The following is a 60,948-nucleotide window of genomic DNA, read 5'->3' on the forward strand; positions in this document are numbered from 1 at the left end:
AAACCGATCCGTTTCTTTATGCAAACTAACTCTTATAAAATTTCTGAAACTTCACGCATGAACAATTCTAATACTATGTTAAAAACTCACGCCGTTCTGGCGTGTTAGTTTTTACATGAGAGTAATCAATCAAAGATTTCGTACTAATTTTTCAGATTTACCTTGGTAGGTGTAGAACCGTCCAGTTCCATGTCTTATTTATGTCTTATTTACCTTGGTAGATTTTTCATAAGACAATTGTTCTTATGAACGGCAAGTGAACATGACTCCTGTTATGAATCAAATGTTGTGGATGAAGTCAATAAAGGGGAAGCGAGTAATTAGTGGTTTTGAAAAAGGCGTGATTCATTAAGTGCTAACCCAATAGTTAGAGATGTCCTAAGCAAAGATCATATAACCTAATTCACAGCAAGTTGAATAAGCTATGATCCTCTTCGAATCGTTCTGTAATATTCCAATAGTTGCCGCAAAGAATGTCGTCGTAGCTCCTACAGAAGTAATCACTGTCTGGCCGTAACTATAAGATGATCTGTCGGGGCATCATTTAAAGAACTGGGGGTACCACAATATACTTTGATCCAAAGGGATTTCTCCTGATTTAAGAACACTTAGCTACTGAAAGAACGAATCCAAGGCGTTGTGTTCACGAATAAATTATCTTATTCCTGATTCCTTTTCGTCTCCATTATTAACTGTGGTTGACCTGCACTACAGATGGCTGGTACAGCTGAAAGGTACTTCTTTATAGTTGGTTTCTTATAAGCCTCAAAGGTTGTTAATCTTCCTACGTGTATTTAATACTAAAGAGTCCAATGCTTTGATTGACGACGTAATAAGAGTTGGAAGTCACGAATATCTATAAGCCTAATAGAAATATTTTAAGAAACTCAATCATTTTATGATAACCGGAACCTCTTGAATCTTACTTATCAAGCATTGAACCTTTTTCTAGCCCATCCAAGCTTCTAGATCCAAACTGACTTAGACCGGATTAACCAGTGCTTGGTCCAGCATCACCATCCCTTTAAAGGGCATCTACTTCAGTTGAGGAACCTGCTAATCCAAACCGAAGCCTAGGAACTGATCTACTAACTGAGATTTGGTTTTTCTAACCTGAAGCACTTGATGAAACTTGCATAACTGACTGATATAGGATTGATCATATTTCCCTACTGTGAGATTTAACATAAACTCACTGGTTAGGCCGATTCACTTTACTTTTCTGTAATCCTCTTTAACTGAAGAAATCGAAGCTCGAGAATGCATGCATTGATAGAATCTCTAATCCTAAAGGTTTATAAGAAGTCTTAGGTGGGCGATCCCATATAATTTAATTTAACTTTAGTTAAAAGCGTACTTCTTTGATTTTGATCAAAGCAAGATGTTGCGAGAGGTCGTCAAGTTTACACTTCCGAATAAAGGGAATTGTATTCTTTATCTCAACTTGAGTCAGAGGGTTTAACATTCTTTCTAATAGACCTACTTCCGGAGGAGGTTCAGGTATTCTTTTAAAAGGGATATGGCATTTAATTTCAATCCAAAATAGGTAGACTACTTAATAATCTCACATTTCATTTCATTGAAATGTTGGTTGGCGAAGAACGAGCGCTTCCCCCTTTCTAGATCTCTCATTTTATGCGTGGGGCAACCGATGCTCCGAGAACTGACTAAGGAAATCACGTGAACATTCAAACGAGAAAGACTTTGATAAGTTGCGCGCCAAAATGATATTAGATGACTAGACCATCATACTTTTTGACCATCGTTGAACTGATCGGATTAACCAACCAAAGTTAGGTTCAGTCATTATGTATTAAACTGAGGAAAACTCATCTATAAACAAAGCTTTATAAAAACCTTCGATAAGGGAGAAGCTTCACTCATATATCAAAATTTAATTGAACTAAAACTTTAAGAGGAATTATTGAACTACCAAAGCAATTACAAGCTTTATCCTAAACAGAAGATGACTTAATAGCATTATGCGACTCTTCTTCGTTCTGAAAACACGTCTCCTGATTTTCTCTTTTCTGGAATCCTCTTTAACTGAGGAAATCAAAGCTCGGGAATGCATGCATTTTGAGTCTCCAATAATTACATATCCGATTGATTTATGGATGATTATGCAAGCATATGCTTCATGCTTGTTTGAGTAATAGAAATGAAATTCCCCAATATCATACTAAGAATAGCTAGAATTTCCTGACGAAGATGCCATTCGTTTGATCAGAAATAAAAAGAAATATCGAAAATTCAAGTGGCTGAAGCTGAAGCAATTATTTTAGAAATAAAAGAAAGAAAAAAGAAATTTCTTTTCTGTTCGAGATACGACGAGCACAACTGAAATAGGTATGCGCACTTATGGTAGCAAAGCTTATATGACATATGTTTTTTTTACATCAAAAGTGAGGATGTCTAGAATGTACCTCAAATATCAAACTCAGGTTATCCGTATCATGCAATGATTTCGCCCGTGCACTATAAGGATATTGGCAGAACGGCTCACATTCATAATTAACGTTTCAACTCATAAAATGTTAAGGATTTCATTACAATTTTTCAGATTTTACCTCGGTAAGTGCAGAACCATTCAGTTCCGACAAAATGTCAAACTCAGGTTACTGCAATGAAATTATCACCGCACTACAGTAATATTGGCTCAAATTCATTCATTAACACATAAGTCATAAATTATTTTGGATTTAAGTCACTAATGAGATACTAGTAAGAGTTAGGCGGACCAACTTATTCCAGTTCATAGTTCATACGCATTTTTCATGCACACGCGCTATTCATGAAGTCTTATCAAAAGTCTATACCATAAGATTGAAGGGAACCGTTTGATGGAAATCATGTCATGTTCCATTTTTCCAATATTTTGTCAACCAATTCCTCCAATTGAGGGGGGTATTAAAACTGATTTGATGTGTGATTCCATCCTTGAACCCCAAATAATATCTTGTAACAAAACTTCCCCCGAAAGTATTATTACTATCAAGCCTAGTTAGCAATTCGGGATTCGACGAACGTACGAGTATTATACGGTTTTGTAAAACCCAAATTCGGTCAAACACTCGGTCAACGGAACGTGATTCGTCAGTAATTCCGAACGGCATACGTACGTGTATAATTCGATTTATAAATGTGAGTTCGGATCTGAAAATTCGGTATCCATATATAATAAATAATTAGTATTTATAAGGTCATGGATTAATTTTTATGCATACATGTGAGTTATTTAAAGAAAAAATAAACTTAATATGATGATATTAATAATATATACAACATTAGTCATCAAAGAGGACGTGATATAGTGGTTTAGATCTCTCTCACCTTCACCTTCACCTTCAAATCTCTTATGTCATTTTCATAAAAATTACAACAACGTCTAATATTGGACCGTGTATGCTTGGGAGACAGTAAAGTCCAAAAAATAGGGTCTTTGAAAACATAAAAGTTAAAGAATTTCTGACGAATTAAGCGGACGTATCATTCGGGATACGTAAAGTTCGTGAACGATTCGGAAATGCCACATAATATGCGTCTTGGGTTCGGAGTTGAAAACGTCCGCGAATAAAACGATAAAATTCGCGATACCCAGAAGTTTGCGAACTAGGCTATCAAGAAAGAAAAATGTCATGAATTTTATAAAGAAGAAGTAAATTAATGTGAAAGCTTGGCTGGATTATTAAGTTTAAGAAGATAAGACAAATCATAAACACATGCAACTATAAAGTAATTGGGGGATGCAGATTTCAAATTTATTGGCTGCAGCTATTAAAATCCATCCATGCAAGTTGAAACATAATTTATTAATCCTTAATTAGCTTGCAAATTGGACATAGAAAACAATAGTTAAGATACTCCAATTATGGGTGCAAGAACAAATTGCACCAATGATTATGTACATGCTATAAGAAAATCAAGATTTTGATTAAGAAAACATTTAAAAGATTAGTGAATAACGCGGCGAATAATTATGGTTTACGATATCGACCGTTGACCCTTGACATGTATTAATCCGTCGTGCGATATAACATGTAAAGTAAAGTAGGTGAAAAACTATACATATTTAGTTGTCATAATCAAAATGATTATAATTAACACAATCTAAAACTAGTTTAGTAAAACCCTAAATGAGTACAAAAATGTTCAAAGAAAATTAGATCCACAGAACCCTATCATTTCGGTTTCTGATAGGTAAATAAGCCAAATTAAAAAAAATGAAAATAACATTTTTCAAAAAACAGAGGGAATATTGTTTTATACACGTTACTTTCTTTATCAAAGAAGGAATCCTTTGACTACATAAAACCATCAATTTTTTGTATCTTAGGTTGAGGTATAATCAAAAAAGGGAGATTATAGATAACAAGGAAATAAAGCAAAGTTTTTAGATTATTTTATAGGGGGTGTCCAAAAAAGAGAAAAAAAGTGGTCACAATCAATTGATGTCAGGAAAACTGATGGAACCCCCATTTAAGGATTTCTATGTTATGAAATGATTTTTGGAGGAACATAAATTTTTTAAATAATAACCATCTTATATTATCTTCTTATATGTACACCAAACAAAAAAAGAAGAAGAAACATCCTTCCTTCTACGTATGTATAAAATGACAGAGATTTTAAAACAAAGATGAGATATATTACATACAAGAAGACAACAAAATCATGGGGGGTTTTCTGAAAATTGTGGAAGAACCGCTTGCTTCAGTGCTTGGTGTTTAGTTCTTGACCTTCTTTTATAGTCATTTCAACCATTTCAATGGTATGAAAACTTCCGTCTTGATCAATCGTACTGACCGAAGAATCGATGCTTGAACCCGCTTGGATTTCTTTAAACATTGCCATGACTTGAATCATTGTAGGCCGCCGCCACGGTCGATCATCTAAACAAGCGCAGGCAACTTTAAGATGTTGTAATAGCTCAATCTCTAATGTCGGGTCTTCTTTCATGAGTTCCGGATCAAAAACATCGGTTATTTTGAGTTTCGCGTGTTGCTTCACCCATCCGACTAGATTGTTGTCGCCAAAATCTGCTGAATCTGTTGGTTGTTTACCGGTAAGTAATTCGAGGAGGACTACACCGTAACTGTAAACATCCCCTTTTGCCGAACATCTGAAACTCTGGTAGTATTCTGGCGGAACGTAACCTGGTGTACCGGCAAGAGTGCTTACACTGAGATGGGTATCCATTGCACTCATTAGCCTCGCCATTCCGAAATCTGAAACTCTAGCTTCTAAATTTTCGTCTAGAAGAACATTGCTCGATTTCATGTCTCTGTGGATAATATGAGGAACGCACATATGGTGCAGGAAAGCTAGACCTTTTGCTGCTCCAACTGCAATTCTTCTTCTTGCAGGCCATTTAAGCTTGATACCGCCTTTCTTTCGATCATGTAAAACGTCTTCTAAACTGCCAAATCTCATGTACTCGTAGACTAATAGCCGTTCTTCTCCAACCTTACAGTAACCCAATAAAGGAACAAGATTTCGATGCTTAACTTTACCAATTGTTTCCATCTCAGCTGTGAATTCCCTGTCGCCTTGCCCACTAATCTGAATTAGTTTCTTCACGGCGACAATGCTGCCATCCTTGAGCTGAGCTTTATAAACATCCCCAAAACCACCTGAGCCAATTAAACTGTCATTGTGGAAGCCGTTTGTAGCATCAAGAAGATCAGCAAACGTAAGCTTCCGGAGAGGTCTGTCGAAGGTAGACAGGTTGATACTCAGAGCTTCACGAGCACTCGTCAGTTTCCAATTGGTATGCGCGGTACCAGAATGTGATCGGCTGTCGATGTAAATATCCAAGGCCGCTTCTTTCTTCTTCTGCCGCTTATTTCTCTCCACTATAACAATAATCACTCCGAAGATGCAGAACAGTGAAAACAATAAGCCCATAGCAACACTCCCAGCTAAAGAAGCTTGTCTTCGGTGAGATTTCGGATGCAAAGAAGCTGACGAATTCGAAGCTGAATCTCCACAAGGAGGAAGAGGATAACCGCAGAGACCATCGTTATTTTGGTACCGGTAAGGAGGAAATGTTGCTAGCTGACCTCCTTCAGGAATCAACCCAGAAAGCCTGTTGTTTGAAAGATCAATCTCAGCCAACAGACTAAGACCGGACAACGCACCCGGAATCGGACCTTCCAACTGATTGAAAGAAAGATCAAGAATGCCAACATTTTTCAAGTTCCCGAAATGATTTGGAATTGCACCGGTGAGATTATTATGCCCCAAATTCAGAACAGACAGATAATACATATCTCCAAGCTCTTTAGGAATGCTATTCTCCAATTTATTGTAAGAGAGATCAAGAAAAATCATCGAGCCATTGTTGTTAAATGTGTACTGAGTATTACCCATATAAACTCTAGTGAAATTGCACTGACGTCTCGTCGGAACTCTGTCCAAGCCCTCCGGTCGAATCCCAGCGAATTCAAGAAGACTACCAGCTCCATGACAACCAGGACTACCATCATTCTTCAAATAAACATATCGTTTCCCTGCAACCAAACCACCAGCAATGTTCCCAGCTTGCTTCGACAGAGTAGCAGGAATGCTACCACTCAACGAATTACTATTAAGATCCAACCAAATCAAACTCCGACAATCTCCGAGCTCCGCCGGAATTACACCCGAAAATGAATTGTTCCCTAGCTTGAGAATTGCTAGCTTATTAAGCGTACCAATCCACGGCGGAATCTCTCCGCTTAACAAATTACTCGATAACGAAATCCAATTCAAATTAGTACAATTACTTAAACCAGATGGAATACCTCCTGTAAGCCCATTATTATCAAGAATCAAATTCTCGAGTGTTTTGATGTTCTCAAGTTCAGTCGGAATCTCACCGGTTAACTGATTCAACCACATTATCAAATCCCGAAGCTGAGATAATGAACCGAAACTTGAAGGTATAGTTCCAGTAAGATAATTTGAACTAAGATCAAGTGTAATCAGTTTAGAACACTTGCTCAAGCTCGACGGCACAGTCCCTGTAAACATATTGTTCTGAAGATACAATTCTTTCAAATTACTTTCTTTATAATCATCACATAGTCCCGGTGGAATCAACCCAGAAAGATTATTTGCACTTAAATCAAGCATCTCCAAATTTGTAAGCTTTGATATAGAATCATGAACTTCACCATCAAAATAATTGTAAGATAAGACCAGTTTCTTCAATTTAGCCATCTGAATCAGAGTATTTGAAGGGAACTCACCGGAGAAGCTGTTGTTGGAGAGATTAATCTGTTCTAATGAAGTACAAGAAGCTAAACCAGCAGGTAAAGAACCAACTAATTGATTAAAAGAAAGATCAATCTCCATCAAAGTAGTACAAGAATCAGTAATCTCCAGAGGAATTTCTCCTGAAAACTCGTTATAAGAAAGATTCAGGTAGCTTAACGATTTAAACCCAGTGAAGTATCTGCCAATATCTCCAGAAAATTTGTTTGCAGAAAGATCAAGGTGGTTTAAAATAGCCTGATGACTCAAAGATGGGATTTTTCCAGTGAAATTATTTGAAGAAAGATCAAGTTTTTGTAAACTTGGTGGTAATTTCAACCCAGAATAGCCCTTATTTCCTCCTCCACCCAATGAATTTCTTGATAAATTAAGAGAAACCAAATTTGAACAAGAACTCAGAGATGAAATATCTGAGACAGAACCAGTTAATCTATTTCCAGATAGATCCAACTCTTGAAGCTTCTCACTGCAGGAACTTGATGATGATGAAGAAGAAGAAGAGAGATTTCCAGTGAGGTTAGAAAATCTAAGAGACAATTTCTCTAGAGATTCTAAACTCATTAGAAATGAAGAAACAAACTTGAAATCCAAATTCAAATTAACAAAACTAAGATCTAACCCAGAAACAGAGTCTTTATTATTATTACAAGAAACACCAGTGAAGTAACAAGGATCTTGGTTCTGTACCCAGTTTTGCAATACACTCGGATTTATTAACTTACTTTTAAAAGCAAGTAATTTCTCAACATCTTTAGAAAAGCCAACTCCATTAATAGATGATGAAGATGAATCAACTTTTCCTATACTATACAAAAACAACAAGCCTGTAATGAAGAAAAAACAATACTTCTTCATCTTTCTTTTTTCTTTTAGCTGCAGAGTAGTAGAGATAGATTTCTAGGGTTTCATTTAGAGAGAGCTTTTTAGGGTTTCATAGAGACACAGACACAGAGTTTTAGAAGAGAGAAGAGAAAGAAACAGAGAAACAGAAACAGAGTTTCACAGAAGAAGAAGAGTAAAAAAAAGAAAAGGGGATGGAGAATTAGAGGATTATATATAGGGAAATGTAAGGCGGGACATAACAGCTGTTTGGTCACATGGTTTATGACCCACTTCAGTCCGTCCTCCGTCCGTCCGTCCCTGACTCCGGAGGGTGGTGGTGGTCATGGTGAAGTGAAGTCTGAACAATCATGTTACAGTGGTCCATATCTTTGGATGGACCTACTTACAGTAAAAATACACGTGGCGTGTTATGTTTCACAACTCACACGGTTGATTGTGGGACCTAATACTATTTCATCATGAATTATTTTTCTTTTTGTTTTTGTTTCTTGTTGACAAGCTTTTGGTTTACGGGGACAAGGTGAGACCGGCTGGGCTAAGAAGCTAGCTGTTGTGTGTTTAAAGTCTTTCATCATTGATTGTTGTGGTAAAAATGTTAAGTGAAAGGGGGTAATTTTGTGTTTCTATTTACCGTGTGAATTAGTAATTTCTTGGTGAAAAATCTATTTCCGCAACGTTAATTTTTTTTTTTTTTTTTTTTTTTAAGATGAAGTTTTATTATTAGTAAGCAGGAACTTCTCTAGGGTAACGAGTCCCCAGTGAGTCATTCGTGACAATTACATTAAGGAGTTCAGTAGACCTGTTAATGGAAGAATATCCGTTGGATATTCAGAATTCCGATATCCGACAAGTTAAGCACTATTGGATATTCGATATCCGATAATATCCTATAGGATATCAAAATCAGATATCGATTCCAATAGGCTAAGCTATCAGATATTTATCCGATAATAACCGGTTCTGAAAAAAAAAGTTAAAAGCGCTTTAAAACACGTTCATAACTGAAATTTAAGTTCAATTTTTCAAACATTTCATGTCGGATATCGGATATTTATATCGGATATCGGAGATTAGGGTAAATCACAAATAAATCATAAACATGGTTAGGGTAAATCACAAATAAATCCATATTCTATCGGATATCGGATATTTAACCAAACGGATAGAGCCTAATCCGATTCCGATAGGTTAAGGAAGAAATATCCGTATCCGATATCCAATATTCGATAAAACGGATAAACTCCTATAGGATCCCGAATACTCGGAAACGGATTCCGGATATCGGACATATATTGACAGGACTAGAATTCAGGGTGTGTGTGTTCCCATATGTTGGTTGAAGTGCTGTTGCTGATTCCATTTCCGTGCTGTAATTATTTTTTTGATGCAAAGTCTGCAAGTCCATCCGCCGCTTGGTTCGCTTCCTTGTATATGTGTGTTATCACATATGCCTGTAATCGTCGGAGATGTTGTTGTATTTCTTGTAGCATATTTTGAATGATCCACGGTGCCTCAGAGTGGTCTTTCGAGATAAGAGTTAACAGTGTTGTTGAGTCTGTTTCGAAGTGAATATTGTTCCATTCTTTGGTAGCTGCCATCCTTACAGCTAAGAGTAGTGCCCATGTTTCCGCCACGATTGCTGTGGTTTTTCCAAGAGGTGTTGCCATGGTCATAATCACTGCACCGTGTTCGTTTCTGCAAATCCATCCGGCTCCAGCCATCTCCGGCGCCCCTTGAGTGTTCAATTTGCTTGCTCCTTCAGTGTTGATTTTTAACCATTGGTGTTGTGGGGCATTCCGTTGTATCCAAACTGTTTTTGAATTCCTCCTCTGTTGTTGTTGTGGAGTATTCTGTGTGCATATATTATGTTGGGTTGCCCATCTGTATTCTTGGCTGAGGAGTAAGGATATATGGAATGTTTGCTTTAAGTGTTTGTACGATGTTGTTATATACCTTAGCATTTCTTGCTAGCCAGATATTCCACATCGTATAACAAGCCAGAGTGAAATCCTCCTTCCATGTGTGCATCTCCAATGGGGATGCTGTTGTACTTCGGCCCAAACTTTGATTTCCAGATGGTCTTCTGGTGTGATGTTGTTGCTGGGAAATGAGTGTGGGAAGTGGATGAGGCGGTAGAACAATGTTGTTGTAAACATTGTGTTGGTTTGCAGCACTGTTAGCATGTCTACACATTAGCTCCCAAGCCGCCCTCACTATTTTTGTTCGTGTAAAAATGATAATAACAATTTTTCATTTTAAACTGAAAATAAGCTAAAATGATGAAGCGATAATAACATTTCTGTTGAAAAAATATATGTTCAGATACCGCGAATCATGAGTTGCTCATATACTTACACCGACTATAATATGGTCCCATAATGAATAAATCCCAGTCTATGGTTCAAACAAGGTTGTAAAAGAAGTTATCAGTTAAACTCCTCATATGATTAAAGTGTAACTTTTGCTTGTTACTGATAAATTTCGGGCAAATTTGGTAACATGTGTAACAACCATTAAATTTTACCCCGCGATAACTTATATGATTACTGTTTTGTGTACAATGAAGTGATAAACACATAATAGAGTCCAACTTATGACGGTTTGCACGCATTAAAGCTTAACAGTAAGTGTGATAAGATCGGTCATTGGGTGAGCTTTATAAAGGGTCTAATGCATGTTAGACACGTAAAACAGAAAAAGGATTATGTCCAAGTGAATTAGTCCTTTAATATATCTTAGATAATTAGTAAAGTATAATAAAAATAAAGTCATTTTTGTTTTTAAAATATCACATTCATGCACACATGAAAATCTTTTTAGAACAGGCCAGAGAAAAGAAAATGGGAACCAAATTTCCAGACCAAAAGAAAAAAAGAAACATAGGAAAACAAATCAAAACAAAAATGATTATATATATATATCAAGATAGCGTTTAATTACCAAATCTAAAACTTTTATTCAAATGATTACGTCATATATTGGATCATCAATTGAAATATGATTATTTTATTTTTCTTTGATGTCTAGATTCATCATGAAAAACAAGATGATTTCAGGTATATTCATGTGGAAACATACATCAAGATTTTGTGAATTGTAGGGTCAAGGACTCCAAGGATATAGTTTGATTCATGGAATCATTCTAATTTCTTTTTAGGTACACGGCCCATTCTTTTTGTAGCAACAAAAAATGATGAAAATAAGCTAAAAATTACTTTAAAGTAGTACTCTATGGAATAAATTGCATCATATCCATCCATCCTAGCAGCAGCTACATCCTGATCTTTGGCGCACCACAGAGCATGCAAAATTCTGCTGGCAAATTCGGATCACCTGAGCAAACTCTCTAGGCCGGCTCCAACTTGCCGCATCTTTGACGGGTAATACCCGTCCAGTCATCCCTGGTCAGTAAAAACAACACATTTACTCCATTTTTCAAGTGAAGTGGCCAGTACAGATAAATGGCGTGGGTCCCACAGAAATAAACTCAAAATACCTGGGACCAGTGATTTGGTTGGTTTGTGTTTCCTACTGACAGTAAAAATCTAACAAGGTAGATTGATTCCACTGAGAAATTACAGCATGTATGGATTTTTGATGTGGAAGAAATGGATATTACGATTTATGGCAGGAGTTTTACAGGATATGGTTATCTTTGTTTCTTTTTGCCTGATGAGGATTTTCATGCACAAGGGTGTTTTCGTGATGTAAATACACTTGTTTTGTCGTTACAAGATCGGGACAAAAAAAAAAAAGAAGACATCAGGTGTTTGTTTCTCAAGGTGCCGATTTCATTATCCTTACCAAGATGTTCATAACTTCTTCACGTGTTTGATACGTTTACACCATGATATATATCTAGATGCTGCTTTCGTCATGGTTATAATTGTGAAAGATGGAGAAGCTTCGTAACGGCTTGTGCTCCATCCAGGGAATGATTCAATTCATCGCCATTCGGAGAAGCTCGGTATATTTATGGAACTCATTTCACCGCGTGGTTTTAAGTGAACCGTGAAAAATCAGAATTACCTTTGAGTCATACTACATTTGGACTGCGAATCAGGTCTAAACAAACAGCTCCCGGACTCCGAGCTTCAGTTAGCTAAAATCCATCTTGCGAGGTCGTTAAAATGGATAAAATATCCAGCAATTTTTTCGGCTTAAGTTCCGGCAGAAATTATCATGGCCATTAATAGAATAGTCCAGTCAACTGAGCTAGTAGGGTAGTAGGTTAAGTAGATCATTGACCGAAACTGTTACGTGGGGCCCATCCAATAGCTATGGGCACTGAATCTCGAGATTTCTGTACATGGTCACGTCACCAATGATGAGATGCCTATCTTTATAACCGTCCGATTACACGACTTTGCTATACCACGACTAATCTCCGCCGACAAAATCTCCTTGCTGTGTATGGGAGCTAAAAAGAAAGATTGTTGTAGGTTTGAAGCATCTTAGCGTGCACCACCTTTGGTGTGGATGCATTAATCATCAAGACACCGCACGTGTATTTACACGATCGAGCAATTATTAGCAGGAGATTAGGAACTCTGTGGGACCCAACATACTGGTTTTGAAGAATTCATTGTTTTTCTTTCCAAGGGAGTGCCGGACCGTTTTTCTACACGATCATGCATATTTTGCACTATCAATGTTAAATTGTTGCGTATTGCTCCGATACGATGCAGTCAGTATCGGAACCAGGATGATAAGTATAAATAGATAAAATTGTGATAGATTTTCTTATAAATGGCAAGCTAGAAGGATAAATGACTTCGAAAATCGTTTTATAAGCTTGGGAGCCAACTGGGCGCAAGGGCATCGGCTCCACCCCTACCATAGGGGTTACCCCTATAGCAGCTTGATATTTTTGACTTAGTTTGGGATGAATTGAAGGCTGGAGGCCATATTTTTGTGAATAGGAGAATAGAAATACCAAATACGAAAACTAAAGAGGAGATAAGGTATTTTGGAAACCGTAATGTTATTTGGCTCTCTAATCTCCACCTTCCTATTTTTCTCCCTATAATCTAAACTACACGTTAGGAGAATGGTGAACCCTACCTGAATCTGAATACATATTTCAATATAGATGTGAGGCTTAAATTACATGGAGGTGGAGAATTGGAGGCAACCAGCATTTTCGTTTTGGAAACAAACATTAAAGGAAACGAAGAAAGAGGGATAGTTGGCGGGACCCACATCATTTTGGTCTTATCAGCATTCAGGAATGAAACGAATGAGAAAAAGAAATGGATGGCGTTTGGCACGTGAGTCACTACTAAAAAATGGAATTAATTAAGTTCTTTAACTCATTTGGAAAGTTTTAATAATGGAGAAAATGATGTTTTGGCGTGTGATAGATAGCACGTGTCTGAAGTTCTAAGGACCAAAGTATTTTGAAGTTACCGAAGAAAATTCTACTGGAGTAAATATAACACAGTAAAAGAAATGGTTTTTAACGTAAACATGAACTTTGCCTAAAGCAAAATTGTTCCTTCAATGAAAAAAAAAAAGAAGCAAAAATATGAAAACGAAATTTGATGCACCAAGTGCAACCTTTGATAACTTTTGAGTATTTTCGGGTAGCAAAATCACATGATAAATGGAAAAAATAGGTTATAAACTAGAGAACAAAATGTTTCATTGGAGGTTTTCACCACTTGTTTGCTTAGGCCATGCTAAACGAACGATTTTCCTAAAGATAGTTCCTGGATTTATCAAATTTCAACGGTGGTAATCAGTTGGTAGATTTAGCAGTGATGACTTACCAACCTTGTAGGAACGCAGATATAAGATATGTTCAAAACTTTAAAGGATTACCATGGGGAGAACCAAGTCGACTAAACCTGATTCTGGCTCTTCAAATCTACATAACTATTTATGGACAATAAATATATTATTATAAAAGTTTATTTCTTTAATAAAAGATGCCACAAGGATTATTGAAAAAGTATTATAATGGAGCAGATGGTAACCTACCAACAAGCTGGACACCAATACCTTTCCGAATAACCAAACCTAATCTATGAAATAGAAAACTACCATGACCAATACAAGTATCAAGATTGGCTAGGAAATTCTTAAGTCTCTTTAAAAACAATACAAATTCCTCACCAAGCTCACCTAAGATAGTGAACGCCAAAATCTCCAAGCCGTTAACCATGGGATACACACTTATCCAGATATTTTGTACGTTTTCGCGAAACAACATCGGCAATGGCTTTTGACCTGGTTTGAAAGCATTTCCTGCAGCAGTAGTAAAAGGTGAAACACCAGTAACATCCAGACACACATCTTGACCATTCTCCCAGCCATAACAAGGATGTCAGCGGATTTCAAGGCGTGACCCTCCGAAAGAAATCCCAAAGACGCTTTTTTTCCAGCGTGAACACCACCCTTGTAACACATGTCAGCAACGACATTCCTCACAAGATTATGACGATATTTAAGCTCAACCTCACTGACACATTGAATCACATGGACACAAAAAATTTCCATATCTCGCTTATAATAAGAGCACAACCATCATTTGGAAAAAGTGGGATACTAAGTCGATAACACAACATAGATCTAAACTATCTCGGCCTGAGACACTGATGAAGCCCGCTAATCACTATGGCAAAAATGTAATCCTGCGCACGCTTGATTATGTTAGATTGTCACAAAATCGAGCCTACTAAAGGAGGAAGGTAGATCACAAACCTGAATGAGGGCATGTAGGGCGTGCCGGTATGTATGACCATTCTCAACACACGTCGAGTACAAGTTGTTGAGTATTTTTTGCTGCACAGACCTGGTCGACACTAGAAGCGAGATAGTAATATTTTCTTGTGTCTGACATTGTGTAGATCCCCAAACCACCATCCTTAATTGGAAGAATAGAGATACGTTGTTACAAAGGTCCAAAACCGTCTCCATCTCCTGTCACAAGGTGTCTCAAAAATAACATAAGTTTTTTATCAAAGATATCTATACCTTGTTGAAGAGTCGAAAGTATGGTAGTACGCATTGTGAAATATAGCTTAGAAACACCAACAAAATTACGTAGCAAGAGAAATTCACACTGGGGTTCTTTGAGTTTCTTGATGGATCACATAGTTGGATGGTCTTGTTAACTCTAGTAATAACCATGTCACTACAAAACTGTAAATCAAGACTTATAGGACCTCCAAGGAGTTTCACACCATCAATAGGTCTACCAATGTCAATAGGAAACATACCTTCATCTAAGCTTCTAACATCAGCAGTTGGGTAGAAAACTTTTGTCTTGTTGATGTTGAGATGCAAGTCCCACTGCAACCATCAGACTTTACAATCTTCTTTACTAGGGAGTGAAGCGTGAGGGTAAAAAGGAGGGGACCAAGTGGGTCTCCCTGTTGAACCCCTTGTACAGAAGATTGGATGAAGTTGTCATAATATATTCTTGTAGGTTTTGCATAAGAAATCTCTACCCATCTAGAGATGTCCGGACACTGCAGTCCAAATTCTTGGATAATAATAGAAATATCTACCATGTTGAAAGCATTACAGAAGTCTATCAAAAACATGGTCATGTTACAAGAGGTACCTTTCAGCTCCAACAGACTATTGACAGCATGCACATTAATACTTTCACTACCGCATGGAATTCAACTCTAAATTGAAAATCACCCAAATAAAATGTCATTTCTTTACCAACAGAAACAGAAGCAAGCTTCGACGCCAACCTCCTCCATGTAGTGTCAACTGCGATTGGTCTAAGACCTCCACCCGACTTCAAAAGAGGAGTTAAAGGAGCGCTAGCCACATATTCCCCTAATACTGCAGGGCAGTTTCCTGCAAGCCACAAATCCACAACCCCAGAAATGGAAGAGAGCAACTTGTCGGCCACAACAGCTGCAGAGCAACTCATCTTATTTCATCAATGATAATTTTAGTTGTAAAAATAATGAATTTTTGAATTTAATATTTAAGGTAATTTTAGAATAGTTTAGAAGTTTAATGTAAGAGTTTTAATAAGTTAGGAAAGTTTCCTGGAGTAGTAGATACTTTGGGAAACAAGTTTTTTATATATATTGTTTAAAGTTTAGGGGGAGTTATCTTAAGGAGCTCTAAAAACCAAAATTAGTGGACTCTTTTGATTAATTAAATTATTTTGTTTTTATTGTGATTTTAAGACAAATAATTCAACGTTATACCTTGATTTATTTAAAGTTAATTACAAAAAATTTAGACATACTGCTAACTTTTATACTTCTACAGTACCGAGAGATACGCTACCAAAGAAGTATTTTGCTGTAACCACTCCAGCACCAATTTCCGCAGCATTTGCATCGTCAACATCATTTTCCTTTCAAAACAGCTCAGGCTAGGGGAATGATATAACAAACGCTTTCTATTGGTAACACTTCTACAATGGCTTTTATGTGTTCATTCCCTTCAAGATCTCTGAAGATGTAACCAAGTCCCGACATGCCATAGATTTGATTAATGGTGTAAATTTATTTTTAGTGTTCAGCGTTTCAAAGATCAGAGTTTGAATTTGAGGAAGAGTAGCGCGTTCGGGTACCAAAAGCAAAAGTACTTCCAGAAATAGAAGTCAAAAGCAAAGATCACCAAAAGCTGACTTTTTACCTCCAGTAGTTGTTCTGAGATCTTATATCTAAACTAGCTTCTTGCTTTTTGATTTCTAGATGTGGAAAGCTACTTCTAAATATATATCCAAAGACGTCATAAAAATAACAGAATTAAATACTTGGTTTCCAAAAATTATTACTTGGTCACCAAGATTTGTAATTCTTTTTATAGGTTTTGTTAGTTTCATTTTTATAGTAATTTTCCTTTATTATTTTTTCTATCAATTATATAAAAAGGGCATTTACTCCGATCATCGAAAGTGAAGAGTGGGCATTAAAAAGACAAGGGAAAATTAGGCGCAGGCCCAAAAAAAACAAATTCTTATTGTCAGGCCCACAATTAATTTTAGATACTTTGACACCCAAAATTATCCGAAATGATTAAGAATCAATAATAACTCGTTATGCATACTATTTTTTCAGACATAACTCGTTATGCAGCCTAATTTTTCAGGGGTATAATTGGCAGCGCAACTTGGATATAACATATCTAAAAATCGTGCCTTGGAATTTTACAAATTTTATACCGTTCGAAATATTTTTAAGAAATCTACGCAACGAGTACAAACAACAATATCAAATTTTTGTTTTTCACGAAAAAATCGGAGGTGATAATCATTTTAGGCAAGATTTTCGAAAACTGACTACATAACCATTATGCAACCACCAAAAAAGATGCATAACACATTTTGCAGACGCATAACGAATTATGCAACCATTTCCTCGACTGCATAACAAATTATGCATCTGCATAACAAAGTTATGCATCTATAACAAGTTACGTAGCCATTGTTTTGGTTGATTTTAGTGCGTACATTAAAAATTGATGCATAATTGGTTATGCATCCATATTTAAGGATGCATATCAGGTTATGCATCCATTTTCTCGATGCATAAAAGATTATGTAACAATTTTCTCGATGCATAATGCATTATGCAGCCGTATTTTGGATGCATATCAGGTTATGCATCCATTTTCTCGACTGCATGATGCATTATGCATCAATTTTCAATTTTACACAAAATAACAAATATGTCGGATAATGTGTTATGCATCCATTTTTTCGACTGCATGACATGCTATGCACTCATAACAACATCTTCTTCTTCTTCTTCTTCTTCTTCTTCTTCTTCTTCATTGTTCATCATCCCAGCTCAAATAAGCTTTATTATTATTCCCTGTGTTTTCTAAATATCAAATCAACTTTTCTTCCTGTTCTACTTGATTGAAACAATTACAAACCTTATCTCCATCTCAGATCCATCTTCTCAATCATAATACCTAATTAAAAAAAAACCCATTCATACATTTTTCGGAAATAACAAACAGCAAGATCTCGATTCATCTCAGAACATCACCTCAAACCCTAACTTTCGATTCCATTCATCTATTGTTTCTAATCTTCATATAACTATACTGTCTATCAATATTATTGATCGTAAGTCACAGTTGGGAGGAAGAAAAGAAAAATAATTGAAGAAGAAATTCCCGTGAAGAAGAAGAAGAAGAAGAAAAGATACGAAGAAACCAAATTTTATAAATTGTGGGTTTGGGAGAAATTTTCTCATGAAAACTGGGTGCGCGCGTGAACTTTTGTGCCCGTGGGTTTCACGATTTAGAAAATCTATAGAATGGGTCTCCTTGTAGTTTTCACAAAAGACAATCAGATCCATACGGGAGGGATAGAGCCCATATATGATAGGGATGGTATACTTGGGCCCAAAACCACGGTAAATTTCCCATTATGGCCGTGATTTTTCGAACCCTGATTTTGGGCATACCAAAATCTTTCTAGGCATACAAAACAATAGTCCCATCTTGGGTGACCTTATAAGGGGTACCCTATGGGTAGTTCAATTACCTATATACCCTTAATACAAAAATCTAAAATCAGTTTTCTAAAAAATCAAAATCAGTTTCCCTTACCATCTCTTCTTCCTCCTCCTCCTCTAGCCGAACTCTTCCCCCTCTTGCGAAAAAAAAAATTCATCATCGTGATTAATTGTCGATTCGTAAAAATTTGATCGTCGATTAAACTCAACCACATAATGACTGTACAAAGAAAAGCAGGGACTAGGCAAACCAAATCGTCTTCTAATCCATCAATTGAAGAAGAAGAACCAATTGAAGATGAAGGTGTAGAAACTGAAAATCAACCACCAATTGAACCAGAAATTGAACCAACTACATCTCCAGCTCCGGAAATGAGGATAAGAAAGCAAGTTTTACAAACCCAATCTCCTATTTGCTGTTTTTCATCGATTAAATGACGGTTACAGTGTTGGGTTCGTCTCAAAATTGAGTTGCGTTTTTAGCCGAACTGTTCTTCACAAAAGCTTCCTGTAAGTGTATATGAACAGTTCGGCATGAAATTTCATGAAATTTCAAGCCGAACCTAGTCACAGATAAAGATGCATAGGGGTTCGGCGTATTCGATAATCATAATATGTGCCGAACCTAGCACATTAACGAGGTTCGGCTATTACGATATTCTCAATATGTGCCGAATCAATAACAATATTTTAACCCAAAAAATAACAAATTGATGTTCGGCTCATACGATTTTCGAAATATAAGCCGAACTGGTAATTATTTTTTTCCGAGCTATTCAGGATGTTGTTCGACTTACTATGAAACTTTCATATAAGCCGAACTAGTGTCTAGCAAACGGTTCGGCACATGCAGTAAACAGACTCAGTAAGCCGAACCGTTCATCAATTGGTAGATTCGGCTCATAGATGTGAGCCGAACCTCAACCTGTTTCGCCGAACCATGATTTAAAAAGCCTAACTTTTGATAATTGAGAGCTATAGAAGTGAGATTAAGTATATGATATAAGTGTACCTGTGTATTAGAAGCATTGGGTTCCTCATCAATGTCTTCATCATCAGGATTTGGCTCATAAAAATCATCATCTTGAGTTTGTGTAAACAACTCATCCTCAAAATTTTCATCTAAACAACTTTTATAATTCTGAAAATTATTTTAATCACTAAGCAAAATATTTAATCACTAATTAAGGTTATTAACACTAATACGTAAAGGGCAGATTTGCCATTAAATTTTTTTTGGGTTAAGGGGTTATTTGATTTTGCTATTTCACAATCTTTTTTGTCTTCATTCAGTATGCCTTGGAAGATTTTGGTATGCCCAAAATTATAGTTCGATTTTTCCTCGATGAGCAACTATTATAATGCATGACACTTTGGTTTCTTGATGCTCTTCCAAATATAAACCCTAAACCCCATTCCAACTCTTTCTCTGTTTCGGTACAATATTATCACAGTTTCAGGCATGAAGAAAACTACAAGAAAACGGGAACGATCGTTGCAAACACCATTAACAATAATAGTAGATGGAGAAAAGGAAGAGACTACGCCAAGCCTCCCGGATGATATCATTGTAGACATCCTTTTGATGTTACCAGTAAAATCTATAATCCGATTCAGGTGCGTATGCAAAAACTGGCGCAATTGGTTATCCAGAGACCCTAGTTTTATTAAAAGGCATCTTAAAAATAGCATCGAAAGTGGAACCTTTAATTGTTTTTCAATAAGCCGTCACCAAGAGTTTAATATACTTAGAGGAAAATCATCATCATTAACAGCACTTCAAGATGACTGCTTTGAGTCTATTAATTTATTGGATTTTCCATTAAAATCTCAACTGGTTAAGGATCCAGATATATTGTTTGACATTCACGGCTCTTGTAATGGTTTGATTTTGATGAGAAGCCGTACGAGAAGAAGCCGGCCTAGGGATATAAATCTTTGCCTATGGAACCCAACTACAAAAGAGATCAAGGAAATAGAACTTGATTCAGAAGTCAAGTACGGACCGGCGTGCTCTCAAGTTTTACAGGTAAAGCAATCCAAAGTCACGTACGGGCTTGGTTACGATTGTGAGACGGATGATTACAAGATTGTTAAAGCTAATGCTTTCTATGACTACGATAGCAATGCTCAAGGTGTTTATTGTGGTTCTGAAGTTCAAGTGTACACATTAGGTTCGGATTCATGGAAAACATTACCCAACATCGTTCCTTATAAGATAGTAGATTCTTCCACTCGTGCATCTGTTAATGGGGCTCTTTATTGGATAGCAACTCGATGTCATTCTGACACTGTCCAAAAATCTAACTTAATTCTTTCTTTCGATATCAAAGGCGAGAATTTCAGGGAAGTTCCACTACCTTCACAAGTCATTGAACTATTTGGTTTTAACTCTCCAGTGAGGAGAACTACATTAAGTGTTTTAGGAGGGTGCCTTTGTGTAGTCTTTCTGGGTCGTAATGATACTGAAGTATGGGTTATGAAGGATCACAAAGTGAGAGAGTCATGGACCAAATTGTTTGTTGTCCAAATTGCAGTCAAATTAATACCCATCGTTGTGCCGTATGACATTCCAATGCGAACTCAAGAATGGTGAAGTTTTTTTATTCACACTCAAACAGTTTGGTGTCTCAGACACTTATTTTTTTTTTACATATGACTCAGTGCACCATGAACCTAAAGTTCCCAATATCTATCCCATCTTAGGAAACAATTGTAGCATAGAAACTTATGTTGAGAGTCTAGTGCCAATTTCCAGTACTCATGCAATGGAGCATGAATTTCCAACTCCCCAAAAACAAGCAGCAAGCAAGTATCAAATTAAAGCGTCGGAAACTGGCAGAGCAAGTATAATAGGTCTCACTAAGTTCCTATTCGCATGATAAGTAAAGAAAAAATAGGCTATACTGGAGAAGAATGTGCTTAATTTGAGGCTTTTACTTCTTTTGCTTGAGGGGTACTATCTTCATGTGATAAATTACCTCTTTGCAGCCCTTAAAATAGGTTTCTTACTCGAGGAGTAAAAATTAGACACGAGCCTATCAAAATGGCTTAATATACACCTTAGCACACAAGTCCAGTAATCTGAATGGAAGAGTTGTAGCACCCGCCAACATGAGCATGTTCAGCAGTTTGCGTAGCTTAAATTTGCAATGGTTTGATTTTGATGGGAAGTCGTATGAGAAACCATAGGGATACGGTGGATATTGATCTTTGCCTTTGGAACCCAACTACGAACTTGGTTATAATTGCGATACAGATGATTACAGGATTGCTAAAGTTAGTGCTCTCTACGGCTTTGATAGCAGCAGTACTTATGATCGACGGGTTTGTTATGGTTCTGAAGTTCAAGTGTATGCATTAGGATCGGATTCATGGAAAACATTAACATCGTTCCTATGATATAATATATTCTTGCACTCGTGCATTTGTTAACGGGGTTCTTTACTGGATTGCAACTCCATACCCTTATCACATTATCCAAAAGCGAGAATTTCAGGAAGTTTCACTTACTCCACAAGTCGATGAACTGTTTGGTTTTAAATGTTTTAGGAGGGTGCCTTTGTGTAGTTTTTCTTGGTTGTGATGATACTAAAGTATGGGTTATGAAGGATCACAAAGTGAGAGAATCTTGGACTAAATTGTTCGTTGCTCAAATCTCAGTGGAAGACCCAATTGTGTGCTGTATGACATTACAATGCGAACTCAAGAGTGGTGAAGTTATATTCACGGTCAAATTTGGTGACGCAGCTACTTATTTTGTTGCATACGACCCAGACCCAGTGCACCGCAAATCTAAAATTTCCAAGATCTGTCGCATCTCAGGAAACAACTGCAGTATCTCAGAGAACAAGTGCAGTATAGAAACTTATGTGGAGAGTCTAGTGTCAGTTTCCGGTACTCATGCAGGTTAGCTTCCGGTAAAGGTTGGTTTGATTTTTTACCTTTGCCACTAATCAAGAAAACAAAAGATATTAGTTTAACCGATAAATGATCGACTAAATTAGACGCAACATAATGGTTCTCAGTGTAAGGTTTGGTTAGTAGCAAAGTTCTCGAATAAACCCAACTCTAATTTTGGTTAGCAGCAAAAGTTCTCAAAGAAGAGTTCGGTTAGTAAAGTGATTTTGCGAACCAACGAACTCCACATATATACAATTAGGGATAGTTCGGTAACAAAATTATTTAAAGTGATTTTGCGAACCAACCGAACTCCACATATATGCAATTAGGGTATAGTTCGGTTACAAAAATCTTTTAAAAACAAAGGCGAACAAACTGAACTCCACATGTATGCATTTATGGTGAAGTTCGGTTAGAAGGTATTTACTTTTTTTTTTGTTGCAAACCAACCGAACTCCACATAATCCAATGAAGGTAAAGTTCGGTTACGACTAAACTCAACATAGTTGCAAAAATAACAAAGTTCGGTTAGGTCAAATTTCAACAATTATTGTTGTAATAATGGTATAAAGTTCGGTTACAAAAGAATTTTAAAACCTTTTCGCGAACCATAATTTTAAATTTCGTTAAACCGAACTGTTCTTCGTGTTCTTCCTTTCAGAAAGTTCGTCTACAAAATTAGGGTTTTTTCGAAACTACTCCCAACCGAAAAACACACTGTAACTTCCAAATAAACCTTGTTTTGATGACTTCTATTTCAATTTTAACGAATCAAAATCAAATTAAAAGTAATAGGTTTGTTGGAAAATACCTGCGGATTTTTGTCATGGCAGAATCGAGGTTCTTCTTGCGTCTTTGATACCCGATTATGGCTTTTCCTTCCGATTCCACTTCTTTATTAATCTCAAATTCACTTGGGAGATTTGCTAGATATGCCAATCCATGACCTTCTCCAGGGAGTCTTGTGGTTTTCTTTCGAAGAACCATTCTTATACTTGATTGATTAATCGACGATGAAAATTTTATGAATCGACGATTAATCGATGAAAACGATGTTGAAAGGAAGAAGAAAAAGAGAAGCAAATTTTTTTTCTCCCCGAAACCTATCTTGTGCGGCTAGGTAGAGGAGGGGTCTGATTTTGGATTTTTGTTAATATAGATTAGGATTAGGTTAAATTTATATTTTGGTGGTTATTATTTAGTCTAAATCTTAATTAGGGTTAAGGACAGATTAGTAATGGCTGCATTTTAGGACATCCATTATAATTATAGGGCCAAACTCAACGTAGTTGCAAAAATAACAAAGTTCGGTTAGGTTAAATTTCAACAGTTATTGTTGTAATAATGGTATAAAGTTCGGTTATAAAAGAATTTTAAAACCTTTTCGCGAACCATAATTTTAAATTTCGTTAAACCGAACTGTTCTTTGTGTTCTTCCTTTCAGAAAGTTCGTCCACAAAACTAGGGTTTTTTAAAAGTGGTCCTTATAAAACAGTGGTTCCAAAAAAAGGCCGGTCCCCAAAAAATCGTTCAAAATTAAAGAGAGACGCAAGCCTAACAGGCTGGCCTAATACACCATAGCCCACAAGCCCATTAACCTGAGTGGAAGAGTGAAAAGTTCTTCAAAACTCAAATATACTCCCTCCGTCCTAGTTTACTTGTTTAAATTGGGCATTTTTTTGTCCTAGTTTAGTTTCTAAGTTTCATATTTTCCCCATTTTATCCTAATTTACCCCTATGTTGGAATCAGGTCATGGTATTGAGAACTATGTAATTCTATTTCCCATGATATTCTAAATACTCATCTCTCTATATATCCTTTATTCCTTTCTTCTCCAACTATAACAATTTTTTTTTTTTCAATTCTTAAATACTAGACCAAAAAACTAGATATGTATCTTAAATACTAGTTTGGGGTAATTTTGGAAAAAAGAATTCCTTTCTCTACTTTTCTTAATCTGTGTGCAAAAACCATTTTAAACAAGTAAACTAGGACGGAGGGAGTAGCATGTATCGACTATCTTTTTAAAGTAAGTCATCTCTGGTGGTTTATTTTTCTTTGTTGACATTCCGGTGTCAGTATCTATTCTTGTACAGTTTTTCCTAGTGTTAAAACATAGAGGTGAACCAGTCTAGTTGGGTTCAGTGCGATCTTTCTGTTTCATTACTGCCTGCCTGCTTAAAGAATTGAGCGATTGATCGACCTCCTTGGTTGAAAGTTACTGGCCAACTACTAATCTTTACTGTACTTTGCTTTTGTGCCAAAATGTACAAGGATTTTCAAAATCAGAGCCGTTACAATTTCCAGTACCAGCAAATACCATTGCAAAAAAATTGATGAGCCTCATCAGGTAATTGGGCCTGCAATTGGTAAGCTTAGATTCACACGAGACGATGAGAGGAAGAGATGTGGATAAAGTGGCAACGGGCAAACAAGACCAGTTCATGAATATGGTGAAATCACTGGGACAAATCATATGTGGCTGCAGCACATAAATTTCAGCGGTATCATGGAATATTAGTGAACACATTATATCTCAATCAAGTTATCAAAGTGAACTGCTGCTAGCATTACAAAAAAGAGGATCACATGGATTAAAAGTGAGGGTCCAACCAGAAATTGATTAACATTAACTACCTGGAGTTTGGGGTTTTCACAGAAATATGTTGACAGAATTCAAGATCACATCATGGGATTTTAAGTATGCTAAAGACAAATATTATTATCCTTCTTAGTCATGTTCTGAAATGCTTAAAACTCCATTAATTATTTTGTTTCAGCCCTTAATTTAATTTGTTTCAGACATTTTCCACTTGTTAGCTGTTCCTAATTATGTTTCTAAGCGGATCGCATGAGCAGGTGCCTTTCACAGGCTCATAATCATTATCCTTGTTTGTCAACATCCGTCTTGTAACTTTTGTTTGTCCGTATCCCGTAGTTGTTGTGATGACGCGTCTGATGAGATAGGAGAATAAATGTTAGCTGATAATAGCACCTGCAAGTTTTCCACTAGATGAGCCATTTTAGTATTGTGAAAAAGCTTCATAAGACAGAGTAAAATTGGAATGAGAGAGTAACATAAAGTGGGTTCACTGTCCACCATGCATTAAAACTTACCTATACTTTTACATGGTTTTCCTTGTATCCTTTGATGGAAATTTCAACTATCTTTTCTCTCACAAGTGCTAGCTAGTTAGAATTAGCAATGGCGGACGAAGGGGCAATTGGGGTAATGGCAATGACTGATTCAGGTTAGTTCTGAGTATATTTTTCTTTCTTCTTCTCTATACTTTTTTTTTTCATCACTTACTTTTGTTTATTTATTACGAAAACGATTTGTTAAACTTATACCAAGTCTTTAGTTGGTAACCTAGCAACAAGCTGGGCTCCGACATCTTTTTGAAACGATTTCTCTATACACTTCTTCTTCTTCTTCTAAGATCATGGGAATCATCTCATTCTAATTTCAAAACCCATTTTTATAACTTGATAAATTTCCGGTTTTCCTTGAAATGCATCAGAGATTTTTTCAGAGTTTTTTTGTTGGAGAGTTTTTCTTTCTTGAATGATGTCTATTGCATTTGAAGGTGGCTTTGCTTCTAGTTTTATTCATCTTAGTGGTGCTGGGATATCTTGTATTTCAATCTTGGGAAATGGTGGAGGAGCTGGTGGTTTTGGTGGTGTTGTTGAGGATTATGAATGTTTTAATATGATCTGATTGTTTTTTTTCTTACTCCCTCCGTCCCACTCCTAAGTGACCTATTTGATTTTAGATTTTGTCCCAATGATAAGTGACCTATATCACTAAACAATGAGATATTCCGGAATTATCCTTTTAGTTAATTATAAATAATATATGAAATATGTATAATTTGATAGGCATGTTTATATTCGTTACGTACGTGTTTTAAAATGCTTTTCAATTGTATGAAATTTGCGAACATCCGTGGAGTATTTTGAGAGATAAACCATTTTTAAATTTCACTAGTTATTATTCATAAGGGTATAATTGTAAAAAATGATTAAAAATACTATTTTCCTTGCTTTCCTTAAAAATTGTGCAAATTTCAAATAGGTCACTTAGGAGTGGGACGGAGGGAGTATTATTTTTATTCTAGGATGAATGATGATCAAGAAGAAGATAGCAATTGTAGCACTCGTTCTAAAATCGTCTGGACAATTATCACAATCCTACTCCTTGCGGCTACAGTAGTTATATTAATTTTTCGTCATAAAGATTTTGTTTAGTGGATGCTTAATTGATACACTTATAATGATAATGCTTGTCGATAAAAAGAGTTGTGTGTAGAAAATCTGATGTCAAAGACTTAACGAAAGAACACAAAACTAAACTCAAGCGAACTTCTCTTATTTGATGTGTTTCGACTCATGGCTCAACAACCTATTTATATGATTAACAAATTTGACTCTCAAATAATAAACACTTTCCTAACTTAATCAAACTCTAACAAAGACATTTCTAGAAAACTCTTCGTAAACAAACTCTAAAACCAGTAATACTTGCTACCGAAGTAAACTTCTAAATACCGTACTACGTTCAATAATACTTGTTGATCCATTCACTTCATGTCAACTGTGTTGGAAAATTGACACTAAATCAGGGTGAAGAAAAGAATGTTGTCTTCTGGGTTCAAAGCTCTAACATAGATTCTTTTCGACAATTATTCGACCCTTCCCAATTGAATTGGCGAGTACAAATAGGTCAATGAATATTGCCATCAAGATACTGGAAGCCCTATAGATAGTTTAGCATCTGTTGATGTGTGTTTGAATGGAAAACAAAGACGCAATTTATAGATAGTTTAGCATTTGTTGAAGATGATTCCTCATCTCCAACATGCATCCTTTCAGTGCGAACTGACATCTCTTCCAACAATGGTGTCTGTTTGGAAAAACGATATTTCTGTTCAGTTTTTCTAACTGTAATTAGAAACCTAAAACATAAAAATACCTATCGCCGAAAACTCTATGTAGCGAAATGATGCCTGTTTGTACAACTCTGTCGCAGAAAAATAACTGTCACCGAAAACTCTGTGTAGTGCCTACAAATTAAGGGTTTGTTGAAAATATCCAACATTCTCCCCTTATTTTCAAAAAACCAAAACAAAGCATAAAAAGTTTTGAAATTGGAGTGGCTGCATCACTCAAGTGACTGCCTACGTACCCGAGTGGGATCAAGCCAACGTAGTTCAAGCTAAGTTGAGACAAAGAATCATCGTTGGAGCCAATACATAAACGATAGGTACCTTTTGGGTTTGAACCTTCACTTAGTGTAAGATATTCAAAGTTTTATCGAGGTCCTATGGTGAATTTAATCTTGAACCAAGTACCCCTTGTGATAAAATCGGAACCTCCACACATTGATTTCCGATAGTAGTGTATTCTATAGCTCGCACATTAACGGCCCCATGCTTTCTCCTGGATTCATGAGTCCTTTTCTGAGAACGGTCTTATTCTCATAGGAAACGACCTGATTTCCATATACTCATATAGGTAAGTCTCGAAGGTGTTTCTGCGAGACACCTTGTGATAAAAGTTAGACTTATTAAGGATTTTCATCCATCCCTAAGATCATGCAGAATCACCACACTAGAAGGACAATGGGAAGTTTTAGTTTAATGTACCATAACCACTTCAATAACTTGTTAGTACCACATTGAACTTAGTCTATCTTTTCAAGACATAAGTTGGGTTTCCGTTATTGGTGATCGAACTTCCTTCATAGACCTGAGTTCTATCTCCTTATACTTTATTGAAAACACTTCCTTTGGTAGACACTTTTTAAAATGATCCGCCGAGTTCTTTTTCGATTCAATATAGTTCACTGCAACTACTCCCCTTTTGAGTAATTTCTTACAATCTAAGACTAGCATGTCTTAACTTTCCATTATAAGTCTTGTTTGAGATCTTATAGATCGTAGCCTGATTATCACAGTTAACCATGACCAACAGAGTTGGCTTCTTCCATAATGGGATTTCTACTAGTAAGTTTCTAAGCCAATCTGCCTCCTTACATGCATCTGCAGTGCAATCAATTCTGATAACATTGTTGAATCAGAAATGCAGGTCTACTTCTTGGAACTCCAGACACAACAACACCTCCCAATGTGAATATCCATCCACTTGTTGACTTGGATTTGGATTCTACGTCGTTCCAGTTTGCATCACTGTATCCTTCAAATACAACGGGATAACTATGGAAATGTAAACCATAGTATATGGTTCCCTTCAAGTAAGCCAACACTCTTGAAATTGCTTTCCAATGTTCAATTCCCGGGTTACTTGAGAAACAACATAGCACTCCCACTGCTTGGGCTATGTCCGGTCTTGTGCAATGCATAACATACATAAGACTACCAACAACACTAGAATACTCAAGTTGTTTATGAGATCTTTCAGCGTTCTTCATTAATTTTACACTAGGATATAAAGGTCTAGGGGATGGTTTTTCATCAAAATGACCATATTTCTTGAGAAATTTCTCAATGTAATGAGATTGGGTTAAAACCAACTCATCTCCCTTTCTTAGGATTTTAATTCCTAATATCACATCAGCCTCCCCTAGATCTTTCATGTCAAAATTATAACTAAGAAACTTCTTAGTATCTTCCACAATAGACAAGTCAGACCCAAAAATAAGCATGTCATCAACATACAAACAGAGAATTACACATCCAGATTTTTCTTATTTACTATAGATACATTTATCAGCATCATTCACAACAAAACCATATGACAAAGCCACTTTGTCAAACTTCTCATGCCATTGCATGGGAGCTTCCTTCAAGCCATAGAGGGATTTCACTAACTTACACACTTTCTTCTCTTGGCCTGGTAATATGAAACCTTCAGGTTGTTCCATATATATCTCTTCTTCTAAATCACCATTTAGAAAAGCGGTTTTGACATCCATTTGATGCACAACTAGCTTATGAAGGGTTTGTTGAAAATATCTGAAAACTCTGTGTAGCGCCTACAAATTAAGGGTTTGTTGAAAATATCCAACAAACTGCACCAGTTGATCCAACCATACTCTGTCAACTCTCATAGTTGATCCATACTACTGTATCAACAACTCTTGTTGATCCCTTATATCTTCTTCACACTATCTTGGTTTATTCTTCAACATCCTCCCTTAAACCAAGATACTCTTTGCTAATCATCCCCAACTTTCCACGCAAGTAAATGAAAGTTTTAGACTTCAAAGACTTGGTAAAAATATCTGCCACTTGCTCTTCACTCTCAACAAACTCAACAACCATCTCTTTATTACTTACAAGCTCTCTGATGTAATGATATTTGATATCAATATGCTTAATTCTTCCATGAAGTACTGGATTATTGATTAGTGAAATTGTAGACTTGTTATCACAAACTACTGTTGTTGGTGTCTTCTGTTCTTGAAACAATGACTTCAACATCATTCTCAACCATACATCTTGTGTAGCACAGTTGCTAGCAGCTATATATTCAGCTTCTGTTGTAGATAAAGAAACAACTTGTTGCTTCTTTGATGACCAAGAGAAAAACCAGTTCCTAAATGAAATCCATAACTTGATGTGCTTCTTCTTCCTTCTGTATCACCAGCCCAATCACTACCAGTGAAACCAACTAATTTTGGATCTTCTGAATCATTATAGAGAATTCCCATATTAGTTGTTCCTCTAACATATCTCAGAATACGTTTTGCAGCTTGTAAATGTGATTGTCTGGGTTCTTCCATAAATCTACTAACCAAACCCACTGTATACATAATGTCAGGTCTTGTAACAATCAAATATCTCAGACATCCAACAAGACCTTTAAAGTCTGTTGAATTCACAAGTTCTCCTGATCCTTCTCTTGTCAACTTCAATTTCTCCTCTACTGGTGTTAAGATTGGATTGCAATTATCCATCTTGAAACACTTTAGTATACCTTCTTCATATCTTTACTGATTGATAAAAATTCCTCTTTCAGATTGTTGTACTTCTATGCCAAGAAAATATGACATTAAACCAAGATATGTCATCTCAAACTCTTTCACCATATCCTCCATGAATTCGTTGATCATCTCAGAACTATTTCCAGTAAAAATAAGATCATCTACGTACAAACATACTATAATATGATTACCAAGAGTATCATCTTTCAAATGTAAAGTATGCTCATGTGGACATTTTGTAAATCCTTTCTTAATGAAATAAGAATCTATTCGTGTATACCAAGCTCTTGGTGCTTGTTTCAAACCATACAAAGCATTTTTTAGCTTGTATACTTCATTCTCCTTCCCCTCCATAATGTAACCTGCTGGTTGTTCAATGTAAACTTCTTTTTCCAAAACTCCATTTAAGAATGCTAACTTAACATCCATCTGAAATATCTCCCAATGCTTTTGTGTATCTAAAGCAATTATTATTCTTACTGTATCAAGTCTTGCAACTGGTGCAAATACTTCTGAGTAATCTACTCCTTGTCTTTGTCTATATCCCTTAGCAAATAACCTTGCTTTCAGTCTATCCACTTAACACCAATAGGTTTCTTCCCTGGTGGAAGTTTTGTTAATTCCCATGTATCATTCTTCTCAATTGACTTCACTTCTTCATTCATGGATTGAATCCAACCTTGTTCTTTTGATGCTTCTTCATAAGTTACAGTATCACAATCTCCAAACAATGCAAAGTTCATAACATCCTCATCAATGTCTTCATCATCTCTTGATATTACATAATCATTCAACCTAGCAGGTATAACATATTTTCTTCTTGGTCTTGTAGTTTATTGTTGTGGTACTGCTTCTGTTCTTGCTTCTTCATGATGTTCCTCTTGAATCAACACTTCTTCTTCAACTATAACTGGAACTGTTCTTACAACAACAGGTGGATCAACATTCCTTATTGATCCAGTATGTGGACCAACATTCCTTGTTGACCCAGAATTTGGATCAACATTGTTTGTTGACCCAGTATCCCAATTACATTTTGAATCTTCATCAAAGATCACATCTCTAATTATAATTATTTTCCCATCTCTGGATTAAACATCTTATATCATTTGGTTACTAAACTATAACCAACAAGAATACACTTTTCACTTTTGTCATCCAACTTCTTTCTAAGTTCTTTAGGTATATGTGCATATGCAATGCACCCAAAAACTTTCAGATCTCTTACACTTGGTCTTGCACCTCTCCAGGCTTCTTCTGGTGTCATATTATTCAAAGAATTTTGTAGGACATCTGTTAAGTAAGTAAACTGCTGTATCAACTGCATATCCCCAGAAACTCTTTGGTAAATCTTTTGTTCTTCTTATAGTTCTTTCCATCTCTATTATGGTTCTATTCTTCCTCTCTGCAACTCCATTTTGTTGTGGTGTATATCTTGCAGTCAATTGATGTTGAATACCATGTTCTTCCATGAATTTATCAACTACAATATACTCTTTTCCTCTATCAGTTCTTAATATCTTGATGCTCTTACCAATTTGTTTCTCAGCATATGCTTTAAAACTTCTAAATGCATGAAAAACATCATTTTTTTGTGCAAGTAAATATACCCATGGTTTTCTACTGAAATCATCAATGAAAGTTATGAAATAGTTATTACCTCCATGTGAAATTACTTCAATAGGACCATACAGATCACTATGAACAATCTCCAACTGTTGATCAGCTCTTCTGGCTTTGTTGACTGGGAATGAATCTCTGTGATGCTTGCCAAAGATGAAATTTTCACATCTTGATTCTGGAAGTTCAATGAAAGGTAATCCTAACACTATCTCCTTCTTTGCTAAGGTTTGTAAACTATTAAAGTTCACATGTCCCATTCTCTTATTCCATAACCAAGAATCATTATGAACACTACTGCTGTAGCAACATTCCTTTTGATGCTGAATATTCAAAGGAAATAATTTATTATTGGTCATCTGTACTTTTGCTATCAACCTTCTTCTTCTATCTCTGATGAAACAAAGACCATTGTAAATATTCATAGAATATCCTCTTTCAGATAGTTGTCCCATACTCAGCAAGTTTTTATGTAAACCTGGTACATAAAACACATCCATGATATATGCTTTTGAACCATTCTTATGAACTATTCCAATTCTGCCTTTTCCCATAACTGGAATTGTAGAACTGTTGCCAAACTTTACTGTTGATCTGAAAGACTCATCAAGCTTTTCAAATAAATCTTTTCAGCCACACATATGATTGTTACAACCAGTATCTAAGTACCACTTAAGTTGTGGTTGCTCTTCTTCTGTATGACATGCAAGTAGCATGTTTCCATCCTTCTGCTCTTCTGCTTCTTCTTCTTGACTTTCTGCAATATTAGCTTTAAAATTTGCTTTGTAATTATTAACAACTGTTTTTCTTGGTTTTGGACACTCAGTAGCAATATATCCAAAATCTCCACAATTATAATATTGTATTCTTGGTCTGTCCAGTGGCTTCCTATAACTTCCATTATTGGATCTTTCTCCATTGTTATATCTTCCTTGAAAAACTTCCAGCATTAGGTTTTCCTTGATTACTTCTCCAGTTAACTTGACTCGGAAGTGCCTCTTCAACTTGTTTTGCAGCTGCTGTTTTTTCTAGCAATTTTTGTTCATAAGCTTGTAATGAACCCAACAACCCATTAAGAGTCATAATTGCAACTGTATTGCATTCTTCTATAGCAGTAACCTTTGATTCAAACTTCTCAGGCAAGCTTCTTAAAATCTTCTCTACAATGGATGAATCTTCTATAGTACCATCATTGGCCTTCATCTCATTGACAAGATTCAGTGTCTTTGAGAAAAACTCTGAAATTGCTTCAATTGTCTCCATATGCAATAATTCATATTTTCTTTTCAAAGTTTGTAATCCAATCTTCTTGACCTTGTCAGATCCTGTGTAGTAGCTTATCAAACCATCCCATGCTCTTTTAACTTTTTTGATATAGATAACTCTATCCATGAGAGATTCATGAATACCCTGATGAAGAATATATGTTTCTTTAGAATTCTTCTTTCTGTGTTCAGTTAATTGAGTTTGCGCAGCTCTTTCAACTACAGCTTCTTCTGCTGGTTTTACATAACCATCTTTCACAATATCCCATACCTCTTGGTATATGAATATATTCTCCATATGCAACCTCCAGTGTTCAAAGTTTTTACCTTCAAACACTGGTACCTTAATTGAACTTAAACTCGTCATCTTCTTCAACTTAACAACTCATACCCAAAACCCTAGAACCTGATACCAGTGCTCTGATACCAGATGTAGAAAATCTGATATCAAAGACTCAATGAAAGAACACAAAACTAAACTCAAGCAAACTTCTCTGATTTGATGTGTTCCGACTCATGGCTCAACAACCTATTTATATGATTAACAAACTTGACTCTCAAGTAATAAACAAACTTAATAAAACTCTAACAAAGACACTTCTAGAAAACTCTTACGTAAACAAACTCTAAAACCAGTAATACTTGCAACCCAAGTAAACTTCTAAATACCATACTACGTGTCAACAATACTTGTTGATCCATTCACTTCATGTCAACAGTACCAGTTGATCCAACCATACTCTGTCAACTCTCATAGTTGATCCATACTACTATATCAATAACTCTTGTTGATCCCTTCTGTCTTCTTCATAGTATCGTGGTTTATTCTTCAACATTGTGTGCTTGAGCTGTTGGTGGAGATGAATATTTAAGTTGTAAACCTTCTGAATCTTGAATCTATTTGCAGTTGGAGTGATGATATCTTCCTCGTTTTTTGTTCCTCAATTTATTCTATTTCCGGTAACTTTTTCTTTTTTTCATGTTGGAACGCTGATATTCATAGTGGTCTACCCTATTCTTTGCGTTCTGGGTTACTGTTCATCTCTAACCATTCCTCAAGGGAATGATAGGGAAACAGGATAAACTGCCTACTTTATTTTGCCATTTTGACACTTGTATGGGCTCGAATGAACCCATTCGTAAAACGAGATGGTCTCATATTAGAACCTTGTGAGTTGGATTGCAAATAAATAAAAAGAAGTTTTTAGATATTGTTCTTAAATTATAATGTAGATGAGAAGAAAAAATATATATCATCCCCCTTCGGAATCATCAGCCATATCGTTTATACTTTTTCGGGGAAACCAGTCTTCGTGACACAATTTTGTGTGAAAGAAAGAAAGAGTCACGAGGGTTCCGAATGAGTCGAGAAAAGAAAGGTCAGTAATGTATAGGTAATACTACAATCTTTAGATCTCAATCCGTGTTTCCATTAATTATTTGGTAAACGGGCTTGGTAATGCTACTTTAATGGTACGTTCTACGTGGTGTTCCAGAGATTACCGACGGGTGCAATCTCGATGAAGCTAAATTAGCGCATTAACAATTTCTGAATTTTTTCAACTCTTAAACAGTTTTTCTTTTTCTTTTGTATGTTAGTATAGCTTCTTTTATTATTTTTTTTTCTTTTTATTTTATTTACTTTCTGTAAAAAAAATTATGCATGAATAAAAATCTTGTGAATTTTAAGAAAGTGCCACACTTTGTATTTCCGATATAAGAAAGTGCCACAGTTTTTTTCAAAATATATAAAATGCCACACACGTTAACTATTCCGTTAGGGCCTACTAGATCAGTCAATTATCATTGACAAAGTCCAAAATATGTATTATCATTACCTAATTACCCTTCTCATACTTATAAGTTAGAACTTACAGCTTTCTAAGAAAAAGATTGCCGATCCCATTCATATCTAACCCTTCTCCATTTTTGTTCTTCTGTGTGCACAAACTTTCTCTATTCTTGTTCTGCTGTACACGAAAACCATCTACTTATATATTTGGAATGATAGATCCAGTAGATGATTCAGTTAATGATTGATTGAAGAGAACACACGAAAGAGGAACAAAGATAAATTAAAAGATTGATTAAAGAGAAGAGACGGAACAAGAGCAAAGTAATGGTTCTGGATAAACAAACATGACCATGAGATGTAATCCTCTCAATTTGAGAATACGGGTTCGTTCTAATTTATCTTTTTGTTGTTTGTATAAATTACAATCGATCGTTTGGTGAGCGTAATTTTCAATTTGTGGATCATTTTAGTTCTTGAAGAATTTGAGGATTTTGGCGTTTATCTAATGGTGCCCTTATCTTTAGAGTGTCTGTACTTATATTTTCTGCCACCAATCTCTGTTGTGACTACACGTGTATAGTGTAGATTGGTTTGTCTATATAAATGTAATGTCCTGACAAACTCTAGTAAGTACAATTTACTGATTTTCATTAAGATGAAATATCATTTTTCTTTCACCTGTCATTATGGTATCGAGAGCAGGTTAAGCTTTTTAAGCTTTTTGATCCTTGAATGGTGATTTTTTCTTCATCTTCAACAAAACTATGTGTTCTTTTTCTCTTGCAACAGTGATTCACAGATACTCTCTTGGGTGAAGATTGTTTTTTCTCCGGTATTCTTTGTTTCTTCAATTCCTGCAAACTTTCTCAGATCTACTTTTGATTTTTTTTTAAAACTTTTCAATTCGTTCTTCTATCAAGATTTCCTCAAATTCTTGATCTGTTTTGTTCATCATACTAGCTTCTACCTTCATTTACTTTCGTTTTTTGTTCAAATCTTGATTTCTGTTTTTCAATTTTATCTCAAATCTTGATTTCTTTCAATGGATCAAAGACCTAATGTTCGCATTTCCACACTTCCGCTCAATACTATTGCTCATATAATCCCTTTGAAACTCAAGGATGATAATTTCATCACCTGGAAAGCTTTAATATTACCACTTTTCAAGAAATTTCAGGTTGAAAAGTTCATCGATGGTTCCTTTCCATGTCCTGATCAAGGAACCACAAGAGCTCAACTAGCTGAATATCAAGATTGGATTGCTGAAGATACAACTCTTCTTCTTTGGATCCAATCAACAATTTCTGATTCAACTATTGGTTATGTTGCTGGTGTTGCTACTTCTAGAGGATTGTGGCTTAGCATTCAAGAAATATTTGCTCATACTTCTACAACTCATGCAATTCATATTCGTACCAAGCTTCAATCTCTCAAAATGAGTATTTCTGTATCAAAATATCTAATGGAGATTAAAAGCTTTCAAGATCAACTTGCATCTGCAGGATCTCAAATTTCAGACACTGAAATGGTGGTAACTATTTTATCTGGCTTGCCTCTAGAGTATCATTCCTTTGCTACTTCCATTATAATTCGTAATCCTCCAGTATCAAGCAAGGAACTGTTCAATCTGCTCATGAATGAAGAAATTGATGTAACCAATACCAAAACTGATTCTGAAGCCAAAGCTTTTGCGGCTCAACATTATCAACAGTTAAAACCTACTTCTAGTTACACTCCTATACCTTCATACTCAAACTCAGTTTTTCATAGAGGTGGATCAAGAGGTCGAGGTGGTCGACATCCAAATCCTAATTTCTTCTCAAGACCTTCCCATGGAAGAGGCACTACTTCTGAAATTGAACCTTGTCAAATCTGCAAAGGCAAGAATCATGATGCTACTGAATGTCACCAAAGGCTTAATTTCTCCTATCAAGGCAAACCTCCACCAGCAAATCTTCAGGCAATGTTAGCAGCTGCAGATATTTTTGATGATTCTCCCTGGTATGCAGATAGTGGAGCTAACAATCACATCACTTCTAATGATGCTAATCTGACTACTTCTTCTCCTTATGATGGTGGTGAGATGATTTCAACAGCTAGTGGCCAAGGTATGCACATCTCTCATATTGGTCACTCATTAAAACATGTGAATGATCATTCCTTTACTCTCAATAACATTTTAGTTGTGCCAAAAGCCTCTCAAAACCTTTTGTCAGTTCACAAATTTACCACAGACAACCACTGCTCTTTAACTTTTAATTCTTTTGGTTTTTATGTGAAGGACTTGACCTCTCAGAGGATCCTTTTGAAAAGGCCACATAAAAATGGTCTTTACCCTATTCAATTCAATTCACACACTGCTCCTGCTGCATACTCCAGTTCTCTCATCACCAGTGATATTCTACACAAAAGACTTGGACATCCATCTTTTCAAACCTTGCAAAGACTGTGCCATCAATTAAAACTACCTAAAGTCTCTAGCACACCTTTATTTTGTAATGATTGTAAACTGGGAAGAATGCACAAACTTCCTTTTAGTCTTTCTAGTACTGTTGCTGCTCAACCTTTAGAGCTTCTTCATATGGACTTATGGGGTCCCTGTCATGTCAGCTCTCTTTCAGGCTCATACTACTATGCTAATGTTGTAGATGAGTACTCCAAGTATTGTTGGATCTTTCTACTAGTTAATAAATCTGATTTCAGACAAGTCTTCATTAATTTTGTCACTCAAATTGAAAACTTCTTTTCTTTGTCTGTTAAATGTATTAGAACTGATAATGGTGGTGAATTTACTGGCAATCTTCTTAAAGCTTATCTTACTCAAAAAGGAATTCTTCATGATTTTTCTTGTCCCAAAACACCTGAGCAAAATGGTGTTGCTGAGGTAAAACACAAACATATTTTGGACATTGGTAGAACTCTTTTGATTCAATCTGGTCTCCCTGCCATGTTTTGGGTAGAGGCTTTTCAAACTGAAAATTATCTAATTAATAGATTACCAGCAAAAGCTCTAAACTTTGTATCTCCTTTTGAATTTATCTTTCATAAGTCTCCTAATTATGATTTTTTGAAAGTTTTTGGTTGCTCCTGCTTTCCATGGCTGAAACCATATACATCAAATAAGTTACAACCTAGAAGTAAGCACTGTGTCTTTCTAGGCTATAGTCTTTATCACAAAGGTTATAGATGCTATGATTTCACCACAGGCAGAGTATATATCTCTAGACATGTCTTATTCAATGAATCTAGTTTTCCTTTCAAAACTTTTTCATCTCATACTATTTCTGCAACTGTTCCATCCATCATTCCTACTTGTGATGCTTCTACTGCTCCTTCAATTCCTGAGTCAGTTCCTCCTCCAATACTCACTACCTCCACTCCCACTACTACAACTAAAGTCATTCCTCAAAATGATCATTCCATGATTACTAGGTCTAAGAGAGGTGTGTTTAAACCAAAAACTATGATTGCCACTAAACATTTATTGCCTGCAGCTTACTTAAGTGATAAAGCATCTCCAGTTCCAACATGCTTTTCTCAAGAAATAAAGAATCCAAAATGGAAGGTAGCCCTTTTTCAGAAACATGAAGCTTTACTAAATGATGGTACTTGGTCTTCTGTGCCTTCTTCTCCTGAGCAAAATGTAGTTGGCTGCAAGTGGGTCTTCAGGATCAAATATAATGCAGATGGCTCATATAAAGCAAGACTAGTGGCAAAGGGGTTTCATCAAAAACCAGGACTTTACTTCACAGAAACATTTATCCCTGTTGCCAAACCAACAACTGTGAGGATTGTTCTTTCTCTTGCAGTTCAATTCAACTGGACCATTACTCAACTTGATGTGAGTAATGCTTTTCTCCATGGGGATCTGCAAGAACAGGTATTTATGGCTCAACCACCTGGATTTATTAATTCCCAATACCCAAATCATGTCTGCCTACTTCATAAATCCATCTATGGACTCAAGCAAGCACCCAAAGCATGGTATGCTAAACTTGCTAAAGCTCTTATTTCTCTTGGCTTTGTTACCTCATATGCTGATACTTCATTGTTCATACACAAATTTGGCTCATTCATTATAATTATCCTAGTTTATGTAGATGATATCTTACTCATTGGCAATGATTCAAATCATATGCATAATATTGTCACAAAACTGCAAGCTAGTTTTACCATCAAGGATCTAGGCAACATACATTATTTCTTGGGCTTAGAAGTCAAGAGAGATAACTATGCTCTGCATCTTTCTCAATCGAAGTATGCACTTGACCTACTGAAGAAAACCAATATGATTGGTGCCAAAGCATGTTCTTCTCCTTCCTCAGCAACAATCAAACTAAGTAAATCAGATGGTACTTTACTTCCTGATCCTCCAGAATACAGGTCAATTGTTGGAGCTCTTCAGTATTTGACACAGACCAGACCTGATATCTGTTATGATGTTAATCAGGTCTGTCAATTCATGCAGAATCCTACCACTACTCATTTTGAAGCTGTCAAAAGAATTCTCAGATATATAAAATGCACAATTGAGTATGGTATCAAATTCACAAAAGGTTCTTCTTTTTTACTGGGTTTTTCAGATGCTGACTGGGCAGGCAGTATTGATGACAGAAGTTCAACTGGTGGTTACTGCATTTTTCTGGGTGACAATCCTATCTCCTGGTCCTCTAGAAAGCAAAGTACAGTTGCTAGATCTAGCACTGAAGCAGAATATAAGACTCTAGCTCATAGTGCTGCTGAACTTGTTTGGGTCTGCTTTATCCTCAATGATCTTCATTTCCCACTACCTGTTGTTCCCAGATTAGGTTGTGACAACATCAGCTCAATCTCCTTAGCTTCTAATCCTATTCAGCACAGTAAAATGAAGCATGTTGCTCTGGACTTTCACTTTGTCAGAGAACTGGTACAATCTAAAGCCTTGGATGTTTTTTATGTTCCCACTCTTAAACAAGTGGCAGACATCTTCACCAAAGCATTACATGGTCCCAGATTTGGCGATCTCAGAGACAAACTGCAAGTTCATACATATGCACTTCAGTTTGAGGGGGGGGGGGGTAATGGTGCCCTTATCTTTAGAGTGTCTGTACTTATATTTTCTGCCACCAATCTCTGTTGTGACTACACGTGTATAGGGTAGATTGGTTTGTCTATATAAATGTAATGTCCTGACAAACTCTAGTAAGTACAATTTACTGATTTTCATTAAGATGAAATATCATTTTTCTTTCACCTGTCATTAATATCAACTTCTCCAGCTAATTCATGAATTGGGTACTTGTAATTATACATACATCGATGATTCATCATTGTTAACTCATTCAATTTTATGTTTAGGTTTATAAATCCCGAGTAAGATTGAAAGTTTGCCGTGGAAAAAAAAAGGAAATTGGTAAACATGGGAAGGAGGAATAGATGAGTTTTCTGTTGATAAGAATACAAGAAAAAGGCTCAAATTCGTCTCAGATTTGGTTGAAGTTTATACTCAAAAACCAGTTCAAAAAGTTGATTTTGTTCCCGTGAAAGCAGTCAACAAGAGGAGCGATATTGTCTTTAGTTCAGTGAGATGAATGCCTTAGATTAATGATATTACAGAGTTTGTGTATATTTGGATTGTTCGGTCTGTATACTATTCGAATTTTCAGGGAAGATTGGCTAAAAAGGAGTCTTAAAACATGAACACAACTCTACCTATTGCTCAGCATCAACATGCACATCTCCTGTTTGATAGAAGTCCCCTTTGATTTCATATATATCTAACTAGTATCAACTTTGCTAGCCTTACGATCAAAATCTAATAGTAAATGTTGATTATTAATTGGGGAAGACTCGGCAATGATTCACATTATTAAGTGATTTGGATCGGTCCTAGTTAGATGATTTTGGGGGCTTAAATGTCTTTTAATAGGATCCACGTAGGCACTAACGCAGTTAAACGTTTTCTCAAAAAAATGGGATGGAAAAATTCAAATGTGTGGCATTTTATAAATACTGAAAAAAACGGTGGCACTTTCTTAAACATGAAATTGAAAGTGTGACACTTTATTAAAATCCCCTGATATCTTCCCTTCCTATCAGAAACAAACAAGTAAAAGTCTCAAATAAGCAATTCCTTCTACAGTATAGTCTATCTTTTCTTTATTTACTAAGTGAGACCAGAAAAGATGCATCAGTAAAAACATAAAAATGGGTCGATAGAAAAGTTGCTGCAAGCCTGCAACATAACACGCTGCTTGGTTTCTTTACTTCTCTCCCCGTCCATTAGTCTGTTATACTTTCTCTGCCAGTTTCCGACGCTTTTGATACTTTCTTGCTGCTTGTTTTTGTGGAGTTGGAAATTCTTCATGAGAACCGGAAATTGACACTAGACTCTCAACATAAGCTTCCATACTGCAACTTTTCCCTAAGATGGGATAGATCTCAACTTTATATTTGTTGTGCACTAAGTCATATGTAACGAAATAAGTATCTCTGTCACCATCCGGTTTGAATGTGTAATAAAACTTCATTATTCTTGAGTTCGCATTGTAATGTCATACACCACACCATTGGGTCTTCGACTGCCATTTGGGCAACGAACAATTTAGTCCACGATTCTCTGACTTTGTGATCCTTCATAACCCATAATTCAGTATCACTACGGCCAAGAGAAACTACACAAAGGCACCCTCCTAAAACACTTAATGTCATTCTCCTCACTGGATAGTTAGAACCAAATAGTTCATTGACTTGTGAAGTAAGTGGAACCTCCCTGAAATTCTCGTCTTGGATATCGAAAGAAAGAATTAAGTTAGATTTTGGGGCAATGTAAGAAGGACATGGAGTTGCTATCCAATAAAGAGCCCCATTAACAAATGCACGAGTGCAAGAATCTACTATCTTATACGGAACGATGTCGGGTAATGCTTTCCATGAATCCGATCCTAATGTGTACACTTGAACTTGAGAACCAGAATAAACACATCGAGCACTGGCATCATAGTCATAGACAGCAGTAGCTTTAACAATCTTGTAATCATCCACATCGGAATTGTAACCAAGCCCGTATGTGACTTTCGATTTCTTTACCTGTAAAACTTGAGAGCACGCCGGTCCGTACTTGTCTTCTGAATCAAGTTTTATTTCCTTAAACTCTTTCATAGTTGGGTTCCACAGGCAAACATTAATATCCCTACGCCGGCTTCTTTTCATACGGCTTCTCATCAAAATCAAACCATTACAAGAACCGTGAGTCTCAATCAATATTCGTGGATGAGATTTTAATGGAAAATCAAATACTCTAATAGAATCAAAGCAGTCATATTGAGACGATGTTGATGATGATTTTTTTCTAGTAAGCATATGTTGCGCTAAAATCCTGCGGAAGCGATTTGCACAGCTACACAATGGTACTCCAAATATTGCAAAGAACACAAAGTAGAAAAGAAAAGAGACGAGAATTTAACGAGGTTGAATCCTCGGGAAAAATAAGAGATTTATATATTATCGTTTGGGAGAAAACATATAAACCCTAAGAGAGAAAGAAGAATTTTTGGTGTATTTTTCTAGGTTCTCTACTAGGCTATTTATATAGGTACATTACTTAGCCTATAAGATTAGGGTTTCATAACTTGTTTACAAAGTTCCTAGAATTTAGGATCAAGTAAACCAATTAAGAGTTATCACAAAATCTTAATCCTAATCCTTTTGGTGACCGACTAAATTTAGGTTTATCCCAAATTAACTCCACCTACCAAGTTTTGTTTGAGTTATCTAGAACTCAAACCCACCGACCTATATCCAACAATTCTCCACCTCGGATGATGCATTCATGCATGAGACGATCAATACACGACATCTCCTTCGTCTTCCAACGTCGATTGCGCCATAAGCTGCCTACGTATCCTCTGCAAGGAATCAAACCGACCGTAGTTCACTCAATGGCCTTGCTAGAAGGCCTCCACCAGGTTCCTAAGAACCTCTACCCCGAAAGGTCTCACCAAACCGAAAGAATGTGGATCAATTTCGAGCAACGATGAAACTTGACCCCAGATACTACTTTCATTAACATATCAGCTGGATTGTCTTTGGTATCGATCTTCACAAGTAGAATGTCTTCTTCTTCCAGAATTTCTCTAACAAAGTGAAATCGAACATCTGTATGTTTGGTTCTGGCATGATGCACTTGATTCTTAGCCAAGTAAATTTCACTAAGACTATCACAATGCACAGGCAGTTGTTCCTGCACAACACCCAAGTCATCTAGCAAACCCTGTAACCATATAGCCTCCTTAAATGCTTCAGTCACTGCCATATACTCCGCTTCAGTAGTTGAGAGAGACACAGTAGAATGCAAAATCGATCTCCAACTAACCGGTGCTCCAGCCAAGGTAAATACATACCCTGTAGTTGAACGCCTCTTGTCCAAATCACCAGCATAGTCAGAATCCACATAACCAACACACAGCTGATTGTTCCCATATTCCTTCACAAACTCCAAGCCAACATCAACAGTACCATAAAGATACCTCAAAATCCATTTCACAGCTTGCCAATGTCCTTCACCAGGATTATGCATATAACGGCCGATCATACTTACTCCATGTGAAATATCCGGCCTTGTACATACCATCGCATACATCAAGCTACCAACAACACTAGCATATGTGACTTGGGCCATATACTCACGCTCTTCTTCAGTAGTGGGAGACATATCAGAACTCAACTTAAAATGAGCACCAAGGGGAGTACTTACAGATTTAGTTCCTTCGCAGATACCAAATTTCTGTAACACTTTCTTCAAGTATATCTTTTGAGACAAACAAACTTTACCCTTCTTTCTGTCACGTTGAATCTCCATGACAAGAATCTTCTTAGCTTCTCCCAGATCTTTCATCTCGAACTCAGTTGACAATTTTTGCTTCAAATTATCAATCTCTTTCTTGTTATTCGATGCTATCAGCATATCATCGACATACAAGAGCAAATATATGAAAGACCCATCACGTAGCTTCTTGAAGTATACACAATGGTCATAGTAACTTCTTGTGTATGTCTGGCCAATCATAAACTGATCAAATCGCTTATACCACTGTCTTGGAGACTGTTTCAGCCCATACAACGATTTCTTCAGCTTGCATACACAATCTTCTCTTCCAGCAACTTTGAACCCACTCGGCTGAGTCATATAAATCTCCTCTTCTAGATCACCATGTAAGAACGCCGTCTTCATCTAGCTGAACTAGGTCTAAATCATATTGCTACCAAGGCAACAAAATTCGGATTGATGAGTGTTTCACAACTGGAGAGAACACCTCATTGTAGTCAATCCCTTCCTTTTGGGCATAACCTTTTGCAACTAACCTTGCCTTGTAGCGTACTTGATTCATCTGAGATCCTTCTTTCTTAGCATATACCCATTTGCACCCAATGGCCTTCTTACCGTTCGGAAGCTTCGTAAGAATCCATGTGCCATTCTTGTAAAGAGACTCCATCTCATCCTGCATAGCAGCTTCCCATTCTTGATGCTCTACACTGTGTATAGCTTCAAAATAGGTATTAGGAATACCTTCTTCAACAACTGGTAATGCATAAGCTATAAAATCATTCATCCAACCAGGTTTCCTGATTGATCTTCTCGGTTTGCTGGTTGTTATGGTCTCAGTGACCGTAGCTTCTGTATCTTCCACTGCTTCATGTTCCTCTTCATAAACATCGTCACTATCATTTGGAACTTCAGTAGTTACCTCCCTTGTAGACGTCACGCCTTCGAAGTAGTCGTAACAGATACATACTTAGCTGGAATTAGTGGAGTTGCATCAATCTCCACCTGCTGCAAAGGCTCACTAGTATTGGTGCTTCTGTTCTCCACCTGCTGAGAACCCCAAGACTTTACCATAGACGCTTCATCAAATGTAACATCTCTACTCATGACTATCTTCTTCTCTACTGGATTCCAAATTTTGAACCCTTTCACTCCTTTCTTCACACCCATAAAGATCCTTTAACGCACGGCTATCAAGCTTGTTTTCACTAACATGATACCAAGCAGGGCAACCAAAGATATGAATTGAGTCATAGTCATAAGCTAGTTTACCATACCACTTCTCCATCGGAGTTTTACCTTCTAATGCAGCTGATGGCAACCTATTAATGAGGAAGCACGCATATGTAACTGCCCCAACCCAAAACGCTTTACCTAATCCAGCATTAGATAACATACATCGTACCTTCTCCAACAAAGTACGATTCATGCGTTCAGCTACCCCATTTTGTTGCGGTGTCTTCTTAACTGTGAAATGCCTCTGTATTCCCTCATCCTGACATACTTGCAAGAATGGATCACTTTTGTACTCTCCACCATTGTCCGAACGTAGTACCTTGATCTTTCTGTCAGTTTGAGTCTCAGTTGCCTTTTTCCACCTCACAAAGACTTTTAGGACTTCATCCTTATGCCTCATGGTGTACACCCATACTCGCCTAGAATAGTCATCAATGAAAGACACGAACCAATGTTTCCCTCCCAATGATGAATTCTTGGAGGGACCCCAAACATCTGAGTGAACATAATCAAGAACTCCACTAGTGTTGTGGATTGTTGTGCCAAAGCTTGTTCTTGTTTTCTTTCCTTTCACACAATGTTCACAAAACTCTAATTTGCAGGCAATAGAACCTTTCAATAAATCTTGACGAATTAAAGAGTGTAACGACTTATCACCTGGATGTGCAAGTCGCATATGCCATAACTTCGTGGTCTCCATCGCTGAAGTCTCGATGTGTTCAGAAATTGACACATCTCCTGTTACTGTACTCCCAGTTAAGTAGTACAAGTTATGATGCCTTGTGCCCTTCATGATTACCAACGATCCAGAGATTATCTTTAGAATGCTATTTTCAGCGACTAACTTGTATCCCTTAGCTTCTAAAGTTCCGAGCGAAATCAAATTCTTCTTCACAGCAGGTACGAACCTTACTTCCTTCAGTTCCCGAACCATACCATCATGCATCTTGATTCGAACACTACCAATCCCGATCACCCTGCAGGTATGATTATTCCCCATACGTACTTCTCCATCAAACTTCTCGAAGCTTGAGAACCAGTCCCGATGAGGACATATGTGATAAGTAGCACCAGAATATAGTACCCATGTACCGTCAGTTACGATACAAGCTGATGGTGTCACAGTCAGTGAGAAATCCGAAGCTACATCTGAATCATCACTTGCCTTAGCAATGTTCACCTCGGTCTTTTTGTTATCTCCTTCTCTATCTTTACGCTTGGAATCCTTAGCCCAATGTCCAAAGTCATGACACCATGCACATTCATCCTTCTGCAGACGCGCTCTTGACTTTGAACGCCCTTTCACTTTGCCACGATCACCATTCTTCTTTCTCCTGTCTGTTGAATGACCTCTTGCAAAGTCACTGTTAGCTTCACTTGACAGGTCTTCACGGTCCATCTTCCTGAACTCCTCACTACGCAATGCTGTAGTGACCTCAGCGTATGTCATCTTATCCTTGCCATGCATTAAAGCCTTAATCACGAGTTCATACCTTTCAGGAAGAGAGTTTATCAGACACAAAGCTTGTTCTTCGTCGTTGATCTTCTCATCATAGTTAACTAACTCAGCAAGAAGTTTATTATATTAATCCAGGTGCTCTGTTAGAGTTGCACCTTTCTTCATGTTATAGCGATACAAATTTCTCTTAAGATGTATCCTATTAGCCACGTTCTTCACAAGGTACTCCTTCTCTAGCTTTTCCCAGAGATCCTTAGCTGAAGTCTCGTGCTGATAATTAACTCTTACTGATGTTGCTAAACACCCACGAATCGAACCCCGACATAATTTATTCATCTTGTTCCACTGCTTGTCAGACATCTCCGCTGGCCGACCTTCTAGAGCTTCTTCTAGGTCAAGATGAACAAGAGCATCCATTGCGTCTGTTCTCCATAAACCAAAGTTATTGGTTCCGGTGAACTTTTTAACCTTCAGTTGTGATCTATGAGAATGCAGTATTTCTTCTTTTGTTTCTTTATATTTACTTGTGGACTCCGAATGTTCTCCTAAAGGATCTTTCAGATCAACTGGATCTTTCCCGTCAACCATTGTTCACAAACAACCAAATATAGATAAAAAACTAAACTTTGAGATCAAAATTACCTCAAACAACTTCAGAAAAAAAAAATACTCCCGCTGCAATATTATGAATACCGAAAATTCCAAGAACCTAACCCGAGCTCTTGATGCCAATTGTTGCGCTAAAACCCTGCGGAAGCGATTTGCACAGCTACACAATGGTACTCCAAATATTGCAAAGAACACAAAGTAGACAAGAAAAGAGACGAGAATTTAACGAGGTTGAATCCTCGGGAAAAATAAGAGATTTATATATTATCGTTTGGGAGAAAACATATAAACCCTAAGAGAGAAAGAAGAATTTTTGATGTATTTTTCTAGGTTCTCTACTAGGCAATTTATATAGGTACATTACTTAGCCTATAAGATTAGGGTTTCATAACTTGTTTACAAAGTTCTTAGAATTTAGGATCAAGTAAACCAATTAAGAGTTATCACAAACTCTTAATCCTAATCCTTTTGGTGACCGACTAAATTTGGATTTATCCCAAATTAACTCCACCTACCAAGTTTTGTTTGAGTTATCTAGAACTCAAACCCACCGACCTATATCCAACAGCATACTGCAACGTTGGTTACCATTTATTGCAACACAATTAAACCTTCCATTTTCGATGCTATTTTTAAGATGCCTTCCAACAAAACTAGGGTTTCTGGATAACCAATTGCTCCAGTTTTTGCATACGCACCTGAATCGCATTATAGATTTTACTGGTAACATCAAAAGGATGTCTACAATGATATCATCTGGGAGGCTTGGCATAGTAGTCTCCTTTTTTTCTCCATCTACTATTCTTGTTAATGGTTTACGCAGTGATCTTTCCCGTTTTCTTATAGTTTTCTTCATGCTTTAAACTTTTGCAGCTGCAGAGAACGAGCTCGAATGGGGTTTAGGGTTTAAACTTTTGCAACTAAATCAGCATTAATAAGTTGCTTGCTCGTCAAGGCAAAATCGCGGCCACTTAAGGCATATACGACAGGGATCGTTTATTACTTGGGCCCAAAGCCGCGGTAAATTTAAACCCTAAACCCCATTCGAGCTAGATCGTTTATTACTTGGGCCCTTGTAGTAAACAGGCACTAGATCTATATACGTCTCTATTGGTGGTGTAGGTAGAGGCTCTTTCAGAGCTAATCAACCATGAGTGTATGCTTGTTTGCAATTCTCACCCTATTGTGCAGTTTGGTGAGGCTGCTTTTTTCTTCTTGCTTTGGTGTTGTATCCCAATGGGATCCCCATGGCTTCTTCTGTACTTCTTCTTCCTATCTATAAATTTTTTTGTTGTATTGATCAAAAAAAAAAAACCGCGGTAAATCCTTATTGCCGTGATTTTGACGATGTTTTGGTTTCTTGCTGCTCTTCCAAATATAAACCCTAAAACCCCATTTGAACTCTTTCTCTGTACAAGAACGTTGCAACCACCATTAGCAATAATACTAGATGGAGAAAAGGAGGAGACTACGCCAACCCTCCCGGATGATATCATCGGACACATCCTTCTGATGTTACCAGTAAAATCTATAATGCGATTCAGGTGCGTATGCAAAAACTGGCGCTATAAGTTATTCAGAGACCCTAGTTTTGTTAATATGCATCTCAAAAATAGCATCCAAAGTGGAGATTTTGATTGTGTTTCAGTAAAAAATCACCAAGATTTTAATATGCTTAATAGAAAATCATCCCAACGGGTTAAGTATCCAAATATGTGGATTGACACACATGGTTCTTGTAATGGTTTGATTTTGATGAGAGGTCGTCTGAGAAACCGATGGGATATGCAGGATATTAATCTTTGCCTTTGGAACCCAACTACGAAAGAGTTCAAGGATATAGAATTTGATTCAGAAGTCAAGTACGGACCGGCATACTCTCAAGATTTAACGGTAACACTAACCAAAGTCACGTATGGACTTGGTTATAATTGCGATACAGATGATTACAAGATTGTTAAAGTTAGTGCTGTCTATGGCTTTGATAGCAGCAGGACTTATAATCGACGTCCTTGTTATGGTTCTGAAGTTCAAGTCTATGCATTAGGATCGGATTCATGGAAAACATTACCGAACATCGTTCCCTATGATATAGTATATTCTTGCACTCGTGCATTTGTTAACGGGGTTCTTTACTGGATTGCAACTCCATGCCCTTGTCTCATTATCCAAAAATGTAACTTAATTCTTTCTTTCGATATCAAAAGCGAGAATTTCAGGGAAGTTCCACTTACTCCACAAGTCGATGAACTGTTTGGTTTTAACTATCCTCGGAGGAGAATGACATTAAGTGTTTTAGGAGGGTGCCTTTGTGTAGTTTTTCTTGGCTGTGATGATAGTGAAGTATGGGTTATGAAGGATCACAAAGTGAGAGAGTCTTGGACTAACTTGTTCGTTGCTCAAATCTCAGTCGAAGACCCAATAGCATGCTGTATGACATTACAATGCAAACTCAAGGGTGGTGAAGTTTTATTCACGGTCAAATTTGGTGATGCAGCTACTTATTTTGTTGCATATGACCCAGTGCACCACAAATCTGAACTTTCCAAGATCTGTCGCATCTCAGGAAACAATTGCAGTATCTCAGAAAACAAATGCAGTATAGAAACTTTTGTGGAGAGTCTAGTGTAAGTTTCCGGTACTCATGCAGCGGAGCAAGAATTTCGAACTCGGCAAAAACAAACAGCATATCACAAGCGTCGGAAACTGGCAGAGAAAGTATTATTAATGGATGGGTAAAACAATAAAGAGAGAGACGCAAGCCTATCAGGCTGGCCTAATACACCTTAGCCCACAAGCCCATTAACCTGAGTGGAAGAGTTCCGATATCTATCCAACCAAGCACCCTCCAGTTTGAGCATGTTCTTGGAAGGCATGAGTGAAAAAGAGTGAAAAATTATTTAAAACCCAAATATATCTATACATTAGTTTCATTAATTCATAGAGAAGCTCTCTTATCGTCGTTTCATTTTGTTGTTGTTGTGTAAAAGAATTCGTCATCCTTAGCCAACTAAACTAACTCCAATTAGTTAATTATGCAGGAGTTAATGTGAATAGATGATCCAAATATGAGTTGTGGCGTGTTAATCTGAATTTTTGAAAAATTGATGGTTCAGAATGTTTTGTTAGGACTCGAGAAACTAACATGTTTCTTTTTTCATGACTCAACTGACTTGTCTTGAATCGGACTAAATATGTTAACTCAAACTTGCTAATAGCGAAGTCATAGAAAACTTTTAAATGCGATCAAATATGATCCCAACGAGTAGGCTACGAAATGGTATCTGACTCAAATAGTTTCGAGTCAGATTTATAAAGCGAGTTAATCCTCAAGTCATATATCCAAACAAACACAGAACAAATAACCTGACATCTTAGTTGGGTCGAGTCAAACGCCGAGTGAAATTCAATTTTGAGTCAGATCAAAACAAACAAGGTGCAAGTTGGTGATCTTGTGTTTTATCAACCCAGAAAACAATAATACCTGATAAGAGTCCATCTGGTTGCCTTGGGAAGTTTTATATTCTTTCACCTTGCCAACCGTCACAAGCCCATTTTGTAGCCTAAATTTTTTCATGAAACATGGATGGCAATAATCTGAATCAACTTCACCCACCAGTACCCAGCCTTGCATACTTGCATCAAAGTATGCATTTTCCTTCACTCTTAAGGCTTTACGCAACGGAAATCTTTCATCTTTTTTCTCTAACTCTTTATACCCTTAAGCATAAGAGGTTTGTCATGCATCAATGTACTTAAACAACTTCACAAGATCAACAACATAATGAACACAAACATATGACACAATTAACCCATTTTATTGTATCAAAGGAAGATTATAAAACTTCTGTCCAACCAATGGAGTAAACAGGCCATCACCTTCTTGGTGATGGGTGATGCCTTATTCTCTCAAACATGAGACTAACTCTACAAACTCTGTAAGCTTCTTGTTAGAGCACTTCTCGGTCGAACTCGCAAGCGTTTCTATCTCAAGCTTGTTTTTCAATGTTAGTGATCAAAATTATAAGTCTTGATTTCTAGTCTACTTATAGTGATGTCTCAGACTATGATAGATTGTGTAGTTGAGCATTAGACTTCACAACGTTCATCAATTGAAGACGAAGAAGTACGAAGGCGAGCTTGTGGAACTTCATCAACAAAAGGTATGTGGAGACTAAAACTCATCTATCACTTGGAAAGTCTACTTCTACCCTATCTCCTATATTGAGACATAATTCGTATTATTATAGTTTTCAATTATACATATTTGAGATTTCGAGCTGAGTTTAACTCGCTTACATATTTCTCGAAATATGTGTTGGTAATCTTTCGCTTCAACCAAGTTCATCTTATATTCTTGAAGAAAGTCAAAAGATGATCATGTGAAAATCGCCAAAGTAACATCTTATATGGTTTGTGTGATACAATCATTTGGTGTAGACTTTGAATGTTTCGTTATGATTATTTCAATAACTTGAAAATTGCTTTGATGTTAATAGTGTGTGAAAACAACTATTGTCATCCTCTAAGAAAGTTTTAATGATTGAAATAGAGTTTATAACTATTGGATTATGATCATAGTTTGCATTCTTGCATGTATGTGATCCATAACCAGAACTAGAGTATGCATATCCGTATGCGTACTTGTGGTTGTGAAATTCCGTGTACCAAGTACATATACCAGTACGCATACTTGCGTAAGGTATAGGTCCGGAAATTTCTGCTGGGTTTTGGAAATGTACTAAGGTATGCGTACCCGTTCGTATACAAGCGAACCCAAACTCATACCGCACTAGTGTGTACCCATCAGCAGTTTCGTGACCGACGAAGGAAGTCATTTAACTCGTATCTATGACTTGCTTTGTCGGTAGAAGAAAGGGTCGCTGTTTGAGCGTATTTTTCAACTTTGAAGTGTCTTTGCGGGTCGCGGTTCAACTCATATAAACGACCGAGTTTAACGGTCAAGGTGTTATGACTGACCACAAACAGTCCTTGATATACATTTTAATATAAAAAAAATAGGCTCAGATTGCCTGACTGAATCTGTCTGGCTTGACTGAAAACCAAATTAAACCCAAATGACAACAAAATTAAAGTCAAATTAAACTAAAATGGAAACGAAATTATACTCAAATGAGAATCAAATTGTTCGTTGCTCAAATCTCAGTGGAAGACCCAATAGTGTGTTGTATGATATTACAATGCGAACTCAAGGGTGGTGAAGTTTTATTCACGGTCAAATTTGGTGATGCGAACTGGCAGAGAAAGTATTATTAATGAATGGGTAAAACAGTAAAGAGAGAGACGCAAGCCTATCAAGGTTGGCCTAATACACCTTAGCCCACAAGCCCATTAACCTGAGTGGAAGAGTTCCGATATTTATCCAACCAAGCACCCTCCAGTTTGAGCATGTTCTTAGAAGGCATGAGTGAAAAAGAGTGAAAATTTATTTAAAACCAAAATATATCTAGACATTAGTTTCATTTACTTATAGAGAAGCTCTCTTATCGTGGTTTCATTTTGTTGTTGTTGTGTATAAGCATTCGCCATCCTTAGCCAACTAAACTAACTCCAGTTAGTTAATTATGCAGGAGTTAATGGGAATAGATGATCCAAATATGAGTTGTGGCGTGTTAATCTGAATTTTTGAAAAATTGATGGTTCATAATGTTTTGTTAGGACTCGAGAAACTAAAATGTTTTTTTTTTGCATGACTCAACTGACTTGTCTTGAATCGGACTATATATGTTAACTCAAACTTGTTAATAGCGAAGTTATAGAAAACTTTTGAATGCAATCAAATATGATCCCAACGAGTCGGCTACGAAATGGTACCTGACTCAAATAGTTTCGAGTCAGATTTATAAAGCGAGTTAATCCTCAAGTCATATATCCAAACAAACACAGAACAAATAATCTGACATCTTAGTTGGGTCGAGTCAAACGCCGAGTCAAATTCAGTTTTGAGTCAGATCAAAACGAACAAGGTGCAAGTTGGTGATCTTGTGTTTTATCAAGCCAGAAAACAATAATACCTGATAAGAGTCCATCTGGTTGCCTTGGGAAGTTTTATAGTCTTTCACCTTGCCAACCGTCACAAGCCTATTTTGCAGCCTAAAATTTTCTATGAAACATGGCTGGCAATAATCTGAATCAACTTCACTCACTAGTACCCAGCCTTGCATACTTGCATCAAAGTATGCATTTTCCTTCACTCTTAAGGCTTTACGCAACAAAAGTCTTTCATCTTTTTTCTCTAACTCTTTATACCCTTAAGCATAAGAGGTTTGTCATGCATCAATGTACTTAAACAACTTCACAAGATCAACAACATAATGAACACAAACTTATGACACATTTAACCCATTTTATTGTATCAAAGGAAGATTACAAAACTTCTGTCCCACCAATGGAGTAAACAGGCCATCACCTTCTTGGTGATGCCTTATTCTCTCAAACATGAGACTAACTCTACAAACTCTGTAAGCTTCTTGTTAGAGCACTTCTCGGTCGAACTCGCAAGCGTTTCTATCTCAAGCTTTTTTTTCAATTTTAGTGATCAAAATTATAAGTCTTGATTTCTAGTCTACTTATAGTGATGTCTCAGACTATGATAGATTGTGTAGTTGAGCATTAGACTTCACAACGTTCATCAATTGAAGACGAAGAACTACGAAGGCGAGCTTGTGGAACTTCATCAACAAAAGGTATGTGGAGACTAAAACTCATCTATCACTTGGAAAGTCTACTTCTACTCTATCTCCTATATTGAGACACAAGTCGTATTATTATAGTTTTCGATTATACACATTTGAGATTTCGAGCTGAGTTTAACTCACTTATATATTTATCGAAATATGTGTTGGTAAGCTTTCGCTTCAACCAAGTTCATCTTATATTCTTGACGAAAGTCAAAAGATGATCATGTGAAAATCGCCGAGTAACATCTTATATGGTTTGTGTGATACAATCATTTGATGTAGACTTTGAATGTTTTGTTATGAATATTTCAATAACTTGAAAATCGCTTTGATGCTAATAGTATGTGAAAACAGTTATTGTCATCCTCTAAGAAAGTTTCAATGGTTGAAATAGAGTTTAGAACTATTGGATTATGAACATAGTTTTCATTCTTGCATGTATGTGATCCATAACCGGAACTAGAGTATGCATACCCGTATGCGTACTTGTGGTTGTGAAATTCCGTGTACCAAGTATGCGTATCCGTTCGTATACAGGCGAACCCAAACTCAGACCGCGCTAGTGGAAATCAGCAGTTTCGCGACCGACGAAGCAAGTCATTTAACTTGTATCTATGACTTTCTTTGTCGGTCGAAGAAAGGGTCGCTGTTTGAGCGTCTTTTTCAACTGACGTGTCTTTGCAGTCGCGGTTCAACTCATATTAATGACCGATTTTAACGGTCAAGTTTTTATGACTGACCTTAGACAGTCCTTGATATACATTTTAATATAAAAAAAATAGGCTCAGATTGCCTGACTGAATCTGTTTGGCTTGACTGAAAACCAAATTAAACCCAAATGACAACAAAATTAAAGTCAATTAAACTCAAATGAAAACAAAAATAAACTCAAATGGAAACCAAATTATACACAAATGAGAACCAAATTAAACTCAAATGGAAACAAAATTAAACTCAAATGGAAACCAAATTACATTTATTGATTCATTAGGTTCAAATTACAAAAAAAATAAAAAAGTATTCAAATTACAAAAAAAAAGGTTCAGAGCAATACAAGTTCTTACACCAATAAAAGTAATTAAGTTCTAAGATTCAGTTACAGAATGATAGATTAATAATGGTGTACATGCACTGAAAAAATAAGTTCCCGAGGTCATAATACTCAACTGAAAAATTCAGACAACTTTTATCTTATCATTAATCAACTAATAATCTGAAACATCAATGAAAGATGTACTCTGATAGTGAAATAATCTTCATGCGTGGCAGCCTTGGTAAAGCAGGAGACCAATAACTGCAAACAAAAACAAACAAACAAAAAATCAATAGATCATTTTCCAGTTCACAAACAAATGTCAAAACCTAGACTCTGCACCAGCAGTTTAGATCAAACAGTGCATTAACATAAGAAATAACCAGACGACGTCTAGAGAAACTAAACACTTTAAAACATAAATGTGCCTAAATTGAAGACGCGTAGCAAACCTTAAGCCTTAACAACCAAGAAGCTGAAATATGATTGTAGCACAACATACAATATGACACATAGGATGGCCGACATTCAAATTTATATCAGTTCACCAAATTAAACCAACAGGCAAACTTCCAAATTAAAATCCAAAAGATATTATAATTCAAACACCCAAGCAACATAATTAAGACACCTCCATGGTAGTATTAAGGTTTAGCATAATAGGTGTAAGATATATTGCATCTAAACCACAACAACGACCAAAATGACTGGATCATGGATTGAATCCTTATAATCACAGTCAACATTTGAACTTAAGCTCGGAATACATTCATGTTTGTTGAGGGTCCATCCAAGGTATAGTTCTATTGAGGCATTCTTAGTTTGCTTCTAGATAAGAGGTGTTTTCCAAGTATTTGCTGACATACCCCTAACAACATTATCATCCTAAATGCTAAAAGCTTTCTCAGTGAACCATTAGTGTATTTTTAGGAGTATGATAATAAGAAGAACCCTATCTCTAGCATGTTTACCAGTCCACTACATTTAATTAATCCCTACTCCTGTGGTTGTAAACAAAAGTATGATGCAAATTATGTAAACTTTTTTGTGGAGAACAAGACACAAAAATAAAATGAAAATGTTTTTGTTGTGTTGAGCTAAAATCTGCAGGATAAAATCAATTGGTGAATTTAGGATTAGGGACTTGAAACTAACAAACAAGGATCCACTCTCTGAGTTGATTCATAGTTATTGTAAAGACAAAACTGCAATTTGAGAAAGTAATTAAACAGAAAATTAACACAAGATAGAACCCAACATCTCCCCTGCTGAAACAAACCAGATTCATAGAGGTGTAGGCAATGAGGATTGAGACATTTCAAGTTAGCAGTAAGACGTATGGTGGCCCTAACTTTGAACTGGCAGCTATCATGGTGAAGATGTCTAACTAAATATGCAGAACAACAGGTAATTACATGCTTTTTCAGATTGATCCTAAGCCCAACCTAATGGTAGAACTGGATGAAGATAATTGCGAATATACATACCTCGACAAAACATTATGATTCCATATATTCCATGATCCACATTCAGGTAGTTCCCTAACAGCATAAGAATTGAATAAATGTTCAAATCTCCATGTAAATAAACAAGGTAAAAAAAATAAAATCAACTACACAAGTATCGAATATCAATTTTTACCTGAAAATCTTCATCCGAATACTCATCATTTAACGGAGCATCTTTATTTCAATACTCGTCATCTCCAAAAGTTGCCAAAATTGACAAAGCTTCACTTGCGGCTTCAATGAAGACAAATGGATCTTCAAAAGCGTTCTTGTTCGGGTCTGATCTTATTGGAGACTCCAAAACCAAATTCCAATGCTGCCTTGTCACATCTCGGAAGTAAAATACTTGTCTAGCTTGAGAAGCATGGATGATTGGCTCGTCGACCTCTCTTGAGTTGTTCATAAACTTCTTAAAGTTGACAAAACTTAACTTTGTATCTGCATCCACGTATGATCCGTTTACTTTGTCTGCCATTCACACCCAATCACAGTTGAAAACAACTTCTGTAAAAACTCCATAGTCCACTTCAAATATATCTTGCAGAATGCCATAGTAGGTAGTATCATCATCAACCAGGTTAGTATCTCTGGCACTTTCTCTGAAGCTGGTAGAAGCATTCATGGTAACTCCACTGTTTTGTGTAACAAAGTGTTTTTCAGCTTCGGTTGTGTAGAAAAGATAGAAGCATTCTGGCACTTGTTCTCAAACCTGCTGAAGCTACAAATCCATAAAAGTTGCAAATCCATAAAAGTTGCAAGACACTTCTTTACATGTTTTGAGTGTCTTCTTCTTTACAAAAAAGATGAGACTCAAAACCATACAAACTTGCAAGTTTGACTAAACCCTAAAATACTTACATCCGATAATTAAGATCCCAAAATAGTTACATATATAAACCCAGTAAATATACCCAAAAAACTTACATGTATCCCAACCATGTCTATACCCAAAAAAAGTTCCAAAAAGTCAGTCAGTGCACCTCCACAGAAAACATAACTTCTTCATTAAAACGCATCATCATCAGTGGGGAGTAGAGAAACCGAGTGTTGAGGCCAGAAAATCTTGTCGCCTATGTTAATATCACGAAAATTACCATTGCCATCGCACAGACTCTCAGAAGGTAGACAAATTTCTTCAACGCAGACCAAATGATATTCATCATTAGTTGGAGGCCTACTCCTATCTATACGTCCCAAGGAAACACAACTTTTTCTCATCTTTCTCACAATTAATTTCTGGCTTCTGAGTTGACAACCACCACCATCCACTCCCTGCAAATCATAGCCACATCCAATATGGAAATAAGAATTACTGATGTACATAAGAAAAACAATGCAAACTAAATAGGAACTGTGGAACTCATTTATCAGACATAACACCAATCTCAACCCAATAAAAAAAATCAGAGCTCGACAAACTGACAATAGAAAGTAATGAATTACAGACTAAAAATTAGTGAAAGAGTGTTACCTGAGCATTAGCATTGTTGGTGTTGGAATTGCAACTCAAACCAGCCATTAGTGTCTCAACAGTTACCTCGAGACTATGGACACGATCTTCCACATCTCTAGTCTTCAGCACTTGCTGTCGTAACTGCTCCCTAGGAAGTGCGGAAGCAAGCAGTTCAGTCTTTGATATCCCACCTCCCATTCCTCGAACACATCCCCTATCATCAACTCCAAACACCTATAAAGAACTAAACAAAATTTGTTAGATAGTAACTAATAACACTTTTTTGCAAACAACAATACAAATTCATGTGCACCCACCTTGGCAACTGAATCTCTATCCAAGTGGGTTTCCTCTCTATACTGCTCGGTTTCATGCAGTTCTCTTACATGTGCCTGCAATGTACATCAGATTATATGTATAAGTGGAAAACATAACTACAAGGAAAACCAACAAAGAAAATATATGCTAGTCAATATAAAACCAACAAACAAAACTGGACTTACGACATATTCTCTGTATTTTACTTCGTAACAATCAGGGTCCATTACATCAAGTGATTCTTGAGGGATTTTTTGGTAAACATGTGTTGCCAAGTATACAACAGTTCTTGACACACTTCCAGTTGGACTTTGTTGTTCCATAATATGACGAGGACGTGCAATGCCATCCCTTCCAGTAGTATGCAAAACCTTGAGTAGCTTCCTTGATTCCTTACCTATCTCCCTTAGTTTCTGATCTTCTTCTGAATCATGCATTTTCACAAATTTCTCCCAATTCTCGCTCTTCACACCTTGTGGTCTATTGTTCTTTCTTTTGGAAATAGTAGCAAACTGGTCACACCATTTCCTTAAAATTGTCTTTTTGTTCTTCCATGACTTATTTGCCATCCTTAACGCCTTACACTTGATAATTTCAGGTACCTTGTACTCATTCTTGATGGATCTCCAGATTTCTTCCTTAAGAGCACATGGAACTGACCTCCAATCCTCAATATACGGTGGGACAACACTCCTGGATATTGTCCAACTCTGGCAGCATATTTCTTAGAAGCATCCTCTATTGGTTGTCCCAAAGAATTGAATAGAACTACCAAAAGGTGATCGTCTACAGAACACAAAAACAAACGGAAGGTCACTTGATAACATTATATATATGACATAAAGGAAACTGGAATAAGATGTTGTGTGTTACCATTAATCCCACTTTCCTCGGTATTGTCAGCTTCACTATTTGCTTGATGAAAAGCCTCATGCCATCCATTTCCCTCAGCCTGATTCCCATTACCATGGATTAGAGAATGATCACCATCTGACGAAGACATACAATGACTCCCTTCACTTGAACTTGCAACAGTGCAACCACCATCAGTTGATGGAGACCCTTGTGAATTGAGCAAAGACCTCGTCCAGTTAGCTGCACTTGACCTAGGGGTAGTACTTGCAGGCCTAGTACTTGCAGACCGGGAACGGTTACTTGAAGGAAGTCTCGGCATAGTTACCTGAAAAAAATATCAATTTGAAAAATTAACCACCACAATACAAACCTATCTAGCTTGTAATAAAAAAAAACCATCATTCTAAATAGAGAAACCACAAACCAGGTATTAGATAACAAAGTGAAACCACAAGGAGGTCTAGTAAACTCAAACAGATGCATGGATAATTTCAACTACATTCTTTCTCTGAACTAAGAAAAATGGTTTGCAGTTCCAATCTTTTGTTGCACTTATATATTCTTATAAATACAACAGGAGAGGGTATAAATAAGTAAACTCAAACCAAGTACTACAATAGCAGAACATAAAGAACTACTAAACAATGCAAACCAGCAATGCTAATGCTCAGGTAACAACGCAAATTAAGAATGATTGTGATGCTCAAACTTGAAATAACCTATTAACCCATCACATAAAAAAGAAAGAACTACTTAACAATGCAAACCAAAAGGAAGAACATAGAAAAAACTATACTAAAAGGGTAATTACCCTAAAACATGATTATGTTCAAAACCTAAAACATGATACACAAACCATATCAACAACATAACTTAACTAAGCCTAATACATGATCCAAAGACTATATTTAAACTCATAACCTAACCAAATATCACCCAAATCGAACAAAATCAGTTATACCTGATGAAAATCAGAACTGCAACTTAAGTTGTTGAGATCTCCCTGAATTCAACCAATAAAACACCAATTGTCAAACCCCCGTTCACAAAATCTACCAGTAAAATAAAAAGAAAACTTAAACAAAACCCTAAGTACCTGATGAAATCTGAAATATAACTGAAATTGTTAAAATTTACCTGAAATCAACAAACAAAACACTAATTGTTAAAACCCCATGAAGGAGATCGATCATTAAAAGAGAAAGAGAAAAAAAATAAAAATTTAATCAAAAACACTAACTTACCTGAGAAGATCTGAACTACAACTGAAACTCTTGATATTTACCTGAAATCAAAAAATAAAACACTAATCGTTAAAACCCATGAAGAAAATTGATCATTAAAACAAAAAGAGAACTTCAATCAAAAACCCTAATTGTACCTGTAGCTGATGATTTTGAAAATTCAAACCTATCTGTTGCACAATTGAGAGGTGTAAAAAGTTAATTTCAGAGGGGTTTTGTGGTATAAGGGTTTAATTAGTTTCAATGGTGGAGTTCAGAAAGAGAAGAACATGGGAGAGTAGCCTGTTTTTTTTTTCTTCGGAAATGAACTGATGGAGAGAGAAGGGGGTGTGAAGGAGATATATATAGCATCGATGATAACAAGGTGGAAAGGGCGGGAACGAGTGAGATTTCCCGCCAAAGAAAAGTAGCACTGATTCAACTAGGGCTAGAAGTCGCGGTATGAGTTGATGACTCGGTGGAAAAATCGTATTTTTTTTTTATAGAACGACCGTTTTTAACCATCTGGGTTGTGCTCCGCATTTTTATTAAATGTACGACCGTTTGGACCGGTCCACGGTCCCATTGAGGGTCAAGGGTGTGGGTCAATAATACCCCCTTTCCCACTAGTGCCGACTACTTAAGTATGCGTACCGGTTTGCATACTTGA

The 60,948-nt window shown here is 36.5% G+C and overlaps 5 protein-coding genes across 10 annotated transcripts; 2 read left to right on the forward strand and 3 right to left on the reverse strand.

Annotated features, from left to right (window-relative positions):
* Nucleotides 1-4,523: 4,523 nt before the first annotated feature.
* Nucleotides 4,524-8,267, reverse strand: LOC113287096 (systemin receptor SR160-like). Its single transcript, XM_026535767.1, has one exon. The coding sequence runs from the start codon at nucleotides 8,110-8,112 to the stop codon at nucleotides 4,714-4,716; it is 3,399 nt and encodes a 1,132-aa protein (XP_026391552.1). The 5' UTR covers nucleotides 8,113-8,267; the 3' UTR covers nucleotides 4,524-4,713.
* Nucleotides 8,268-20,013: 11,746 nt separating this feature from the next.
* Nucleotides 20,014-21,232, forward strand: LOC113290580 (F-box protein At3g07870-like). The gene has a single exon (XM_026540170.1). The coding sequence runs from the start codon at nucleotides 20,014-20,016 to the stop codon at nucleotides 21,145-21,147; it is 1,134 nt and encodes a 377-aa protein (XP_026395955.1). The 3' UTR covers nucleotides 21,148-21,232.
* An 8,706-nt stretch (nucleotides 21,233-29,938) lies between these two features.
* Nucleotides 29,939-30,373, reverse strand: LOC113290581 (uncharacterized mitochondrial protein AtMg00240-like). Its single transcript, XM_026540171.1, has one exon. It carries the CDS (start codon nucleotides 30,371-30,373, stop codon nucleotides 29,939-29,941), a length of 435 nt encoding a protein of 144 aa, XP_026395956.1.
* An 18,161-nt stretch (nucleotides 30,374-48,534) lies between these two features.
* On the forward strand, nucleotides 48,535-49,818 carry LOC113290582 (F-box protein CPR1-like). Its single transcript, XM_026540172.1, has one exon. It carries the CDS (start codon nucleotides 48,535-48,537, stop codon nucleotides 49,816-49,818), a length of 1,284 nt encoding a protein of 427 aa, XP_026395957.1.
* A 5,070-nt stretch (nucleotides 49,819-54,888) lies between these two features.
* On the reverse strand, nucleotides 54,889-60,585 carry LOC113287097. 6 transcript variants are annotated; one of them, XR_003329710.1, is made up of 12 exons: nucleotides 60,437-60,585; nucleotides 60,300-60,340; nucleotides 60,152-60,192; nucleotides 60,017-60,058; nucleotides 59,074-59,380; nucleotides 58,386-58,986; nucleotides 58,200-58,274; nucleotides 57,901-58,116; nucleotides 57,354-57,701; nucleotides 56,563-57,138; nucleotides 56,409-56,462; nucleotides 54,889-55,182 (listed from the first exon to the last, which is right to left on the reverse strand). XR_003329710.1 is itself a non-coding variant. In XM_026535768.1 (9 exons), the coding sequence occupies exons 6-9, from the start codon at nucleotides 58,767-58,769 to the stop codon at nucleotides 57,435-57,437; spliced, it is 942 nt and encodes a 313-aa protein (XP_026391553.1). In that variant the 5' UTR covers nucleotides 58,770-58,986; nucleotides 59,074-59,380; nucleotides 60,017-60,058; nucleotides 60,152-60,192; nucleotides 60,300-60,340; nucleotides 60,437-60,585; the 3' UTR covers nucleotides 57,155-57,434. The 6 variants fall into 6 exon arrangements, 4 of the variants coding, with proteins under 4 accessions (XP_026391553.1, XP_026391555.1, XP_026391556.1 ...); XR_003329709.1 differs by having other exon boundaries at nucleotides 56,563-57,147; XM_026535768.1 differs by lacking the exons at nucleotides 54,889-55,182; nucleotides 56,409-56,462; nucleotides 56,563-57,138 and having other exon boundaries at nucleotides 57,155-57,701.
* Nucleotides 60,586-60,948: the final 363 nt, after the last annotated feature.

The sequence above is a fragment of the Papaver somniferum genome, chromosome 6 (assembly GCF_003573695.1).
Source record: "Papaver somniferum cultivar HN1 chromosome 6, ASM357369v1, whole genome shotgun sequence".
Lineage (NCBI taxonomy): Eukaryota > Viridiplantae > Streptophyta > Magnoliopsida > Ranunculales > Papaveraceae > Papaver > Papaver somniferum.

Coding starts and splice junctions, on each gene's coding strand:
- LOC113287096 (XM_026535767.1), bottom strand. CDS start 8,112: ATGAAGAAGTATTGTTTTTTCTTCATTACAGGCTTGTTGTTTTTGTAT.
- LOC113290580 (XM_026540170.1), top strand. CDS start 20,014: ATGAAGAAAACTACAAGAAAACGGGAACGATCGTTGCAAACACCATTA.
- LOC113290581 (XM_026540171.1), bottom strand. CDS start 30,373: ATGGATAATTGCAATCCAATCTTAACACCAGTAGAGGAGAAATTGAAG.
- LOC113290582 (XM_026540172.1), top strand. CDS start 48,535: ATGTTTTGGTTTCTTGCTGCTCTTCCAAATATAAACCCTAAAACCCCA.
- LOC113287097 (XM_026535770.1), bottom strand. CDS start 58,769: ATGGCAAATAAGTCATGGAAGAACAAAAAGACAATTTTAAGGAAATGG. Junction 58,275..58,385: donor TAAAATACAGAGAATATGTC/GTAAGTCCAGTT, acceptor TGTACATTGCAG/GCACATGTAAGAGAACTGCA. Junction 58,117..58,199: donor ATAGAGATTCAGTTGCCAAG/GTGGGTGCACAT, acceptor AGTTCTTTATAG/GTGTTTGGAGTTGATGATAG.